The sequence below is a fragment of the Biomphalaria glabrata genome, chromosome 6, assembly GCF_947242115.1.
Source record: "Biomphalaria glabrata chromosome 6, xgBioGlab47.1, whole genome shotgun sequence".
NCBI classification, from domain to species: Eukaryota; Metazoa; Mollusca; class Gastropoda; family Planorbidae; genus Biomphalaria; species Biomphalaria glabrata.
The window spans coordinates 30,224,206-30,296,294 of NC_074716.1; the positions used below are offsets into that span (position 1 = coordinate 30,224,206).

The window sequence follows — 72,089 nt, forward strand, 5'->3', positions numbered from 1 at the left end:
ATTTATACAAGCAAGCAATCAATAGTATGTTTACAATTGTGAGTAGGTGCATAGTCTCTCATTTTTTAATTAATATTAGTAATACATTTTTATTCAATTTTGGATTTTTTCATTTAAATTTCATAATATATATATATATATATATATATATATATATATATATATATATATATATATATATATATATATATATATATATATTTCCACCTATTAAAATTTGCAGAAAATCTGCAAAAAAGCAAAGATCTGTGAATTATTTTTCCATTTACTAGCAGAATTTTTAAAAAAATGTGATAAAATATATCCAGTTTCGTAAACCTTCTAAAAATTGCCTATTAACAATACTAATAGAACTGGAGGTTCTGGGTTGTTTTACGAAATGTAAATGCATTGTTTATTTTTCATATATTTAAAACAATTTTGATGCATACACCACAGGACTTAAAAAAATATTTACTTACCATGTTTTATTGACAGAGGTTTAATCTGGAAAAACTGTATCCCATTGCAAGACTCTGCCCTTCACATACAAAGACATGCAGTAAGTCAAGAAACATCCAGGCCTAATAGACAGGAGTCTGAAAGAAACACATTATCTTCTCTGGCAGCAAGTAATGCTTGTTCAGAACAGGTTAGTTAGAAAAACTAAACTATTTATGATTGTTAGGATATCTATTTTTATTTTGCTAACATCAAAATAATGTGGCAATTTCACTTAAAAAAGACTACTGTGATATTTTCTTAACATATTTTATGTTCCTGTGTATGTTCTGCATAAATGATGTTCTAAAACACATACCACTTTAGATTTGCTGTGTTGTAACAAATAAAACATCTGCTTTTTTTCAATTCAATGAAATTTTTGGTAACTGCTTATATTATTGGATTTAAAAATAAAACTTCCTTTTTATTTCTTTTTCATTTTTCAACACAGAAATTAGTGAGTCAACCATCAGTTTCACAATCAGGTAATACATTAAAAGTTTGAAATTGTAAAAAAATATATATAATATATATATATACTTTGTTAATAGTGTTTATTGATACAGAGAAAAACAAAGGGAAAAGAAAATTGTTTACACTTAGTAATTTATTATTTTTAAAAAGGGACAGCATTGATAATTATATATATATTGTGACATTACATTTTAAATTATCTTAATAATTTTTTTCCAATTATTTTAAAATAATGTATTTAAATAAACATGATTAAAATTAAACTTAGTGTTCCTAAAAAAAAATACTTTTTTTTTCTGTTACAAAATCCACATTCTGTCAAGTAGTTGAAGCATTTAATATCTCCAGACTCTCAGGTTGCATTTAATTGCTTTTAATCATGTCCTCCAACTGATATAAAGAAATTTTGATATTATGCTAAATAAATGTCTTTATTTAGGCCTTTTTGTACAAGGGATTAACAGAAACAGTTTTGTCCACATTTGTCTATCATGACCTTTCTTGTGTAATCACAGCAGATACATCATCGTCAGCATCAACCCCATTGACTGCTCCATCCTATAGTCATAAGGCAGCCAAGGCCACAGTGATCATCCATGACAGTGAAATTGAGAAATGTTTCAGTGATTCAGTAAGTAGCTTGGTTTGTTGTTTTGTTTGATTTGACTTGTTAATCAACAACCACAAAGAGGAGTGGCTCAACCAATGGGTAACAGGAAACACTGGCAGAGCCATGTACAAAGAAATTAACATGCCTAACAAACTAGACAGTATTAACTTCCTCTCCCGCAAAGAGCAATCTACAATCTTCCAACTAAGGACAAGACACACACCTCTGTTAAATTACCATCTCAATAAAATAAATCCCACACAACTTCCCCTTTGTAGACACTGCGCCCACCCTTATGAAACCATAAACCATATTCCTTTTGAATGCCTCTTCCTAATCCACATTAGGCAGACCCTACTACCACTCCAGCCCAACATAACCAACACCCTATACGGCAATGCTGAACAACTGAAGAAAACAGCACACTATTTTTCCTTCGCACAGTCTGTAAAAGAGCTGACAGCTCAGCAGCAAAAAGCTGTCTAGAAGAAGAAGAAGATTTCTAGTATATTGAATTTAGCTGAACTAAAAATAGCATTCATCAAGTTCATGAGGCATTCATGCGACACTTACAAATTTAAGCCAAAAAGATTGTTGGGTATACCATAGAACCAAGTCTCTTTGAATAATTTACCTAACCATCTTCTTAGTATTTAAAATTATTTTTTTTTTATTTACAGTTGTATGATTTCAAATCTAATAATGCTAATATCTTATATATATATATATTTTGTGTGGTTATTAATTAGGTTAAGACTAATTCTTTATTATTAAAACTGCACACTAGATGGTCAGTTCCTCTGATGAGAGTCTCTACTCCAGAGCCAAACATCCTAAGCGGCGGAGAACTAGCAGCAGCACCTCAATCAATGTTCAAATTGATGAGCCAGACAGAGCCGGTGGTTCATGGGAGTGTCAAGTCGTATTTGAGGCCAATACTGACAACACAAACACTCAAAATGTGAGTGTCTTTTGTGTGAATAGAATTGAATGACTTGTTCGGGTGAAGAACAGTGCTGCAAAAAAAAAAAAAAAAAAACTATAATTAAAGAGATTTTGTTAGTGAACAGTAGGGTTCTTCAGAATAAAAAAAAAGCTTGATGCTTGATAGGTTTTAAAGTTTATGCGATGCTTATATTTTCAATAATTGTTTTTTTTTATATAGTAGTTGCTGTGTAAGGTTTCAAAGCATGTCCATATCACTTACAGTATCCTTCCCCTTCTGCCAAATCTGAAAATCTGCAAATTATTGATAATGTTTTAAAACTACTATGTATGATATTATATACATTAAAATTGTTTCCAAACATATGATAAAGACACTTACTCGTTAATACAATAATAATGTAGAAGAATGTAGTTATGGTATATTTAAAACTTGTAGTACTTATATTAAACATGCATGATGATTTATTATGATTAATCAGAGGTTGTGCAGTATTTTCTTCACATGTGGCTTGATTACTTTAAGGAACATGGCTAATTGACATGGGCATATTTTAAAATTATTTCTATGTAAAGCTGTGCCATCTCTCTTTTCTAATTTTTATTTATAATAATTGATTAATTAAAAGTTATTTACCAGTTAAGATGAATTTGAGTGCTTTAATACTAAAAATGACCTAGGAAATTCATGAAATTGCTGAAAATATACATTTAAAAAAAAAACAGGTTTTAGAGCAACATCCACCAAATATGCGAGGCCGTGAATGTGTGACTTTAATAATTAAAAGTGATTTTTTCCTAATGCGTACAAGACTTTCTATGTGACTCAGTGTGCTCACATTTATTTATTGTTATTCTAATTGTCATCAATGTTATAATGAACACTAATACATTGTGCTGTAATGTACCATTCAGGATACAGTGGTAGTTGAATATGATTCAGACTCTTTTTCTGTGGAATATGAAGTGGAGTCCAGTTCAGACAACAGCCCTATGGATGGACCTCTGGAGGTCTCAGGAGAGTCTGATGTTAGCAGTTCAGCGGCAAAAGATGTAAGCATTCTGTAGTGACATAGAAAAATATATTGTTTAATTTTAGCCTACTTATTTGTCAACATATCTTATAGTTTAAATATGTTCATTTTAATTTATAAAAGTCTGTGATGTTCCATCACTTTTGTGCTACTGTAATATCCAGCTATACCCAATCATGGGAAAGGCTTCAGGAGTCAACCCTGAGGAAAAAACTGGAGGTGGTGACTCTAAGGCAGTTTGCAGCACCCAGTGCTACATTGTGGCAGAACCTTCTACGCCTCTGACCCCAAACTGTATTGACACTGCCATTCCATTGGTTACATCAGCTGCGTGGAGAGGCGGAAACTGATGTGTGGGCTATAACCAATCATGGGAAAGGCTTCAGGAGTCAACCCTGAGGAAAAATCAGGAGCTAGTGACCCTAAGGCAGTTTGCAGCTCCCAGTGCTACATCCTGGCATAACCTGTGACGCCACTGACCCCAAACTGTATCGGCACTGCCGTTCCTTTGGATACATCAGCTGCGTGGAGAGGGGGGAACTGATGTGTAAGCGACATCGTTCCGAACACAGCTAATGCCCAGCCATCATCTCATTTCCATGAGATGATCCATAGTCCCTTCGCCACTGAAGGAGGCCATAGAATAAATTAGTACTTGAGTGTTAAAATTCACATCACATATTAGCATGGTTTAGAAAGTTAAAGATAAATAGTTTTTTGGGTACAAACTACAAACTTAGTTACTCTCATTTACTGGTTATAAATGCTCCTAAAGCTAAATTCCATAGCTTAAAGCACATTGTATTTTCTAATTTAAACACGATTAGAAAGTAGGCACCCTGTGCAAGGCAGTCATACTCACATATGTTACACACAAACTCATTCTGAATTCATACTTGCAGGTGAACTACACATTGAAATATTATTTTGAATGTTTAACATATATGCAAGTTGATAAGAGAAAAAAATTGTTTTACTATTTACCTAATATTTTGCCCTGTCCCAGAGACTCCAAGCCATCAGTATTCTTAATATTTTCATGTTTCTTGAAAAAAAAAAAATTTCAGGCTGCACTGGTGATTGTGTGCGAGACTGATGTGGAATACTTAGCAGACTACAGTGACTCTGATAATGAGAGTGAGACAGAACTTACTGAAGCTGTAAGTGTTTACATCAGTGCTGGACTAGTAGTACTGGCCTCATAGCTTAGTCTGAGAAGTAAACATTCTGGTTTTATTTAAATGGGATGGGTGATTAAGGATTGTTACCATTGTCAATTAAATATCATAAAGCTCTTTGTTAGAACAGTGGATAGTTTACTTAAGTCTAGTTTTTGGACTACAAGAAACTTCCATCTCTTGTTGAACACAGAATATTTGATATAAGCACCAGCTAGTTCCATTCATTGTTGCATCATAGAAAAAATATGATGTCACTAAAGCTTTGTTGATTTCTTTTTAATAAATGATGTCAACTTGATGGCCTTAGTTTGTCATATCGCATTGTATTGTTTCAACTTTATTGGATAGTGAAATAAATAGGACATTCTCTAGGATATTATTTTCATCGAAATGCACAAATAAAACTCCTCAACTTTTTAAAAATTCTATGGTTAATTAACTCAAAGGAAACAAAGTAAGGAAGTACCATCATAAACTGCTAGGTCATATTTACTGGATGTACAAAGTACAGAATGAAAAAACTTAATGAGAATAAATTTAAAAACATCAAACCTTTACAATGTATTTTGTTTGACCCACATGAAATACTGCATTCCTCATTTTAATTTATCTTCGGACTCGAAGACAAGCCTTATATATTTTTTCATTTTTTAAAGTCATCACCTTAATGCTTGAAAAATACATCTATGGCAATATATTTTGCATTATTAGTTCCCATTAAATGACAACAAATCTAACTTGAAGTTTTAACTATGGCAAGCTGTTTAAAAATAATAATGGGTGTTATAAAAAGCAATAATGTTTATCCTTGTTTTATTCAGGACAAGTGGTGCTGTGAGTACTGCAAACTGAAAAATCCACCATTCCAGAGAAATTGTGGGGGCTGCTGGAGTGTTCGACCGGATTGGCTGCCACAAGTATCAAACAATAGTACTGATGAGACCTGCGCTCCTAGCCAGGATAGTATTACCACAGAGGATGCAAGCTGCTCCCAAAATAGCAACTTAAACCCTACACCCTCATTGAAAATGCAAGACTGTCCCTCCTCCGATTCAGAATCCAAACAAGACATTGAGGTGGATGGGGAAGGGTGCACAGAGAAAAACAATTCTGACCTGTGTGTGATTTGCTACTCACGCAGAAAGACAGCCAGTCTTGTTCATGGCAAGACAGGACACCAAGCCTGCTGTTATAAATGTGCAAAGAAATTGAAAAAGCAGCGCAGGCCATGTCCAATATGCAGAAAGCCAATACAGAAAGTGATTCGAAATTTTAATGTGTAAAATTAGCAATTCTAAATCTTAAAAGATGGATACTCAACTACAGATTTTTTCTCTAATGTTAAGCAATTGTTTTTTTGTTTTTTTTTGTGTTTCTGTAAATAGAAAGATATTTCTATTTATGGTAACTGTTTGACACACTGGTCTGTTCATAATTGATATTGATCTATGTTTATCTCCTATATGTGCTGAAGACTTGTTATTTATATTATAAAGTATATTTAACTATGAAGGATATTTGCAGCAGCAAAGTGTTTTTGTTTTCTAAGCTGAATTTTATATATTTTATTTAAACTAATGTTAATATGGACAAACACTGCAATGCAATGTTTATATAAGATACTTCTAATTTTTGAAAGCCTCCACAGATAGATGCCTTATTGTTTGGTTGTGCAATGTAAAATCCTTTTTTTTTTGGCAGACTAAAACATTAAATACCTTGAGTACTGGAAGGGTCGACACACTTATTATCTACCAATCAGTTTGATGTGTAGAAAAAGAAATGAACATAATTCATGACAGGTGCATGTAGCATAAATAGAACTGAAATTGACACCCAAGAAAACAAGTCTCTGAAATAGTACACTTCATCTTCAGACTTGGAAACAATGTCCTATAATTTTTTTTTTTCTTCTTATTTCTTAGAATCAATAAAAATAAAAATTTTATTTCTATACAAATGTAATATAACATTTTAGTAGCAGTAAAACAGAACTTAGAATGCCTAGGAAATCAAGAATGCTTTCTTATAAAGTAAGATTGAAATTCAAGATTGAGAAAGAACATTATTGTTTTAGTTTGTTCATAATGTAACCAGTTTTAAATACAATTTGAAAAACATACCAAATATGGAAGCATAAAAACAAACTAAAAACCTTCCATATAGTTTTAGTATCTTATCATAATGCTAGCTGTAGTCTTGTTCTTAGGATTTTGTTTCAAATGTGTACTGTAATTGTTGTGATCAGTTTGTTTCAAGTGTGTACTGTAATTGTTGTGATCAGTTGGTTTCAAGTGTGTACTGTAATTGTTGTGATCAGTTGGTTTCAAGTGTGTACTGTAATTGTTGTGATCAGTTTGTTTCTAAGTGTGTACTGTAATTGTTGTGATCAGGTTGTTTCAAGTGTGTACTGTAATTGTTGTGATCAGTTGGTTTCTAAGTGTGTACTGTAATTGTTGTGATCAGTTTGTTTCAAGTGTGTACTGTAATTGTTGTGATCAGTTTGTTTCTAAGTGTGTACTGTAATTGTTGTGATCAGTTTGTTTCTAAGTGTGTACTGTAATTGTTGTGATCAGTTTGTTTCAAGTGTGTACTGTAATTGTTGTGATCAGTTGGTTTCTAAGTGTGTACTGTAATTGTTGTGATCAGTTTGTTTCAAGTGTGTACTGTAATTGTTGTGATCAGTTGGTTTCTAAGTGTGTACTGTAATTGTTGTGATCAGTTTGTTTCAAGTGTGTACTGTAATTGTTGTGATCAGTTGGTTTCTAACTTTAAGACACAAAGAAAAGGTGATGTCTACTAGCAATGTTGGTAAGAATACTTTAGCTTGGGGCTTGCTTTAGAATCCTTTTGCTTGTAAAGACAGTAACTGGGTTTGAAGTGTTAGTTTTTGAAAGCCATGCTGTAGTCCTATTGAATGTGCAACATTTTTGCCTGGTCTTTGACCTATTTCTGCTTTTTGCATTATGTGTAAAGACATGTAACCTGCGCACATCATAATCATCGGACATTATATGGTTATATATATGTATATTATAATAATAAAATGCAGACTGCCGCTTACCCTCAGAATATCTAGCCAGTATTTTATTAGTTTTATCTATAAATTATGTCACTTGTAGAGAACTTATTTCACATCACCAAACTTGGATCCATTTTTTACTCTAAATGCTACTTTGCTGTTTATTTAGTAGTCATTTCAATTTTTAAAATACTTTACTTGAAGAACTGGAATATACTCTTTTTAAGAAAATCTCCAAATAAGAGTCTTCTTAGATCACAGTTTGATAAGTTGTTTTTGAACTTGGATAGATCAATTGCAATTGTTAACAAGGCTAGATCTCTGACCCTGCCAGTCATCCTTCTCCACTAGAACATTTGGCAGGCCCTTGGTCTCTGTATAGGTAACTATCATTTAATCTGATTAGTCTTGACAACAGTTGTACAAACAAAACAACTTATTAAATGTTATGATTTCCATTGTACCATGTCAACATGACCTTACCTGACAACTCTTAGCCCCTGTGAAACTGTGTTTCTGACCAAAGTTTGAATGTATTTAACTTTGTTTCAGTGAGTATGTGAGACTGGTGTGTGCACTGAGAGCTCAGCGTGTTGGTCATTTTATTTGTAAATATTTGTTTTCATAAATTGTTACAGTCTCTTGACTTATTCATTTTAAGTGTTTGTTTTTTCTTCAAATTTTTATTACACACAAAAAGCAACATTTCTACAGCAAAATTTAATTGAAAACAAGCAAAATATTTTTTTTATCCTTTTTTGTTTCATTAAAAACAAAGCTTATTAAAGGGCTAGAAACTAAAACTTACTAGTGGGAAGCGTGGTCGAGAGGCCAAGTATGCTTAGGCTTGGCTTGGCTTGGCTACTTATGAAGGGGTGTCTAGGTTCGACACCCGACTCTAGCTGAGTTGTGATTACTGAGAGCCTAAAGGCAACGGAAAACCTACCCCCTCCACAAATGAGATTGGATATATATATATATAACGCTATAATTAACTATATCTCTCAATATTGAAGTTTTTTTTCCTTTATTGAATTTAAAAAATTACCAATACTTAATTGTCTTACGGGTATTGGTTAATTCTGTAATCGATGTATGTTTTGTTAGGTACAATAAACAATCATTTAAAGTTTCAACTTGATTCAAGAATTGGTGTGGTAAAAATAATGTGTACAATTACCTCATGGGACCAAACCATACATATTTAGTCATAACTAAAGGTGTCACAAGTCGCCAATATATAGGGTTGCCCTGGCTGGTTGTGAAGGTCGTTGGAAGGGGTGTGCTCACTGAAAACCGATTCCAAGCCCTGTTCTTGACGACAGGGACATCATGTAATAGTGGAGCATGAACATACTCTCCAAAGAGACACAACTCAGAACTCTTTAGTTAATGAAACACTTGCTTAATTATTCCACTTATTTACAAGTATGTATGTAGATCATCAGGTCAACTCAAAGATGGACTATCTACAGTAGACTTTCCAACTAACTCAAACTATAGTCTCCAAAGATAAAAATCAGGACTCTCACTCCCTCAGAGTCCAGACACCAACTAACGTCAAAACCACACATCTCTCCTACCTCTGCACACATTTACGTGGACCTATTGACCACTGGCGGATCCAGGGGGGGGGGGGGGGCGGGAGAAATTTAGTATAGAATTAAACAAAATTTGTATACGAATTTATTACTTATGTTAATAATATATACTAATTATTTATATTTCAACTTTTTTTAAAGATTATTTCGCCCCCCTAGTATGTTGGCTGACTTAATGGAGTCGGGAGGGGGGGGGGGATGGCATCAATCCCGCCCCCCCCCCTTCCATAAATTTTCGAGTGGGGGGGGGCGGTCCAATTTATTTGTAGAAATCAAAGCTTGCTAACAATATCTATATGATTAAAACTTGTTATTAGTGTTTTAACCAATCTTTATATTATGTCGTTCCCCTGTTGGCAGATTTGGGGGGGGGGGGCGAATACTTCTTTTGCCCTTCCCACCTAAACCCTTTGAGTGGGGGGGGGGCGGTCCTACTTTAATGGAGAAATCATAGTTTGTGAGCAAAATTAGTTGCATTAAAATATAATTTGTATATGATGTCGCTCCCTTTCTGGTATCTTGGCCGATTCGGTGGGGTAAAGGGGGGAGGGAATTAATTGTATTGCCCTCCCCACTCTAGCCCTCTGAGTGGGGGGGGGGCGGTCCTATTTTTATGGAGAAATCATAGTTTGTGAACAAAATAAGTTGAATATCTATATAATATAAGCTACATATTGATATGTGAACCCATTGTATATTATGTCGCACCACACTCTAATATCAAATTTTATCATTAGTAAATATAAAATGAAAAAGGGTTGTACCAGGTGGGAGGGGCGATTCATGCAATCGCCTTCCGCCCATCGGACAAAACAATACTTTCTTTTTTTGTTTTATAGTTAAGATATTACAATTTAAAAAAAAAATCTGTCACTAATACTATTTATATATGCTATAAATTAAATTCTTATATCGAGTCACCCCACCCCTATTCTTTAATGCCAAATGCAATCATTAGCAAATATTATAAAAAGGAGCGAGGATTAATCGTTTTCACTCTACCGCCCCTCTTTTCCAGACGAAAAAGCGATGTTTTAAAACAGAAAAGTCAAATATGGCGACAGAGTTTATGTAATTTCATCATTTTTTATCATAATTTTTTAACGAAAGACTTTGCTTTGGAAAATTTGGAATTCATACCAAATTTCTCAGTAGAAGAATATGTTAACATTGTGTTTATGTGTATGTGTTTGTTATTAGTATGTATAGTCATTCCCCTTGGTAAGAAAGTTCCTATCACAGTGTTGTGTGTAACCTCGTACTATGAGGGTGTGTAAATAAATGGACTGTTGAATATGGCGTTATAGTGTTGGTGTCGTTTATAGTTATTAAGTGTAGCGTCTCTAGCTTAACAAGTGGTAGCAGAGCGTGTAAGTAAACGTATTTACTTAGTTGATCCTATTTAAAGTGATAATGGCTACAAGAATTGAGATTCCATCCTTTTTGAAAGAGATGTCTTATGAATTATATAAGAAAGAACTGCTAGCGTGGAATGAAATCACGGAGCTAAAGAAAGAGAAAAGAGCGATAGCCGTAGCCCTTTCATTACCACAAGGCAGTGAGTCAAGGATAAGAGAGAAGGTATTTGAGCAATTAGAGCTGTCGGAGCTCAAGTGTCAGGAAGGTTTCGAGAATCTGTTGAAGTTTCTAGATACAAACTTGGCCAAAGACGACCTGGCAGACAGTATTGATAAATTTGATGATTTTGAAAACTTCAGGCAAAGGGAAAATCAATCCATACATGATTTTATTTCAGAGTTTGATACAAAGTATAGGAGATTAGAACAGAAACGAATGAAGATGTTACCTGAGATTCTGGCCTTCAAGCTGCTCAGAAAGGCAAGAATTACGCAAACTGAGAAGATGCTGGTTCTGACAGGTATGAACTTTGCTAATCGGGAGATGCTGTATGAAGAAGCAAAGGCATCTCTTAGAAAGTTCAAAGGAGAAGTTAATAAACGGAAACAGTTCGATGCCTGTATCAAACTTGAGCCGAGGTGTTTGTCTGAGAATGAGGAGGCTTTATTGGCGGCTGGCTATAAGAAACATGAATCGTTTAGCAGTTTGGGAAGACTAGGTGAACAACAGTTGAACCACAGCAGACGTGAAAACTTCAAGAGCTTTGAAAGACGAGATAAAGAGCAGTTGAAATCTACCAGCAAGCCGAAAGTGGAACATCATGGAAGTAGACTACATGAAGGTAGAAGTCACTTTAGAGGTGAAGGTCAAGTCAGACACATTGCTCGAGATCAGTTCTCTCAACCAAGAAAGAAAGGTTTAAACCCATTAGGTCGTGATGGAAATGTTTTGAGATGCTTATCTTGTGGGTCATATAGACATCTTTTGTCTAAATGTCCAGACAGCTGGGAGAACCTGACAGAAACTCTCAAAGTTGTAGAGGACGAAAAGGGAACTTGTCCGTTTACTAGAGACCTCAGAGAGAAAGATTTCACAACGAGGTTATGAGGGCAGTGCACGCTCCAGTAGAGCGATGAATTTTTTTAATGATTGACAGTGGTGGAGAAATTCAAGGCTGACCTGCTTCTAGAATGTGCACGAATTTTGAAGCTACACATGTGCAGTAGAGCTGATAGTATAGTTTGGACAATACTTCTTCAAGGTCACGGTCAGAGAGAATTATAATCCTACTGTAGCTGACTGTGTGTGTGGAGACTACTTTCAGTTCCTGTGACTGAAAAAACAAAAACAAAGTGAACACACCTGTGTCGAAATATTAGGCAGAATATTTTGACTTGTTGACCTTTTGTTCTAGCGACCAGAAGGAAACATCTGTGTGTTAGTCTGAGACGATGTGAATCTATCTGCTCTACCCACAAGTTTGCTGAGTATAGAGACATTGTTTTTGTTTTCCTTAACAACTGGCATTACTTTCTCGTATCGCCATTGAGTCACTCTTGATTCATACGATGTGTGTCAAGTTTGAAAACAGCACTGCAACAGAGCAGATTGTTAACAGTTCCTCTCCCCCCCCCCAAGTCTTGTGACCCCACTATATTGATCAGACTGCAGAGCATTGTCAACATTTCTTTACCCCACTACATTTAATCTTCTTTGTGTGGGAAGAACGTTTTTTGAAACCTGGGCGAATGAGACAATGTATTTATGGTGAATGCCTACACCACCAACAGAAAGATGCTATCTACACTTGTCACTGTTAACACCAACGTTACCATCAGAGAATACAGAACTAGTGAAGAAACAAGGTGACGTCTGACAGTACAAGTCTTTTGGTGGGGCAACTTACCACCATAACATCCTCAGAACAATATACTCCATTCATGATGTCTTTTGAGCCCTACATTCTTAGGCTGTATGGCTCCATATATAGTGTTGTACCCCCCCCCCCCCCAATCTTCAGGACATTTTATTGTATTCCTAGTCTTATCAACTCTATGTCGACAACCCATTGACTCCATTCTATGTGCACAGTTTGACATTTAGATAGTCTTCAACTTACAGCCAATGTTTGACCAAATACGAAGGTACACGAATCGCCGTGATGAGTGACCAAGGCCCTGCATTACCAAACACCTAATATGAATGCTGATCAGTTGAGACGGACACATAAAGAAGACTGGCTGAAATCTGGCTGTTTCTAATTTACATGTATTTGTAAATTGTGCAACATTATGCACCGTATTATTTTCCTCTCATTGTTATGATACTTGTTTTTAGTTTTATTTTCGCTTCACACTAGTACTTTGCTTACGTTTCTCTGATACCTGTTCTTTTGTTTTCATTTTGTTCAAATTTTGATTATATTTCTTTAATGAACACACAATGTCAGAAGACGTAATACAATTTAATTATTGCTCTCCAGAATACTCCTCTTACCATTTGACATATACTACTCAAATCTATCCATTTACATGTGCAGGTCTATCATGTCATTTTATTGTATGTCATTGATGTTCGTAGCCTACACTATTACATTATGCATACATAAAATTTATTATTTTGATTTGTTAAAATTTTGCTGTACAAGTTTTATTGAATGTAGGCCTAATGCTAAGGCAACTCTGAACATACTAGACAGGGCTACATTCCTTTTTTTAAAGTTGCCATTTTTTTTGTTTTTCTCTATTCTCACTCTACACATTCTCCTTGATGTTTGAGAAGATTGAATTGTATATAGTAGACAAGGACACTTATAATGTATTCTTTTATAATTTGAGGTAGTCAGAGGTACTATCATCTATTTTTGTTTCGTTATGTAGCCTATATGCTCAGTTTTACTTAGCCTTCAAAATGCAATAAAAAAGAGAAAGAGAGGAAGACTTGAATGAATGAAGAAAGGAATGAAAGAAAGAATGAAAGAAAAAAAAAAAAAGAAATTGTAATTAATGTTAACATTGTGTTTATGTGTATGTGTTTGTTATTAGTATGTAGAGTCATTCCCCTTGGTAAGAAAGTTCCTATCACAGTGTTGTGTGTAACCTCGTACTATGAGGGTGTGTAAATAAATGGACTGTTGAATATGGCGTTATAGTGTTGGTGTCGTTTATAGTTATTAAGTGTAGCGTCTCTAGCTTAACAGAATAACGATTGAGATGAGTTCTCAACAGAAATATTCTTTTCCAATCCGCCTTTTTTCAATCTTTACTCAATCTGCAATTTTTCTAGTTAAATTTGGGACTATAGCTCACAATTTATGTTTGAATCCTAAAATTGAAAAAAAATTTAGAGTAGAATCTACTTGGCCCACTTCATTTCTCCTCCCACTTCAGAAATTTTGGCCTATTTTAGAGCTTTAGATTATAGTTCTGTAACAAAACAAAGTTACAAACATGCCTATTGAAATAAATGTATAACTTACAAATGAACTTTTTTTATATAAATATTATTTTTCGAACTTTTGTTTTCGGCGGCGATCCTCAAAGCCTTAATCTAAATATGTGGGGTATCTTCTAATCGTTTTTTTTGCAATGTAGTAAAGGCCTATACATTCATATTAGAATATTTTTCAAGTAAAACATTTTTCAAAAGTTCCTTTTTTAATAGGATGAATAATGAGCTGTAGATGTCATGGAAATGCGTTTCTGCAGTGAAGAATGCAAGAAATCGCTTTTGGCGTCGGGGCTTCGCCCCGAACCTCACTGATTACTTATGAGCTGTAGATGTCAGGAGAATGCATTTCTGCAGTGAAGAATGTAAGAAAACGCTTTTAGCGTCGGGGCTTCGCCCCGAACCCCGCTGATAAGTAATGACCTGTAGATGTCATGGAAATGCGTTTCTGCAGTGAATTATGCAAGAAAACGCTTTTGGCGTCGGGGCTTTGCCCCGAACCCCAATAATTAGTAATGAGCTGTAGATGTCAGGAGTATGCGTTTCTGCATTGAAAAATACAACACAAGAAAACGCTTTTGGCGTCGGAGCTTCGTCCCGAACCCCACTGATAAATAGTGAGATGTAGATACCACGAGAATGCGTTTCTGCAGTAAAATATACAAGATAACGCTTTTGGCGTCGGGGCTTCGCACCGAACCCCACACATTAGTAATGAACTGTAGATGTTAGGATTATGCGATTATGCAGTGAAAAATACAAGAAAACGTTTTTGGCGTCGGGGCTTTGCCCCGAACCCCAATGATGAGGCTTACAGTGCTTCCCCAGAACCCCAAGCTATCAAGAGAAAGGCCTCAACATGACTTTTTTTTTTTTTTTTCGCCGAATGTTAAGAAACACTGCTTTTTTATTTTTTTTATTTTCATATATATATATATATATATATATATATATATATATATATATATATATATGCTGTACGCACGTTTATGCATAGGGTTAGGGTTTACTGGGCATTAGGGTTAGGGTTTGGAAAAAAATCGCCTCCCCCCACTCCGAAGTTCTGGATCCGCTAGTGCTATTGACCAGAATGTCACGTACATGTGCAAGCCTTAGTAGATTAAAACTATAGCCTAAATATATAACTGAAAAATTGTCTATACCAATGATACCCAACCTAATTCCATTTGCGGGCCATTTTATTTTCGACACTCGTCTCGATGGCCAGAAAAGGTTCTTAAACGAAACGAAATTGACCTGAAATTTTTTGATTAGAAACCCGTGGATCTAGTACTTAGCCTACATTAATTATTATATTAGAAGTTTATCTTTTTTTTTTAAATAAAATTTTGCGGCTCGGTAAATCGCTTCATTTTTCTAGTTAAAATACGAACAACATTCTAGCTAGCTTTACAACCGACTCATTTTCTTTTATATATATATATATATATATATATATATATATATATATATATATATATATATATATATATATATATATATATATATATATATATATATATATATTTGTCGGCATTCTTGGTTTGAGCCGAGTATAAAAGATTGGTTAAACTACGCCTATAGATGGGAGGATCGATGTGAATATATATATATATGAATATGTGTAAAACCAAGAATGCCGACATATTTTTTTCATAATGAGTTTTTTTTGTGTTTTTTTTTTTTAAACAGCCACACTTTCTTAACAAAACAAAGTTGTTGGCTTATTAACATGTTCCACAAAAAAAAGTAAAGATCTGTTCACTTTTTCTGCTAGACTTTACATTCAGTTCCATTTCATGAAAGAACAAATGTTAAAGGTCGTGGTACCAATCCATTAGATAAAAGTGACGTAGGTTTTTGGATAAAAAAAAGGGTGTGAGAGTGTTCTACACTGTTTCAGCGGGCTGTATCTGGCCCGCGGGCCGTATTTTGTACTTCACTGGTCTATACTAGTGTCTAATCCTACTATGCAAAGTTTCTACTTGATCCGAAAGTGGGTGTTGGATAAATAACGAGAACAAACTCTTACCAGACAGACAGACAGACATAATGAGTTGATAAAAGCTTTGTAGAAACTAAAACATAGAAGAATACATAATTCAATGATAGGAAAAAAAAAACACAGGGACTTAAACAAATTTCATTTCTAAAATGTTTATTAAATTGGGCTTTGATATTATGGTACTGGCTATTGTTGAAGTAAAAAGTGTAATAAAATATCAGCCATATTTGAGAAACACTTTAAAGCTTTTGATATTTTTACTTAGGCCTACAACAATACTAATGTTTGAAACTTAGGCCTACTCATGAGATGGTCTACAAGAATTTCTTGACTAGAAATAATTTGCTCATGCTACTTTGATGTTAATTTACTTTCATGTTTCAAAGCTGACACTGTATCATACGGTATTTGTTACATTCCGTACGTTATTAGTATAGTTTAATTTGCAATAGGTTTCTCCATATTAAATGACGTAAATCTTTAGTTTCAAGGTTAAACTTAGGGGTCTTCTCTCTTGTAAGACACAGGTGAATTTTGAACGTACTAGCCTTGCAAAGATAGAGGGTGCGAATCGGTGGAGGTACGTCAGTGTTAGCAAAGTAGGAACATTAAATGGCTGCCGGGTCGTGCGGTTTGCGCTCCGGACTGTCGTTCGGACTTATCGATGGTCCCGGGTTCAAACCCTGCCCGCTCCCATCCCCCGTCGTCCCGCGGGAGGTTTGGACTAGGAAGAAAATTATCTTCAACTCTGAAGGAACATCCAAAACATGAAAAACATTTTACAAACAAACTATACCACGCAGATGCCTCCAGTTAGTAGAGTGATCCTACTTAACTCTTAGCCTCGTTCTGAACTCGAGACATCACCTCACGTTAGTTACAGTAAAGTCAAGGTCACCTAATCTGCTGTATATATCTCTGTCTCTATTAGCAATACCATAGATGGATGGATGGATTATATGGATTTCAATTTACAAAATGTAGATCTATACACCCCCTACAATGTCCCGTTGGTCTCAGTTTTATAGTCTATCCTCTTTAACAAAGCTAAGATTAACCCAGGTCTGTCTGGTGGGTGGATTCCTTTACACTATTTGTTCCTCCCACTTCCTTTTTGTGATTAAGTTCAAAGTTTCCACTATTATTCATTGTCGTTCACAACCCACGAATCATTCAAACAATAGGGCAACTAGTTAATCAATTAGTGGTAATAATTTAATTTTGTTTCATATATAAAGAAGGGGATATACATCTTGCAATATTAAGAGATGTTCTCCCTTCACTCAATATACGTTGTTTTTTTTTTTTAATAATTAATTTAAAACATATATTTTTTTTTGTATCAGTATCTTAGTTGTCCAAGAGATACAAGTCACAACAAGCCAGAAGCGTCACTAAGGTTGGTGTCACCAGGTGCGGTTATCTAATGTTATCGCCTCACCCCGAATTACCCATTCCCAATATAGGCCTACAATTGTTTGAAATAAAAGCGACATTAATTATTCAACTTGTAGAAATTGTTTCACCGTCTTCTTAATTGTCTTAGAAATGTAGGCCTAATTGCTTGCTTTTAAGCAAAAGAAATTATGAGTGTCACACGGTCCGGTCCGCATATTCCCTCCCTCCAGCAACGACGCTGCACTCAATATCTGAGATGTTTCTATTTTGTGTAATCCCTGAGCCTTGTGTACTTGGCGAGTGGTTTTGTTTATTTGTTAGCTCATTCTTAGCTCTCTGACGGGACCAGACTGTGAGACAGGGCCGGTCCTAACAATTGCGGGGCCCTATGCGAAACGGATTGCGCGGGGCCTATTCTGGGTAGGGATAAGGATAAAATAAATTCGTCTTTGCATTTTATACATTCTTAACTAAGTACAAAATCACGATCAAATTAACTTTACTTTACGAGCCTTGTGTGTAGCGAAGTCATACAGTAGATCATCAAAATTCTGTTTCCTACATAGATCACGCTCAATAGCAAGAATTGCCACATTGTTTAATCTCTCTTCGTGAATTGTTGACCTTAAGTAATTTTTGATTAGTTTACGACGCGAGAAACTTGTTTCACAAGATGCCACAGTTACAGTTCAAATCTCAGCTGCAAGGAGTAAATTGCAGTGTTCACAATTCTGTTGAAACATTTTATCCTGTAGCCATCTTCAGCTTTTCGATGTGTGAAGTTTTCCACAGATTTATCATACTGCCTTTTCCTTTGACTTTTGGCTGGAAAGATTGCAACAACATCCATGTTTCCAGCCAACTTCTTTTCGCTGTCACAAGAAGAAACAACAGGAAGAAACTTAAAACGTTCATACACAACCACAAGCTCTTTCACATTAACCCTTATCTGAAAGATACTGATAAGATCTGCTCGTTGTGACTTATGTCTGGAGTACAATCCAATATCACTGCATTCTTGATGTCTCGAAGGATAGAATTCACAACAGCATCAGCTACTACAGTAATTAGTTCGTTTTGTATCTTCTTTCACGGGTAATGATCATGAATTTTTACTTAGTCTTGCTCCAGCTTCATAGCAGTTGGTCATGGCATCTAAATGCCTTTGCGATGTTTCATGCTCTGCTAGCCTTGTGGTACAGCTTTGCCACTGGTCAAATTCGTCATTTAAAAAGGAACTTTTTTGTTTTTCCAGTAGACGACAGTAGACAGTAGAAACAATAGATCTTGTCTGCTGACACAGAATATATCAGCCAAGGACGCAAAACACTTTCACCTTTATTCAGGTTTGGTTTGCAATGCACTTAAGAGAAATGTCTACCATCCTTATTTTTCGGAAAATTCTCCAAAGTAATCTCAGGTGGACCTTTTAGTAATAAATAGTCAACACAAGATCTTTCCATTTTTTCTAGACACATGGCAGGATAGTCCAGATTTCTCAATGAATCGACCACATTTAGCCCATTATCTATAACTACATGTTGATCAGTTATTACATTATCGCCTTCATTTCTTACGACATGTTGATCAGTTGTTAGTGTTACACATTTTCTTCTTCTCTTACGACATTCACCAATGCAGTTTTTGCATTCTTCATAGAATCTGTTTTAGCTGTCTCACTAGAAGTGATTATGTTCTCATTTTCGGGTTTTTATCGTTTTAAAAATGTATTCTAGTTCTATTGGAACTTTCGTTTCGGTTAAAATTCGCACTATTATTATATTTTTATTTAAATATGAAAACTGACAATGCTTTGTTTTTATTCGCGTATAATTTGTGTTTTCCATATAACAATTTTGCCTAATTTTCAGGAGATTTAAAAATAATTTCCACTATTTTTTCGTATATTTTGCATCATTATGCAATTACATATATACTTAGCGCGGGGCCTATGAAAACGCGGGGCCCACAGCGGCCGCATAGGTTTTAGTGGCTTAAGACCGGCCCTGCTGTGAGATACTAACTTTGACCTCCCAGTCACTTACGATGTTCAATCTATGTTGACACAGTACACAATAAATAGCACACATACTCACCTAGTCCTAGTGTGCAGGTAGATTACCAGCTGAGGGGAAAACTTCACCTTTCATTTTAATGTAGTAAATGGAAGTGTTAAATTAATGACATTAGCCTGTAGGCTAATAACATGCATCGGCGCTCGAGGAATTAAGACTAAGTGTAATGGCTTACTTTAAAATACTGTTGTAAAGGACTCTTGCTATCTATCTATCTATCTATCTATCTATCTGTCTATCTATCTATCTATCTATCTATCTATCTATCTATCTATCTATCTATCTATCTATCTATCTATCTATCTATCTATCTGTCTGTCTGTCTGTCTGTCTGTCTATGTTTCTTTTTTCTTTCATTTTTTCTGAACAACACCATTGTCCTTAATGGCAATGTGATATGATTGCTTGTACTTTGTTTTTCAAATTAAAAACCAGGTGCACATAAAAAAAAACAAGAACAGAGAACGGACGTAAAGGAATTTATTGATGAGTCAAACAAATGTATGGATTCTTAGACTTTGTGAATATAAAAGTACTTCTCATGACTTCTACATATAAAAAAAAAAAAACTTTTCTATTACAACAGTAAAACTAGGGGTGAACAGTTTCCCTCATATTCTCTCCCTTGTTAGCAATAATCTTAAACTTTATTGATGACGTGTCAACCATCTCCCAGATCGCAGCTGTCATTCAACCAGGGCCGATCCATTTGTCACGAATAGGAAGACCTAAGCCAATGGACCGTGACAATTTTTTTTTTCCTGATGATTTTGCTCAGGTGAAATATTATTACCAATGAAATGGGATTACATTTGAAGTGTTTGTATCTGTAATGTTATATTAGATGACCAATGTGATAAAGTTTCTGGTCATTTGCACCAATTCTCGTATTAATACATTTCAAGTGCTACTGGTCACCGAGTGATTCAACACAAGGACTTAGCGTTGACAATGTTAGCAAGCCAGACACGTCGTACAATAACAACAACATAGAGTGTGAACTGTGGAGCTAGACATACAAACATGAGAGAAGTTTTGTATTCTTGGATTATCGTCACTTCTTTGATAACTGGTACGTTTGGAAGTTTGGTCAATATTGTCAGATGTTTGAAACCTAATGTTATATTTGTAAGAGCAACCTTGTAGTTTTTTTCTTCTTCCCAAAGCAATGTAAAAACATGGAATCGTGTTTCATTCTCTATTTGCATTTTTTTGAGGTGGCAAGCTCTACAGCCAATACTTTACTCAAAAATAAAACACAGTATAGTAATCAGGGGCATGGGCGTAGCCAGGGGGGGGGTTCTTGGGGTTCAAACCCCCCCCGAAATAAAATCCCCCCCCCCTTGGGGGTGGGGAGTCGGAATTTAGTAACTGATTTTTTGCTTTGATTTTGTTTATTTTAGGTGAGATTTTAATACTAAACCATCACTTGCCCTAGCACAACCAAAGGGGTTTTGAGTTTAAAAAAACCCTACCAGGGGGGTTTGAGTTTAAAAACCCCTACCAGGGGGTTCGAGTTTAAAAACCCCTACCAGAGGGGTTCGAGTTTAAAAACCCCTACTAGGGGTTTTAAGTTTAAAACCCCCTACTAGAGGTTTTGAGTTTTAAACCCCCTACCTGGGGTTTTTGCAGTTAACTCCCCCTCTTCTATAAAACAAAACAAAAAAAATGCAAACGAAAATCCCCTAATTCCAAGAGCACAGTTAAGGAAGATTTTGATTTTAAAACCCCGTCTAAAATTTACGATAAGCCCCCTCTTTAATATAAAAAAAAGCTAATTACGCACTCAAAATGTTATGAGCGTAGCTAAATGGGTTTTGACTCAGTTTTGAAGGTAAAAAATACCTCTTTTTAATAATAAAAAAAAAGCAAATTATTCACTAAAAATGTTATGAGTGTAGTCTATGGGGTTTTGAGTTTAAACTCCCCTCCAGTGGAGTTTGAAGCTAAAAAGTACCACTTCAATATAAATAAAAGAAAATTACTCACTCTAAAATCTATGAGCGTAGTCAAAGGGGTTTTGAGTTTAAACCCCCCGCCATCTTCAGTGTAAGAAAAAAAGCAAATTACGAACTCAAAATGCTATGAGCGTTGCCGAAAGGGGTTTTGAGTTTAAGCCCCAATTCAGAGGGTGCTAAAAATACATCTTCAATATTAAAAAAAAAGCAAATTACACACTAAAACTATTTGAGCGTAGCCAAGCCAATCGGGGGTTTTGAGTTTCTTCTACAGATGGCTTTTTTTTTTAAGTTTAAAACCTCTTCAGATGGTTTTGAGTCTAAGATCCCCCTACAGAGCATTTTGAGGTGGAAAACCCCCAACAGAAGATTTTGACGATAAAACTTCTCTTTTCCATATAAAATCTAAAGCAAACTACAGTCATACAGTCACTTAATTCCAAGAGCGTATTCAAGAGAGGTTACACATTTTTACCAGTGGCAGGGCTCCATTAATAAACTGCAGTGAATAGTCATCTACCGAAATCGAAAAACACTAAATATAGCTCAACAAAGATGGCTAAGACAGATTTCAGGAGTCAGTTATAGAGATCGGATCTAAATCAAGGAAATCCTATGCCAAACTGGGAATCGACCCCTTAGTAAGATTGTGAGAGAACGACGCATGAGGTTTGCGGGACATGTTCTCCGACAAAATGAATTACGCATAAGAAGAGTTGCAATGATATCCTAGTACAACTTGACGCCATTCATTCATGGAGGTCCTCATGGTAGGTGGGAAGAGGCTTCAGACATTACCAGTGACAGATTTTTATGGAAACTGCTTGACGTCAAATGCTCCGAACGGCGTGGGAGGGTCTAAGTCAGTAAGAATAGCACATTAGGTTTTTGAAATAAAACTTTTTAATAGCATTAAAATGGACTGTAGATACCTCAGAATATGCATTTTGTTGGCTTTCAATACCAGAAATAGTGCTTGGCGGCGGGGCTTCGCCCCGCGCTGGGGAGCTCCTGGCGCTCCCCCAGACCCCCTTGCTAGTAATGGCGGGGAATCCACAATTTTATGGAAACAGCTTGATGGCAAATGCGCCGAACGGCGTGGGAGGGTCTAAGTCAGTAAGAATAGCACATTAGGTTTTTGAAATAAAACTTTTTAATAGCAGGAAAATGCAGTGTAAATACCTCAGAATATGCATTTTGTTGGCTTTCAATATCAGAAATAGTGCTTGGCTCCTAGCGCTCCCCCAGACCCCCTTGCTAGTATTGGCGGGGAATCTACAATTTTTCCACTAACTCATGGAAGAACCTATTCTAGGGCACAATAAACGTCTTCCGAAAGAATGAAGGGTCAGAATGTAATAAAGATTATGTACACACACACACACACATAAATACATATAATTTTTTTTTCACGGAAAGGGGGGGGGGTGGGGGGGAGAAAAAAATCCCCCCCCAAACCCCCCCCGAAAAAAAATCCTGGCTACGCCCATGATCAGGGGTGGATATAACCTGATGGATAAACACTCTTGAGGGAGTCCAATGAGTTGGGGAAAGGCAGTGGCGTAGCTAGGGTGGGGGGAGGAGGGGGGAATTTGAAAATCCCCCTGGGGCCCCACTTGAGGGTAGCCCCCAAGTGAGTGTTTTTTTTACATTAAAAATTAAATATTACGCAAAATGCAGGGGTCCCTAAAGAGGTCAAACGATGGAAAAATTCCTAGCTACGCCTCTAGGTAAAATAAAGGCGGTTGGTCGTTGTGCCGGCCAAATGACACCCTCGTTAACCGTGGGCCACCATTACATCATTTTCCACATAGATCGCAAGGTTTGAAAGGGTAACTTACTTCCAGGCTTACACCTATTTGCACACTATTGAAGATTTGTTCACTAAAAGTTCATCACACTTTTCTACATTTGATTCTTTAAATCCCGTTGACATCCTTTAATAAATAAAACCCAGTACGAGGGAAAAAAAAAGAAAGCGATATATAAAAATGTGGTTTCGATATTATGGAACAGAACTTATTAACTTAAAGAACTTATTAACTTAAAGAACTTATTAACTTAAAGAACTTATTAGCTTAAAGAACTTATTAGCTTAAAGAACTTATAAACTTAAAGAACTTATTAACTTAAAGAACTTATTAACTTAAAGACCTACTGACAGTCAGATAGACAGACTGACAGAGAGACAGAGTGAGATGATATAAGCTTTGTAATACTAAAATAATATTTGTGCTACAGACAAAAGAGATTAGAAATTTGTAGGCTTATTCTACAGTGCTAAAAAGTCACATAAATTATATTGTTTACTAAAAGGCTTCGCTGATCTGTGCACCAGCTACACCCAAACACTTGCTATTTATAGATTAACCTCCATGTAGGAACATCTTCTGATGACCAAGGCGATAACATTCCTTGCACATTATTGGCCAATATTCATTACCTTGCATTATTTTTTTTTTACTCTTGTGTTTGTGCAAACACCATCGTGGTCGTAAGAAATGTCACTTGCGCAGTTGGGTGATGTGTTGATGCATGTAAATACAGGTTTCTTTACATCTGAAACTACCTGTAATTGTGTATCATGGGCGTAGCCAGGATTTTTTTTCGGGGGGGGTTTTGGGGGGGTGAATTTTTTTCTCCCCCCCCCCCCCGACCCCCCCCCCCCCCCCCCCGCGAAAAAAAATTATATGTATTTATGTGTGTGTGTGTACATAATCTTTATTACATTCTGACCCTTCATTCTTTCGGTAGATGTTTATTGTGACCTAGAATAGGTTCTTCCATGAGTTAGTGAAAGAATAGTAGATTCCCTTAGCAAAGGGGTCTGGGGGAGCGCTAGGAGCTCCCCCAGCGCGGGGCGAAGCCCCGCCGCCAAGCACTATTTCTGATATTGAAAACCAACAAAATGCATATTCTGAGGTATCTACAGTGCATTTTCCTGCTATTAAAAAGTTCTATTTCAAAAACCTAATGTGCTATTCTTACTGACTTAGACCCTCCCTCGTCGTTCGGCGCATTTGCCATCAAGCTGTATCCATAAAATTGTGGACTCCCCGCCATTACTAGCAAGGGGGTCTGGGGGAGCGCCAGGAGCTCCCCAGCGCGGGGCAAAGCCCCGCCGCCAAGCACTATTTCTGGTATTGAAAGCGAACAAAATGCATATTCTGAGGTATCTACAGTGCATTTTCCTGCTATTAAAAAGTTTTATTTCAAAAACCTAATGTGCTATTCTTACTGACTTAGACCCTCCCACTCCGTTCGGAGCATTTGACGTCAAGCAATTTCCATAAAAATCTGTCACTGGTAATGTCTGAAGCCTCTTCCCACCTACCATGAGGACCTTAATGAATGAGTGGCGTCAAGTTGTAGTAGGATATCATTGCAACTCTTCTTATGCGTAATTCATTTTGTCGGAGAACATGTCCCGCAAACCTTATGCGTCGCTCTCTCACAATCTTACTAAGGGGTCGACTCCCAGTTCGGCATAGGATTTCCTTGATTTAGATCCGATCTCTATAACTGACTCCTAAAATCTGTCTTAGCCATCTTGTTGAGCCACATTTAGTGTTTTTTCAATTTCGGCAGATGACTATTCACTGCAGTTTATTAATGGAGCCCTGCCACTGGTAAAAATGTGTAACCTCTCTTGAATACGCTCTTGGAATTAAGTGACTGTAGTTTGCTTTAGATTTTATATCGAAAAGAGAAGTTTTATCGTCAAAATCTTCTGTTGGGGGTTTTCCACCTCAAAATGCTCTGTAGGGGGATCTTAGACTCAAAACCATCTGGAGGGGTTTTAAACTTTAAAAAAAAAGCCATCTGTAGAAGAAACTCAAAACCCCCGATTGGCTTGGCTACGCTCAAATAATTTTAGTGTGTAATTTGCTTTTTTTTTTTATATTGAAGATGTATTTTTAGCACCAAACCCCTCTGAATGGGGGTTTAAACTCAAAACCCCTTTGACTACGCTCATAGATTTTAGAGTGAGTAATTTTCTTTTATTTATATTGAAGAGGTACTTTTTAGCTTCAAACTCCACTGGAGGGGAGTTTAAACTCAAAACCTCATAGACTACACTTATAACATTTTTAGTGTATAATTTGTTTTGTTTTTTATTATTAAAGAGGTATTTTTTACCTTCAAACCCCACTGAAGTGGGGTTTAAACTTAAAACTGAGTCAAAACCCATTTAGCTACGCTCATAACATTTTGAGTGCGTAATTAGCTTTTTTTTATATTAAAGAGGGGGTTCATCGTAAATTTTAGACGGGGTTTTAAAATCAAAATCTTCCTTAACTGTGCTCTTGGAATTTGGGGATTTTCGTTTGCATTTCTTTTTTTGTTTTGTTTTATAGAAGAGGGGGAGTTAACTGCAAAAACCCCAGGTAGGGGGTTTAAAACTCAAAACCCCTGGTAGGGGGTTTTAAACTCAAAACACCTAGTAGGGGTTTTTAAACTCGAACCCCCCTGGTAGGGGGTTTTAAACTCAAAACCCCTTTGGTTGTGCTGGGGCAAGTGATGGTTTAGTATTAAAATCTCACCTAAAATAAACAAAATCAAAACAAAAAATCAGTCACTAAATTCCGACTCCCCCCCCCCTTTAGGGGGGGGGGATTTCATTTCGGGGGGGGGGGGTTGAACCCCAAGAACCCCCCCCTGGCTACGCCCATGTTGTGTATTAAAGCCTTCATAGACTCCACTATTTCACGCTAACAATTTTTTTTTTGCTCTGATGTCCCTGTCAGAGCTTTACTTCTAATATACTTCTACTGTACTCTAAAATGTTTTTAATAAGTTATATCTGCCAATGTCGGCGACTCGGCGTGTCTGTAAATGACCAGCTTTCGACGCATCATTGTTTTGACTTTTATGCATGCCATGTCAACAATCCACACGCTGTTTCTCAAGAGAACATTTTAAAAAATGGCCAGTCCCGCACGGTTATCGTGGTATAGAGGAAAATAATGTACTCGGCCTTCGGCCATGTCTTTAGTCCCGTGCGTCCGGAGTTTCCGACATACTGGAAATAGTGGATAGACACCTACTTGGACATCCTCCAAACAGAACATTTCAGAGGGAGCTCTTGTTCGTTTTTTTTTCCTGGCTTTGAGTTTCACGAACCTTGGCACAACTATTTCCGACCATTTCAACGTATGCCTAGTAGTGAAGTTGTATAATTTTATAGTTAATTGTCTTTTGTTCTCTCCCGACACCTTACACCCAGCTGTCTATTGTAGATTTAAGGCCCAAAGCATTGGTGTTAAAAATATAGTTGTCTTTTTTTAATTCCTATTTCTAGATTTAACATTTTCAAATTCAAAGGAAAATAAATGGTAAATTCAATGACACATTATAAATGCAAGCATGGTTCTGACCATTTTCTGGCCTTGAGTCTTAATTGAACCTTACCTTATTCTTAACTGAACCTTACCTTATTCTTAACTGAACCTTACCTTATTCTTAACTGAACCTTAACTTATTCTTAACTGAACCTTACCTTAATCGTAACTGAGCCTATGTAAGTCTTAACTGAACCTTACCTGAGTCTTAAATGAGCGTAACCTGTGTCTTAATTAGGCATGAGTGAGTCTTCAATGAGCTTTACCCGAGTCTTTATCTGATCCTTAACACCGAGGCATTACTAAGACGTGTTGTTAGAGGATGACACAACTTACATATCTTGTCTAGTGTCCATCAAGCCTTTGGATTTCAAAATGTTTGATCACGTATCAATTGAAGTACTTTTCGACCCTTTTTTGAATGATTATTTATTCCATCGCAAAAAAATAAAATAAAAAATATCTTGGTCTACGTCACTGATACCCAAACTACGGCCTTTGGGTTACACCCGGCCCGTTTCGCGGTGCTAGTCAAAACTTCAATCTCCAGTGCGTAATGACTTTACAGAGGCACGGTTCGAGTAGTCTCAAAATTTGTTTGTGGTTATGTGGCTCGTGAAGATCATGCGACTTATAGACCAGAAAATTGAGGGTATCACTTATCTATACATTAAAGAATGACTAACATTCCCAGTGCTGGATTTGCCTATAGGCAACATAAGCTATAGTTTAGTGCCCTCAAAATGGTTCGAGGGATATTTTCAATCAGAAAGAGAAAGGGACTAATTGATGTTAGTTACAAAAAAACATATATATTATATCTAAAAAAGCTTAGTGTCTTATCAAGTCTTAATACGGTCCTGAATATTCCCGTGCTAAATTTGATATTTTATGTTTATTGAATTTCAGATTTAATTATTTCTGTAAGTTGGAAAAGATAGTTAAGTGTTGCACACACAAAAAATAAAAAAATTTAAAAAAAATTAAAATGTAGACTCATACTACCAATGCATTTGATTCATTTCAACAAATATCCCCCCTCCCACTTCTACCAACCCCCATCTCTCTTAAGGAATGTTATTAAAACTTAAAAGCATCGGGAACAATCGTATATGTAATGTACATTTCTTTGGTACACTATTTCTTCAGGTAGGAAATGGAGTGTTTATATCTCCCTTCGTTCATTGAAGCAATGAAATGCGTGGGATGCGTGGTCGAGAGGCTAGGCACACTTGGCTTGGCTACCTATGAAGGGGGCTAGAGGATCGACACCCGACTCGAGCAGAGTTGTACCGAGCACCAAAAGGCAGCATGGAAAACCTTCTCCCAGATACCTCCTCCCCTCCACTGGTCCACAAATGTGATTGGACCATAGCGCTTTAAGCATGAAAGTAGCGCTATAAAAAAGCTCTAATTTAAATGTTTTTCTTTTCCACTCATTAGTTTCTAAAATATCATCGCCCCCTCACTTTTATTTGTTTATGAAGTCATCTTTGCACTGTGCTTAGCATATCCTATATTTACATTTCATAGATATTGCAGCAGCTGAAGTAGCCCTTGCCAAGTCAGCCACAGTCTGCAATGGTCCTTGTGGTCAACTGTCAGGGTCATGTCCATCAGGTCATAAACTAGCCATTCGAGATGCCCTTTACAGGGTCCAGTATAAAAACTCAGCTTGCAGCGTTATGTCTGGATGCAATGACACCAAGCAGGTCACAATAATAGTTTTTTTTTAAAGTCAATTTGATAGAATTTGTTTAGTTTTGTATACAATAGCAAATTTTCCATTTTTGCAGAGTGGAAATGAGCAAAGCTGTCCTCATTGTAAAAGTTTATTATGTTTTCACAGACAGAAATAATGACAGATAAATAGACAGTATAGGCGTAGCCAGGATTTTTTTCGGGGGCGATAGGGGATATGGCGGTAGAATCTTTTCCCTTTGCAATTACGCCCACACACACACACACACACACACATACATATACATATATATATATATATTAGGGGTGCGCCGGCTAGTCGCTCCGGCTCCGCTTCTGCCGAATATCCGGCATTTTTTACTATCCGGTGCTATTCGGCTCCGGTCGGATATCACTACCGGATAGTAAAAATACACCTATTTAATATGCATAAAGTGGACCTCGTTCCATTAATGTCTGTTGTAGAATGTATTAATGTTTATATTAAAACAAAATAATGTGCTTAAAAATAGAGCCATTATGAATATGCACCAAACATCGTTAATTATAAAGACAAGGCGTGTTAATAACTTAATATAAATAGAAATGAAACTTTACATCATAAATGCGCTTTACATACAGAGCAGCAATGGGTGGCACTTTTTTTCAATTTGTTTTGACCTTTGAGTAAGTTAGTTAACATGTTAAAATGCTGAATTCCTTGACTACGCCATGCTGACCAGACGTCTGTCTAGCTGTGCGGGTATATCTCCAGAGGTAGAGATGAACAACTCCCACCCCTTTTATTTGTTTAGTCCATCACATTGAGGGTTTTTTATAGGCAGGTGACCACAAGTTAAATACGATGGAAGTAGGTTTATTGTCAGCGTATTGACACTCTCTAGAGGTCACACCTTTCGAGGGAACTGAGTTTGTTTACTTAATAGTTAATCTTTATTAGGGGGGCTGGACTACAAGAGCCACACCTCTAAGGTAACTAGGTATATTTCCAGATGAACAACTCCCTCCTCCTTTTATTTGTTTAGTCCATCACATTGAGTTCATTGATTGACAGGTGACCCCAAGTCAGATACGATGGACGTAAGCACTCTCTAGAGGTCAACTACTTAGTAGTTAATCTTAATGGGGGGGGGTGGACTGGACTTCAAGCCAAACATCTACACGGGTATCCGGACAAAGAGTTTGCTTATTTGGAGAAAAATCTTAATCACGTGGTTTGGCTAGAGGCCACACCTTTTCAAGTGTGCCGAGTTACTTGAACATACATCTCAATAAGTAAACTGGACTAAAGATCACACGCACCTAAACGAGTGACCTTTAGCTACACAGAACACAAACCGCGAGATTATATAGCCCAGTAAACAAGTAACTAATTATTTGTAGAAGAGCTAAACACCCCCTACTCTTTATTTTATTTCTTTGGTCCTTGACACCCAATTTATTGATAGACATTGACCATTTTTAAGCCAGAATGAAAAAATACAACGTGCTAACAAAGGATATTACACTGTCAATAAATATTACGGTTAAATAATTTCTCTAACGTGTTAACTTGAATATTACTCCTGCAGTAAAGTGTCTTGATTTAATAACAATATTCTTAATAATTTGGGACAGTCAATTAACTCCTTGCTATTACTATTTTTTTTACTTAAGATGCGTACTTTAGCCACTGTCTATCAGGCTAGGACGACTTTTACACACCTGACATCCATAGGCTTATTATGGTTCCCTTTTGTAACAGTTACTGAAACCAAAATAAAATAATTAATAAGTATTAATTAAGGAAGATGTTTCTAACATACGTTCTTTGCATTTAATGTTTCTTACGTACGTTCTTTGCACAATAAAATAAAACACCCCACCCCTTCCTCAATTCCTTTCCCAACCGGTCCAGACAGGTGATATGATCAGAGCATATTGAGAAAGCTAAATCTGCTCTAAACAAAAATAAATGGTAAAAATATGTATATATATATATATATGAGTTATTATTGTTAGTCTATATCTATTACAATTGTAAGCTCAAACCCTCTGAATCTTCTTGAGATGATTAGTTTTAAGCTCAAAACCCTCTGGAAGGGGTTTTAAACTTAAAACCTCTATTGGCTACGCTCAGGAGTTTGAAGACTATAGTTCTTTTTCATTTTTTAATTATTTAATTGATGAGGTAACTTCAAAGCCCAAAGTATAACACTTGTAACTCAAAATCCTCAGTAGCTTTGCTCATGGGTGTTGGTGACTGTAGTTTGCTTTAGTTTTTTTTTTATTGTAGAGTGTTTTTTTTAAACCCTCCCCTCCCTCCCCCCCCCCCCCCCAAATAAGCTGTATTGAAATTATGGTTTCACATATAAATCTTCTCTCTAATAAAAATAATTTAAGGACAAGTCACAGATTTCATTTGGGTCGGGGGGCTAAATCCCGAAACATTTCCCAGGCTACGCCACGATAGACATGCAAACAGACATATTTCTCAATAAATAGATAGATAGATAAATAGATAGATAGATAGATAGATATGTAGATAGATATGTATATAGATAGATAGATAGATAGATAGATAGATAGATAGATAGATAGTTAGATAGTTAGATAGATAGATAAATAGATAGATAGATAGATAGATAAATAGATAGATAGATAGATAGATAGATAGATAGATAGATAGATAGATAGATAGATAGATAGATAGATAGATAAATAGATAGATAGATAAATAGATAGATAGATAGATAGATAGATAGATAGATAAATAGATAGATAGATAGATAGATAGATAGATAGATAGATAGATAGATAGATAGATGGTTTTTAATTTGCAAAACAAATTACAAGCAATCATATCACATTTCCATTAGGATAATATAGTTATTCAGAAAAAATGAAAGAAAAAAGAAACATAGATAGATAGATAGATAAATAGATAGATAGATAGATATGTATATAGATAGATAGATAGATAGATAGATAGATAGATAGATAGATAGATAGATAGTTAGATAGTTAGATAGATAGATAAATAGATAGATAGATAGATAGATAAATAGATAGATAGATAGATAGATAGATAGATAGATAGATAGATAGATAGATAGATAGATAGATAAATAGATAGATAGATAAATAGATAGATAGATAGATAGATAGATAGATAGATAGATAGATAGATAAATAGATAGATAGATAGATAGATAGATAGATAGATAGATAGATAGATGGTTTTTAATTTGCAAAACAAATTACAAGCAATCATATCACATTTCCATTAGGATAATATAGTTATTCAGAAAAAATGAAAGAAAAAAGAAACATAGATAGATAGATAGATAGATAGATAGATAGATAGATAGATAGATAGGTAGATAGGTAGGTAGGTAGGTAGGTAGATAGATAGATAGATAGATAGATAGATAGATAGATAGATAGATAGATAGATAGATAGGTAGAAAGATAGATAGATAGATAGATAGATAGATTTATCTTTTCCCCGTGATAACAGGAAGCGTGCTGTGAGACCATGCCCCAAGACTGCGTGTTACCATTTAGTCTACCCGACATGCAATCCCTACAAAGGAACTGTTCTGATGTGTCCAGCTGTGTACTACACACTCGCTATCCTGACCTTCAGAATTCAAAATGTGCGCCAGGAACACAGCAAAAATTTTCCAGTTGGACAGTCCTGAATTACATGTGCATCAACGGTAGGCTAAGTCTAGAGAAAGTAGTGGTTTACTTACTAACACTGCATCACTTGCAGATTTACTTGACCATATAGTGCATTGGATATTTTCATTTATGGTGAAAGAGAACTATCAAAAAAGCAAACTGTTTGGTGTATACGGTGTATCCGGTGTGCAGAATCAAAGTTTCGAAGTTCTCTCTTCGGTAAAATAAAGTCAACATTGAGGAAGTATTAGATGTTCACTCTATGGTCTGAAACAAATGGCCAGCTAGCGATAATAAAAGATCAAGTGATATGCGTTACAATTAGAGTTCAATAGTTTTTATTGACTTGGCAACAGTGAAGTTCAGTGAGTTGATGGTGAATATCTTCATTAAGTACTTAGATGTATAAATAAACTATCCAGGTTTTTTCTTGTCAAGGTTACCAGTAGAGATATGACTTGATCTATGTCAACGTACTTTAAATGTTACAATCTATAGGGTTCAAATTAGAGACATACAGTGACATGCACTCATGCTTCGCATATCAGGATTGATGTATGTATTATTATTTTTACAAAGTATATATCAACTCACGCCTCTAGCGGATCCAGTGGGGGGGGGGGCGATTTTTTTCCATATATATATATATATATATATATGAGAAATAAAAAAGCAGTGTTTCTCAACTTTCTGCGAAGAAACAAAATAGTCATGTTGAGCCAAAAGCGTTTTTTTTTCATTCTTCACTGCAGAAACGCTTCACTACAGAAACGCTTCACTACAGAAACGCATCCTCCTGACATTTACAGCTTATTATTTATCAGTGGGGTTCGGGGCAAGGCCCCGACGCCAAAAGCGTTTTCTTGTGTTGCATTTTTCACTGCAGAAACGTATTCTCCTGACATCTACAGTCCATTATTCCTCCTATTAAAAAATGGCCTTTTCAATAATGTTTTACTTAAAAAAAAATTCTAATATGAATTAGATAGGCCCTTAATACATTGTAAATAAAACGATTTGAAGATACCCCACATATTTAGATTACAGCTTTGAAGATAGCCGTTGAAAAAAAAAAATCATAAAAATATTTTTTTTTTAAAAAAAGCTCATTTGTTAGTGATACATTTTGTTTAATAGGCATATTTGTAACTTTGTTTTGTTACAGAACTATAATTCAAAGCTCTAACAAAAAGTTTCGGAAGTGGGAGGAGAAATTAAGTGGACCAATTAGACTCTACTCTAAATTTGTTTGCATTTTTAGGATTGAAGCATAAATTATGAGCTATAGTCCAAAAGTATTTAACTAGAAAAATAGCAGATTGAGTAAAGGTTGGAAAAAAGGCGTTTAGGAAAAGAATATTTGGATTCAGAACTCATCTCAATCGTTACTCTTAAATGAAAAATTTCGTATGAATTCTAAATTTTCCAAAGTAAAGTCTTTCTTTAAAAAATTATGATACATTCATGTGAAATTACATGAACTCTGTCGCCATATTTGATTATTCTGTTTTAAAACGTCATGTTTTCGTCTGGAAAGGGGAGGGGCGGTAAAATGAAAACGATTAATCTTCGATCCTTTTTATAATTTCTGCTAATGATTACATTTGGCATTAAAGAATAGGGGGTGCGGCGACTCGATATAAGAATTTAATTTATAGCATATATAAATTATATTAGTGACATATTTTTCTTTTAATTTTGTAATTTCTTAAATATAATTCAAAAAGAAAAAGTACTGGTTTGTCCAATGGGCGGAAGGCGATTGTTTGTAAAATGTTTTACATGTTTCGGATGTTCCTTCAGAGTTGAAGATAATTACTTCCTAGTCCAAACCTCCCGCAGGACGACGGGGGATGGGAGCGGGCAGGGTTTGAACCCGGGACCATCGATAAATCTGAACGACAGTCCAGCGCGCAAACCGCACGACCAGGCAGCCATCCATGCATGTATCACCCCTCCCACCTGGTAAAAACCTTTTTCATTTTATATTTACTAATGATAAAATTTGAGATTGGAGTGTGTGCGACATAATATACAAATGGGTTCACATATCAATATGTAGCTTATATTATATAGATATTCAACTTATTTTGTTCACAAACTATGAATTCTCCATTATGCATTCTCCCCCCCCCCCACCCCACCGAATCGGCAAAAATACCAGAAGGGTAGCGACATAATATAACAATTATATTAGCAGAGTGGTTAGAATGTCGGCTTGAGGAGGTTTGCGTTCGAATTCAGGTCGTTTCACCCCTTTTTAAAATGCTTTAACAAAGTGATTACTGTAAAATTAACACAGACATCCAATTCGTCAGTGTCCCTCCCATTTTTCAACCTGGCCACCTGGTCCAGATCAAGTGATAGGATCATAGGGTATTGTGAAAGTTTAAAGCATGAAATAGCGCAAAACCAAACAATTGGTGAAAATATTTCTAATCGTACAGATTGATTATTGTTGGTCTAGAGACTAGATCTATTACAAACGTAATGACGAGTGATCCAAACTAATTGAAACAATCACACTTCGTAGAAGCTTTGTTTTTTAAAAATGTATTTTTTTAATGGTTTTATTTCTTAGACAATTTCGTTACTGACATGTGCGGCAGCGCCGAGTCCGTCGTAAAAGGCAAGACTCTATTCGCCATGGCAAAGTCAAAAACTTTGGCCAAAGGCATGGTCTGTACGTGCAAGGCTGAGGTCCTGACATCGTCAACAACTGACATCATTGCCTTATTTGTCGTGGACATGCGCATGAACAGGGCCGGTGCAACTGACTGTTCTGACGCCTCCCTGTCAGTAAGGTAAATAGCTCACAATAATTAGTTAAGGATAGTTCAATCAAAACTCCGTAACAGAATGGCTTTTTTTTATAGGTCATCAATTTTGTAAAAACTTAAGTTTCATTCTTAGATTATAAATTCAGCCTTACATATCTGACCTCATTGTAGATTCTCACTCGCACAAGCTTATACAGTTACTTCGTGTATGCGTTAATGCACAGTAGAGTAATACAACTAAGGTCCTATTGCCAATTTACAAATCACTGTATTTTACCCAATGCTAAACATGTATTTCCACATTGAAATCACAATAAAACCTTCATATATCCCACACACTGCAATTATCACAAGCCAGCATAAAACGACTGCACTACATTCTAGTACTACACATAAATGACACGTTTTAAAATCGCTGCCATTTCATCTGAAGGTTCTTTCATGCTCTAGAATTGTCTGTATGTCTTTCAGATCTGGAAATGGCTACAAAAATCTTGACTGTAGTTCCAGCCTTGACCCTAAAGTGAGCTACCCATTTGTGGCCGTGGTGAATGACAGTAATGTTGTGTACACCAAACTTCAGATTCGAACCAGCCTAACAGAGTTGATCTGGATAGGATTTGAATGTAAGAGACCAATTGAAAGTTGTGACCAACAATTTTTCTGGCTAGTTTCGCTTAAGGGTTAAGGGAAACGGGTATGCACTATATCCGAGTCTTTAGACACTGACTAGTGAGGCAATGAACAACAGAATGTAGACTACTCTCTCCAATTAAACTAAATACTGTTTCCTTCAGTAGACTATCCCCCTATCTCCGCAGTAGAAACCTTTCTCTTTCCACGTGAAAACAATGACATACCTAGTGTGGAGCTTTTGAAAGTTTAGCAATGAGAACAAATTGATGAAAGAAAGCTCTGGAATAACAACTGGAATGGTGTGTGGTCAATGTCACAAAAGACTAGTTGGATATTGATTATTTGAAGAAATACACAACACATCCATTAAATATGCTCCTATTTTAAAATATATGTTTAATGTAAGCAATCAGCAAACAGAAATAGTTGAGGGTTATTTAATGCGTAGTGTATTTGATTAGATATTTCGGTTAATAAAGTGAAGGAAAGCTTAAACATTGTCCAGTGATTCTCTCAAGCCTCGGGTGTCTCTGGTTTAGGGCATAGGAACTAAAAATACAAAACATACAGAGTGGTTTTTTTTGTCCAAACTAGTTGGGAAAGGGGTGATGCGTAACGTTTGCATTGGTCTAGAGTCTCAAAAATTTAAGATATTGATTCTAAATAACAATAAAGAATTGACGCACCAAAAATTGTAATAGTTTAGAATCCCTGTAGCTCTAGTTTCAATAATAGTGATATATTTGGACAAAATCTTATTTGTACAACAAAACAATTTTACAATTCAACAAGCAAAATATACATAATACTTAAAAAATTAAGCAAGGATTATATGCAGAAGAGAAACGCACAAATTACTGCAATATAGCTAAATGCTGTAATATTTATCTATCTTTTTCTACATTTAAGAAAATTAATTAATTATCACTTGTTAGTTAAGAAATTGTTAATTTTGTGATTGATTCATGTGTTGTCGTCGACAATGAATACTTATGCAAAGTTTTAACTTAATCGAAGAATGGAAAGTGAGAACTAACGTGTACACGATTTGTGACAGACAGAGTGAGTTGATATAAGGTTTGCAATAATATATAAGTTCATCTCCAACTCTTAAGTTCCACCTTCACTATTTCAAAAATCAGCTAATGAGAACCAAGACATTCGTCTTACCTGCCAACTTCAAATTTCTGATAGCACTAAAGCTTCATCAGTTGATCCTGCATCGGACAGAAAGTTGTCAAGTAACAGCCAAGAGTCAGAGACGGATGAAAACTTTGACAAAAGTATACACTATTTTGTTCTTTAAGTTTTGATTAAATGTCATGATAAAAATAAAGTACAAATATACCAAGCAAACAAATAAAAAAGAAAACAAAATAATGTCAAATATTTAAAACTTATTCCTTTTTACAATACCTCTTTTTGAAGTCAGAACTTCATGGAAGAACCTGGGTGGGTGGATACAAAATACTAATACCACAAAATGTCTTTAAGGATCTGCCTATAAATTTTTTACTTGATGTATATTGTTGGTAAACAAAAATTACTAGCTCGTTTGCCATAAGAGTAAAACTCTATTTTGACTTTTATATATTTTCAAAGTAAACAAATACATAAATTTTACTTTCTTTTTCTGTAACTAGATCTCGACCCAACATCCGTTTTGAAAGAACTTTTCGCGTTCTTGAAAGGACTATCGCGTTCGGGAATATTCGAAGCGAATGTAAGGCATTATTTATTCAAGAGTAAAATAAAATTAAAGAATAATTTTACGTACCGTCTGCTAAAGAACATGAAGTTTTGATGACACAATCAACCTCTTTTCAATGTAATCTATATGTATGCAAAATACTCGCTCTATAAAAATTGTATAATATATAATAAATTTGGAAGCTCTGCAATAAGTTGCACTTGTCATTAAGACTCGAAGACATGCCTTATTATAAGTTATATAAAGGATGTATTGTCTTGAAAAAAAAAACTGACTGTTTACATTTTTCTTGTTTCTTAAAGTCAATTAGTGTTGCCTTCATAATTTTAATTCCTTTTTTTTTCTACAGAAGGAATTCTTATCCCTGCAATTATTGGTGGCGTTGTAGCAGGAATAGTTCTGATCACTATTGTCATAATTAGTATACTCGTGTGTACAAAGTGAGTCTTCCTTTTATAGATTTACCATTGATTACCAACGAGATGTGTAGGGCCATATGACCTTTTTTTTAAAGCTTTCTATAGCTAATTTCAAACAATAACAGCATTAGTAAAATACATCTAAAAATTGTACATAAGTGATGACATTTCAAAAAAACTAAATAGAAACCTTATAGATAAAGATTGATGGCAAAATAAAACGATGTTAGGGTTTTTCTTGATGGCGTCACTAGATGAAAGCAGATTTTGTGGCCTTGTCACGTCTGTGAAAAGATTTATTAATAATAAAGAAATTTTATAAACTCTATTTTAAAGACTGATTTCCTGTTACTATAGTACGTTCTTCTCAATAAGTCTAATTTCTACTTTGTCAAAAGTATAACATTATTTTTTCACTCATAGAAGTTTGGAGGCTACAGTATGGTTGCAAATGTAGCCATAGTGCTACATTCATCAGTAGAAGTAAATTGAAATAATGTTAAGAACGGTGTTGGTAAATAATTTCGATATTAGAAATGTAAATATCCCAGAAGAAACATATGTTTTGGCATTAGCTCATTATTGCACTAGAACTTGTCTTAAGTAGACTGTTTGTAATTTATCAGATTGACGTTATTGTTATTCTATTTGAAGGGCGTCCACGTGCCGCTTCAGCGCTTTCATTGCTTTCTGGTGTTACTTATTTATATGTGGGGGAGGGGGTTTTACGGAGAAGCTGACTTCAGGTGCTCAGAAAGGTAGCTTTGATCAAATTAAATCCCGAATTAAGATTTAGGTCGCATGGTTTTGAATTCACCCCCTTCCCCTCATTTAAGGTATTTAAGCGGTAAGACTTATACATATACACTCAAATGTTTAACTATTAACAGTATTACATATTTAGTCCTTATTGAAGCAATTAATATAGCTAATGCTAACTCAATCTGATAGAAAACTGACCTGTCCAGGCTCAGCCAAACCACTAGGGGCGGAGCACGACGCTCAAGTGGACTTCGATATTTACTACAGCACCACGAACGATGAAATGAAAAAACTGGACGCTGGTCAGACGTCATCTGCTAGAAACTCTACGTCGTCTGCTCAGGTTTTCACTTTTGGTTATAGATTGACCTATTTATGCATTTGATATTTTGTTATTTAACGTGTACTTTCTTTCTTCGTGTAATGACCAAAAGAATTAACTGCATTTATCTAGGCTTCATTTTAATGGAATAATTATAGACGATCATTCACTGCTCAGCATATACTCATTCATTTATTGTTCGTCTATCGTGGTTGGATGATGACCACTTTTGTCATCCATGGAGCTGAGGGCTTTGCACTGGGGCTTTGTGCCTCCTCATGTGGCTTGTAAGACCTCTATGAGCCCGGCATGTTCGGCTGCACACTGGGCAGGTTATTCCAGCTTGAGGTGGTGTCATTGGCCTTGCTTTTTTTCTCTGGCGCTTTTCTTCTGCCAGCACTGTTCTCTTTTCCTCAGCAATTTTTGCGCCAGTTTTCACAGCGCGACGCCATGATGCTCTGTCATGAGCATCTGTCTCCCAGATGGCTGAACGTTTTCAAAGAAGCTTTGAGGGTGTCCCTGAAGTGTTTTCTTTGTCCGCCTTGTGAGCTCTTTCCTTCCCATACTGCAGTCGTTTAGGGAACTTTTTTTTAACTTTAAGAAAATTAAAGTAGTCAGTTCTTTGTTTACACTGTGATATTCTAGGTACTATTTACGTTGAGTAAGCATGGAAATTAATTAAGAGAGAAAAAGAAGATAAAGCTATATGATGAGTAACTTGATATAAACTTTGTAATAAAACAAAAGCTGGTTAATGTCTCAGGAAGAAGCAAGCAGATACAAGGGAAAAAAATCCTAAGCAATGGAGACAATGGAATTGTGAACAAGATGTTCAATGTTTAACTCTTTCTCTCCTAGCTGACGATATCAACGTTGATTCCACCAGAATGTGGTAGATAATTACGGAGAGAAAGAGTTAAATACCCTTTAATGCTCAATTTTCTTTATTGGATTGTACAAATTAAATATCGATCGTTATTAGTAAAGTAAAAGTAAAGTTCCCCTTTCAGACCTTATGATTTATAGTGCAGATGATGTAAAGGTCATCTGATTCTGTGGCCTACGGTTAACGAGGGTGTCATGTGGCCAGCACAACGACCAACCGCCTTTACTTCTCCCCAACTAATGTCAGGTACCCATTAGAGCTGGGTGGACACATAGGCGCCCGAAGATCCAGAAATTAAAAATCCAATTCTTCACCAGGATTAGAACCCCGGACTCCCGGTTCGGAAATCAAGCCCTTTACCGCTCAGCCACCGCACCTCACCGATTGTTATTATTCGATCCATATTGGTCATTAGTACTTTTTTAAAAATAAAAATTTAAATAGAAAAATGTCCCATAAAGTAGCCCAAATAAAGAGAAAATAGGAGTTCGACTAATAATAGCAAAGAGAATATATATATATACATTACCTATTGAATTAACCATTTAAAATATCGTACAACACTAATGTTTGACGCGATATGACGATATCTTTTCCAATCATTCAAAGATTTTTTCTTATTGGAAGTAGAGCTCGACATCACACTGAATTGAATTTTTTACTGAATTGGATAAAACTTGAGTCAGGACTATGTTATGTTGTCAGGACAATCCTCACTGGTTACTATATTCGTAACGAACAATACACATTAAGATATCTGACATCTGAACATGGGACTTGGAGTCCTAGCAAGTGACATGTTGACCAATGACTTTGACTTTTCAAATGACCTGAAGTTTGAGGACCTCGTTCTTGTTGACGTCATGAGGAACATGTCCTATTTGCTTCTTTTTTTAGCGGCCCCCTTAAGGAGAAAAAGCCTCTATTAGGTTTGTGCAAAATGTCCGTCTGTCCGTCTGTCCGTCTGTCCGTCTGTCTGTCTGTCCGTCTGTCCGTCTGTCACATTCAGATCTCGAAAACTAGAAGAGATATGAAAAATATTATTTCATCATTAAATGCGGCTTGAAAAGTTTAGGTGCAACGGTTACTTTTGGTTTTCTAAAAGCAAACCGTTTAATTTATAAAATTAATTATGCAAGCGATTTTTTAATAAAAATACACCAATTCTAAAACAATTACGTAAATGTAAGGGAGGCAATGTTACAATATGCTAACAAAGATGGGCGATTTTTGTGTATTTTCAGTATCACTAAGTCAAATATATTTTAAAAATGTACAGGAAATGTTTACAACAAATATAAATAATAGTTAAAGATGTTTTTTCTGGTCAACTGGCTGCTAAAATTAAAAGAAAACATTTCTGTTTGTTTATAAAGGCTAATAATGCACTTTGTATGTAAATATCACGCACATTTTTTAATGGACTTTTTATGCAGCGATTTTTGTGCAGTAGCGTAACGTCGCAACATGGTCAGGTGCTAAACCAATTCCTTAAACTTTTTTAAAAAATCAGATTTTATTTATTTTTTGTTTAGTGCCCCCATCCGAATAAAAGAAGATTATTTTTGTGCGGTCTGTCCGTCACGATTAGATTAACAGATACAACTAAAGGCTATTGTAAATCTGGTTTAACCTTTACTTTTTAATTTAGAAATATTGCAATGGTTTTAAGTATCTATAATAGATTGTTCCGGATGTTTTGTGAAAAACAAATCAATGCCAATGAATATTTGTTTGCTCTTCTAACTTATATTACATTTTATTTCCATGCTTAAACGTTGCAAGAAACACATGATCTTTAATATATCGTTCCGTTTTTTTAATGTAAATAGCATATAAATACTAAATAAAAATATCTATACTGATTTATATTTCATTAGCTATAAAGTTGTTCCGGATCTTGTTTTATAAAAAATAAATTATGTCGAACGATTGTTTGAAATCGCATAATTGACTAATATTACACTTATATTCTTTGACACTACGTCACTATAGTTTATTTATCAATATCAATTTTTAATTTAAAACAAATGTTTATCAAATAATTTTATTTTTTTCAAAAATATCGACAATAGGTTATTCAGGATTTTAAAATAAGAAAGTAATTTACTAGAAATGATTATTGAAAATCAATTTTTAGACTTATTTTACAGTTAATTTTCTTGCCGAAACATAATAAAAGTTGTTTAATCGGTAAAGAATGTTCCGGATTTTGTTTCGAAAAAGAAATCGATCTACATTACCTAAATTTTCTTACAAATAGTAGCCAAAAATGATCCGAATATTATATGAAAAATCTAAAAACGCTAATAAATGTTTGAAATCCCTCTTCGAATAAATAAAACAAATAATTTTCTCATTTACGAAAATTGGTTGTTCCGGTTTTTTTATGAAAAATAGTTTAACTCTCTTACACTATATTTAACTTTCTAACTAAAACGTTACAAAATCTAATTATCGTTAATATTATGCTCCGATTTTTAAGGAAAACAACTTTCTAACACCAAAGTATGGTTTGAAAAAATCTACATAAGACTATGGTACATCTAATTTTCATAACAGACCATCCCACAAATTTAATTAACAGCATTTGATTAATCTGGAATTCTTATTTTCTCTCACTATAAATATATAAACATCCGGAACAATCTATTATAGAAACTTAAAACTAATGCGATGTTTAGGAAGGGAAATTAAATTTTAATCAGATTTTCAATAGCTTTTAGTCTTTTTTTTTTCTCGCTATAAACATAACGGACAGACAGACTGACAGACAAAACAAAAAAAAAAGCGACTTTAATCCTTTTATATATATATATATATTAAGTCTAACTAGCCCATCAAATGAAATGCTAAAAGAACAAACTCGGTGCACCAATGTCTATGATCCCCCAAGAAGCTTCTCGTATAAATGACATTCTAACTAGGACGTGTGACGTAATGGATTTTTTTTCCTTTGACGTCATATGGAGTTAATTCTTTAATTTAAATGCTAAAAGATCTCACTCGGTGCACCAATGTCTATGAACACTCGACAAGCTGCTCGTATAGAAGACATTTTTTAGTCTAAATAGGACGTGTGACGTAATGGAACTTTTTTCCTTTGACGTCATATGGAGTTAATTCTTTAAATGAAATGCTAAAAGATCTCACTCGGTGCACCAATGTCTATGAACACTCGACAAGCTGCTCGTATAGAAGACATTTTTTAGTCTAAATAGGACGTGTGACGTAATGGAACTTTTTTCCTTTGACGTCATATGTAGTTAATTCTTTAAATGAAGTGCTAAAAGATCTCACTCGGTGCACCAATGTCTATGAACACTCGACAAGCTGCTCGTATAGATGACATTTTTAATCTAACTAGGACGTGTGACGTAATGGAATTTTTTCCTTTGACGTCATATGGAGTTATTCTTTAAATGAAATGCTAAAAGAAATCACTCGGTGCACCAATGTCTATGAACACTCGACAAGCTGCTCGTATAGATGACATTTTTTAGTCTAACTAGGACGTGTGACGTAATGGAATTTTTTTCCTTTGACGTCATATGGAATAAATTCTTTTAATGCTAAAACAACTCGGTATAGTAATGTTTATTAAACCTCGTAATGTGACACACATTTTAAAGACATAATAGCTAGATTTAGATCTAATCTATATTTTTGTATACTAGATCTACATTTTTTTTTACACTAGAGCTAGATTTTTTACACTAGATCTAGATTTTTTTTCTTACACTAGAGCTAGATTTGTTAAACTAGATTTAGATTTAAGTTCTAATTAAAATCATTATAGAATCTAGATCTAGAATTTCTAGTTTAGAATGTTTGTTGTTTTACATGGACGACGGGGGATAGGAACGGGCAGGGTTTGAACCTGGGACCATCGATGAATCCAAACGACAGTCCAGCGCTCAAACCGCACTACCAGACAGACATGATTTAGACTAGATCAAGATCTATAATTTTTATTTCTTGGCTTAAAGTGTAGAATTTTATTTCTAAAGTCTAGATTGTCAATATGTCAATATTGCAATGTTATAAAATACTAAAACTAATCTAATATTTTAATATTTCATATTGCAATTAGTCTATTAATGGATTATCTAGTGTTTTTTTAAATATAAATCTTATCTAAATTACATCTACATTATCCCAAATAAATATTTTAGATCTAGATCTAGTAGATATAGATATTAAAAGTGCTAAATTAGTAGTTTAATTTAGGAAGATCTTTATCCTCATTCTAGTTCCATTTAAATGAAAATGCTCAATTATCTAAAATCGCTCTTCTGACATATTGTACATATCCGGTAGTTGTCATTCCGTAATGTATAGGTATATTATCAATAGTAGGCTATTAGTTTTTAACCAGTTTGTCATTAGATTAAGAGCAATGCCTGGTCGTGCGGGTAGAGCGCAGGGCTGATTATCTCTACGGTCTCGGTTTCATACCCTGCTCGATGCCATCCTCAGTCGACCAGTGAATATGCGGATCCCACAGGGATCCGTCTCCCACGGGGGCCGCCTCTGAGTTTGTGTGGTAACACAAACTCTCTTTGTAATCTTGTTCTTCTTATTTTTTTTTTCTGAAATGTACTTTCACGTTGGATACTGTATGGCCCAGTTTCGGTTCTGTCACAGTTTAATGGAGGTGTCCAAATGTTGTATTCCTCAACTTGGGCCCAATTGACTTTACTATAGTGTACACTTTTGTTACATTGATACACTATCAAACATATTTTGTTTACATCTATTATAAAAAAAAAGGAAGAGAAGAATTGTTTAAAAACTCATAATTTTGTCATTTTTATGTTTCAAATTATTTTATTTACAAATATAACAATTCTTACTAAACAATTTAAAAGATAAACTTATTTGCTTTCTAACAATTCTTTTGGTCGTTTAGGATCTCTACATTTCACCGGAGGACGTTCGCGCCAAAAAGAGAAGTAACTCCAAACGAATGTCCCAGTTGACTGTTAGAGATTTTGAGAATGATGAGGAATACGTCACTACTTTTGAGGTAAACAAAATATTTCTAATAAATCTAATTGTTTCGTTAGTCTAAACATGAAACGAAATATTATTGATTTTGATTTAGCTTGAGCCAAAGACATGGAACCTTTTATGTCTAAAGTAGATCAGTCGTTATGACTGTAACAATAGCTGCTTAAAATATATTCACTTTGCAGCATTTATGAGACCGCACATAGCATATCTAGAGAAACGCTAAAGCCGCTAAAGGCTCGTAAGTCGATTTTTTTTAAAGGATAAAATATATCTATTGTATTATCACTTCAGTAATAAAACAATTTTTGTTAATTATTATAGCGAAAATATTCAAAAGTAATTGAATAAATGGCATCATTTCATCGTTAAATTGGGACCTTTTATTCTGTTTTTGGCAAAGGCGTCTGGAACAAATCAATTTTAGATTTTATGGATCTTATGTCTTCGCTAATATGCTTGTAGAGACTTACCAATTTTCTGACATAAAAAAAGTCATTTTTCCCCTTCTGACGTCGTTCTGTTGGCATGTAATACATAAATTGAAAAGGACCGCTTCAAGACGTGTTGCAGAACTCAAAGGGGATCTCAAGACTATCAAGCCCATTACAAACGTGCATATTCTACTGCTTCAAGAGTCTCTTACATTGTCAGTCTTAACCTTTCGTCATTCAACTTTATTTGTCTTGCCATTTTGCTTACCAGTAGAAACAGTTCGTTGTAGACGCCGAGAGAATGCATTTCCGAGCTCAAAATTTAGTAAAAAAAAAAAAAAAAGTGAAGCTTTAGGGCTCCAGCTCTGACTTCGCTTGAGGAGCGTTCAGTGCTCCCCCGGAGAGGTCATAGCTGCTAAGATGTTCACAAACATAATTTTGTTTAGGGTCTGAACGGTGTCGATGGTAAAAGTCTGAGAAACACTACTATACAGAGATTATAAGGAGACTGTATAATAGAGTTACTAGCCTGTTATAAACAAGTGTTCAAATTCATTTTTACCATAAAAAGATAAAAAAGATTATAAATTTAATGATTTCAATGTTTAATAAAATACTAAATTTCCCACAGATTCAACACAGAAAGCGCATGTCTAAGAAGAACAAAGTTATAGAAGACAGCGGTCAGACTTCCGGACAAGAAAGTTTTGAAGACGACAAGGAATATGACCGATTGGACTGCAGGCTTCGCCGACCTAGCGACGACGTCATGGAAAGCTACGACCGCTTGGGGCCAACTTGTGTCCGAAAAGACACTGCCGACGATCTCAAGACAAATTCTGCCGGAAATTGCGGAGCCACGAACTTAGCCTACGAAGACACCGAATTACAGTGTGACTCGGGAAGGTCGACTATGGTTTTAAGACCTCTCAAGTCTTCGGAACAGGAGAATCCTTTATACACAACAGTTCAAAGTATATTTGTTCAAGACGATGAGCCTGCTCCAGACATTCCGCCAAAGCTCTCCGCTTCCTCCTTGTATGACGTGCCACGCAGATCTTCGGATTACAATGTAGCGTTGTCCAAGTTACTGAAAATGTCCGCCCGTGGTCGATATTTTAAGGCCAACCCAATTGAGCAGACGACTTCAAAAGAGGCAGATCCGGAGAATTGTGGCGAGACAGACAACGCTGAGGATAATTCGTTAAACACTAACTCAGAAATCAAAACCGGGGAGATGACAGCTCCAGTGGCGGCACCAAGAAGAAAGAGGAAATCAACAGCTCAATCGTATGACGTAGCTAAACCTATTCAGTGAAAATCTTCAAACCTTAAATATCGCTGAGGTTGTTGTGCCTTGCTTTTCGGAACATATTTTAAATTGTCCATTAGAAACAAAATGGTTTATTGATTTCATTTGTTAACCTTTACATGTCACGAGAGTAGTTTTGCACTAAAAATATAATATTTAAAAAGAAATCATTTTTTAAAAGCATAACTTAAATTGCATAATTTCTTGCCAGTTTTTTAAATTAAGTAATCAGTAACAGAAATCTTTACAAAAATTTGTATTTAGTTATTACAGTAAAACAAAAATTGGAAAAATAAATGTTTTTTTCTCCAATGCACATATAGGGCTACATACATACAAATGTATAAATTGTGTTTGGGCCCCCAGCTAATTATCTACTGGCTTGTTGTTAAACGAACTAGAGAATGTCAAAGTAGCTAAGATCAGATCTGTTGGCCTCGTTGCTGTCCAGGTATAGTTCCTTAAACGTTGACGTTGAGTACAATTGAAAACATTTCTAAGGAACGATTTACAATATTAGCTTCATGTCAATCAATGTCATCTTACAAAACTTTGACATACTTCATATTGATGAAATTATTAAATATCAAACAAAGCATTAAGGTTTTTTTACAAGAAAAAAAATTACAATTCAAACTTGAACATACAAATAGAATGCTATTTAATGTTAGTTAGGTCAATATTAGAATAGACATTATCAGTTTGAGATCCATATGCTCAAAAAGACAAAAAAAAACAAGAACAAAGGAACAATAGTGCAGTGAGATTTATAACAAAATAAATATTCACCATTAGTGAAATCACTAAATTTATAGACTCTTCAGGACAGAAAAATAAAAAGTAAAGAAGCAATAATACATAAAACATTAGATCATACTTTACAAATGGAACAACAAAGACTAATAAAATACCCAGAAAGATACAAAGATAGAGGCGCATTTCTTTTTCCATATGCTAGGACAAATTAGTAAAAGTGTTCCTGCTTTCCTAGTGCCCATTACCAAATGGAACGGGTTGCCTGAATCAGTCAGGAAAACCAATGACTTAGCAGAGTTTAAGTAATTGCTTGACATGTATGACTAGATTGACATATGAGATGCTTAGGTCGTAATTATCTTCTCTTTTGAAGTAACGTCTGTAATCTATAAGATAAGATACTCAATGTATCAGTGATATTATCAACAGTTTCAATCATTTTTTCTTCCAAAAGTTTGGAAGTCTGGTGCAAGTTTCTTGATGCTTTGTATCCTAGCTGATATTCACATCTAATCTCAAAGGTCATTGTCCGGTACACACTATCGCAGGTGAGCTGTATCCCACTAATTTTGTTTAACATCTCAATCATCTCTCGTAAAGCAAAACACGTGACAGGCCAATGGCATTTAAACAAAAGTACACAGCCCTAACTTCCCATTTATGTATTATACTATTCATTAACTTCAGATAAAAATTAATAAAAAGAAATGTTTATATGTTTTTTCGCCCATGATACATGATACGATTATAATAAATGTAGCAGCTATAAAATGATGTCTATTAAATTGATTTGATTTAATGTTTCTATGGTTACACATTATTTACTACTAACCAGTGGCGTAACTAAGGGGGGGGGGGAGGGGGGATTTTAAAATCCCCCCGGGCCCCCACCTAGGGGGGGGCCCAAATGGGTGTCCGAAATTTATTTGTAAATACATAAATTAATATTTGATTGACAAATAGTGTCAACGGGTGTCTTTTTTTTTTCAACATTTATGGATTAAATTTATCACAAAGCCTAAACCTAGATCTAGGTCTATCAGTACGTTGACTTTGTTGACATTTTAAAAATATTTTTTTCCACAGAGATCAAAGTTTTTTTTTAAAGTTAGCTTTACATTTTAAACTTTGTTGCCACGAAATAAAACTGCATGATATACAGCAAATTCCAGGTATCTTGTTACCTTTACTAATAATAGATCTAAATGGCGAGTATTTTATGGCTACACTAATTAACCTTGAAGCAAAATTTACAGAATCGAGTATAAAAGATCCAAAAGTTATTCTTAATAATGCTAGAATAAACTTCACACTCGAGTTATTACCCCTCTATTCATCTTTCCTCAATACAATGGAAACTCTATTTTTATTTCCATCTAATCCTTTTGCTTTCGCACAAAACATAAACTATATGTCAATACTATTTTTTTTTATTAGAAAATAGGCCTAATTTCGTCTTTGCAATAAATTTTTATCAAATGAAAGCTCGCAATGCCACTTTTTATTTATAGGCACCCCAAAATCTCAATTTCGTCTATTCTTTCAGGAGGTTTAAATAAATTCAAAAAAAGTTCAGGACTTTATCGTATATTTTGCCTTTTCATGAGATTTCCTGGAGGCCCTGGAAAATCAGGAGGTCGCAAAAACCCTGTTATTTTATATACGTTATAATGGTTTAATTTAATAATGTACACTTAGAATTAGCGCGGGTCCTATGAAAGCGCGGGGCCCACTGCGACGGCATAGGCTGCAGTGGCCTAAGGCCGGGCCTGTCTACTAGGAACAACGGTATTATTCATTAAAAGAGTCTTGATGATTACTTTTTGTTAGGTTTACTGATATACTGAACCAATTTGATTTGGGGCTTATATATTTTTGCGTACATTATTCCATGTCATATGTCAAATGTCAAAATGCAAGGGGCCCCCAAAGAGGTCAATCCCCCCGGGCCCCCAAATCCCTAGTTACGCCCCTGCTACTAACCGAATGTTTTACTAGATTGTGTGTCTATGAGTTGGTCACATCAACTAGTACTAGGAATAGTTATTTCCTAATAATGAGTTTGGAGCGACAGCATAAATAAAATACATTCTAAAATCATATAACTTAATGCAAATGTACTATTCTTTCAACAAAAGCTCAAACAATAACAGCTCAGCTGCACTAGAAATAAAGCTTTTTCTGAACTTACAAGTTGAATAGACCAAAAGTATGGTCACTTTAAAGCAGTGTTTCCCAAAGTGGTCTATTTAGACCCCCAGGGGTCTACGAAGACTTCCAAGGGGTCTACGAAAGTTTAAAAGGGAATTGGGGGTCCATGAGATGTGCACGGGGGTCTACGATAAAGAATCTCAATTTAGCCTGTCTTGACTTTTATTTTGACAATTGGAATCTTTTCATACACACATTTATGATTTGTACCTTAGGAAATCCTTAAATTTTTATCATGCTGATTGAATGAAAAGTTGTTTTATTTCATTGAATAACTAGATTTAAAGAGTGTAGTTTTCTCTAGTTATAACATCAACAAAACGAAATGTAGACTGTACAGCGTTAAGTATTTGAAATTGAACTTCATTACTTCCTTGTCAAACAAGCGAGTGTTAATGTGCCATTTTTTGTATGATGTTATGAAACCAATTATGCTGGAGGATCATTTGAGATGATGCCACCCTGATAAAAAGATGAAGGTTTGCAAAGCTTTCAAACACTCAAAGATAAAGTTCAGAATACACCCACAAAATCTCTGTATGACCTGATATTGAGAAGATGATAATTAGTGAGCGCTTTACTATATCTCTTTACTTATAATAAAATACTGAAAACCTCATACGATAGGCAAATTATTGATTTTACCAGCCTTTAAAGAAATTGTAAAAACTCTTACACAAACTTATATCATTAAAAGAATTTTACGTTTGAGTTTTATGGCCAGTGTCTTGTTTTGGGCCTCTTGATGAAGAATGCAATTTTGAAGACATGGTCGGCATTCATGGTAACACTCCAAAAGGGCAAATTTCAATGGTCCCAATTTTGAGCTTCCGGAACATATGTTTTCTCATTATGATGTGTACGGTTCTGATGTGAAAAATTAAAGATGATCCTATCGGGATAGTTTATAATAGGTGTCATCTTTCTTGTATATCGAATGAGAGCTTGTCCATTTCTCGTTTTTACAATTGACTATTAGTTTCTTCATTTCTTCCTGATAGAGTGCTATGTTCAAGTGTGTATTTGTTTTCTCACATTTGGCAAGTCAGTCAGCCTTCTATTTCCTTCTGTTTCAACATTAGAGAACTGTGTTCTTGCTGTTGTTGAGCTTTACAAGGTCACACAATATGTTTTGTACAATATCTTTTGGATGTTCCTTCAGATTATGTCGATAATTACATCCTAGCCCAAACCTCCCGGCAGGAGATGCGAGCAGGCAAGGTGACCACCGAACGTCAGTCCAGGCATCATGAGTTGTTTTATTCAGGAGGAATCAGAGTTTCTCTAGCTTTGAAGGACTTTTTTTAGATTGGTCTCGAAAAAAAATTAACTGTTTGGCGAACTTGGCCAATGCTCCTATTTCTTCTCTGTGGTTGTCATAGAGCTCATTAGTTACGATGAACTTAATTTTTTAATTATTTTTTCTCCATGAGGCCATTCAATGAGTATTCCAGCTCCTCCGTTTGTGGTGGCTTTCTGAGAACCATCCATGCAAACTCTGACCCATTGGTTGTTAAGGCAATGGATTTGTAGAAGAGTTCACTAAATTCTTAAGCTTTGTTGGAATATAGTCAAATATTTCTTTCTTCTTATGTAAGTCTTTGCAAATGACATATTTCTGCAAACAACATATTTCTCTATACAGCTGGCTGAATCAACCTTGTCTGGTAATGATGTTTTTTTAAAAATTATTATGGCTCAAGAAATTTACGAAAAACGGCTCTTTGTGAAAACTTTTACTATGATACTTAAGGCACATTAATATTTAATGTTTTAAAGAACTACTTCATAAAACAGCGAATCCCTATATGAAAAATTATCTCCGTAGCAAAGGATGGTGAGCTTGCCAGCCTTTAAAAACAAAAAGTTTCCAATGTGTTTAGTGATTGTATGCTATACGTATTCACTGTTCTATCATGGGTTTTAATTTGTGCCAGTTTAATAAATTTATTTTAAAAAATTAATTCAACTTGAATTGTAGTTTTAAATTACTTTTTCACTCATCGTTTCACTGGTTAGAAATTATTTGAAACAAAATGTGTCATTTGAAATTGATGAATTTTTAAAAATTTAATATAAATTAAGCAGGGGGTCTACGGAAAACCAGAAAACATGGCAAGGGGTCTACGAGAGAAAAAAGTTTGGGAACCACTGCTTTAAAGTATCACTGGATGTAACTTTATTACTGGACTGTCTAGACACACGTGGTGTTACAATGACATTGACAATGTTTACTGGTGTCCTGTTGTGTCTGAATCACTATGATTCCGTAGGTGAGCACTGTACCAAAGAGCTGTGAGTAGAGGTAGATTAAAGAAAAAAAAGTCAGTCTGTAAAAAATGAAACAGACGTGAGACTATTTGTGACTTACTTATTTATTTACAGATCACAGAAAATAATTTATGAATGGAAATGAAACCTATATGCTTTTAACCTATATAACTCCAGGTTAGTTCGACATATGCCTTAGTGAAACAACAATTAACATGTATGTAGATAAACTCAATAAAAAAGTTTATGTAATTACAAATTATTGAACCAAATTCAAAGCATTATGTGTAAGCCTAACTTTTTACACGTCGAGTTATGAATATATATATATATATATGTTCTTTTCAATCACAACAAAGGTACACACCCACGTGCACCTATACAAACATAAATTCAACAACAAACAAATGTTTGCGAGGGACTGAAAGCCATTTTCCAAACATTTTGCTTACATCCTTTTTTTTTCTTATTTCTAATGTAGCCTAGTTTTGAATACAAAAGAACCTTGCACATAAAAAAGTAAAAAATGTAAAGAAAATTATATAAAAAAAGCTTTTGTAAGGTAAAGAACCGTTCAATAAAAGATTTATATCCCTTTTTATATGCATATTGAAATTAATTTATTATCGCCTATTAATCTAATAATTGATTACTATTTTAAAAATTGATTCATGAATAATTTTTCGAAGTTTCAACTTGATCAGAGAAAGGAGAGTGGAAGACATAAAATGAATATGATTTATATAGGCAGATAGAAAGACAGACAGAGTTGATATATGCTTTGTAAAAACAAACTATCCAATACGACTGCTAAATTGAGTTTTGACATGTCCCACTAATGTAGCAGTTTCGTGTATGGAACATGAAAAGCTTTGTCTTATCTTACCATCAGGATGGTGGAGGAGTCGATGGTGAATAAACCAAACAAGTCGATGCCTGTTTTGGTCGTCGACACTTCGGTCAGAAACAACTGCACCTGAAGAGAGTACTGAATGTCTATCAAACCTACAAGTTGATTTTTGGTCAAAAATACAAGTCTAAACTATCATCAGTATGCCATGTATACAGTTTATTATTATTACTATAATTTAGTAAAAAAAATAAATAAACAAATATTTATTTTTTAAATAGCAAAGCTCATCTAAGAGAAATAACACCACAATTTACAATAATTTACAATAATCAATAATGTAACATTTATTTCCCTTTTTTAAAATAGCAAACAAAATAATTATTACCAATAATTAATTGACTTATTGGTTAATTTTTTTTATTGATCAGTGATCTGATATAAACTTTGTCACATGTAAATTATGAGTGAGTCTGGTATAAATGTACACTTTGGTTTCTTATAATTATAATGTTTTTTGTTTGGCGTAATGCACGAAGTGTAAGACAAATTTCCGAACGGACAATATAGATTATTATTATTATGTTAGAAATGAACGAGTAGTCATTCCCTGGCGCTGCCAGGGTCGAGTTTCGCTAAAGAGAAACAAAATTCATCGTAGTCCCTTTAACAGTTTCCACTGAGGAATTTTCTGGTGATGTGGCAGGTCTGCAGCAGTACCGCCCTCTGACAGGCAACGAAGATGTTCCTAGGAATGTTAAGGGCCTTGAAGGTGTCTGTGAGGTCAGTTGTTATTATTCCCTCGGTTGATATAACAATGGGGTATATTGTTATTTTGGACAATTTCCACAGACGCTTAATCTCCAAGCCTAGGTTCCCATATTTTCTTTGTTTTTATATCTCAGATTTTCTTAAATTATGAGACAGTGGTACGGCGATATCGATAATGGTAGCGGTTTTTTCTTTTTTATCGATGAACAGCAGATCCGGGCGATTGAAATCTACCGTTTTGTCGGTCAGAATAGGCCTATCCCAGTACAGCAGATGTTCAGTAGACTCGAGAACCTCTTGCGGAGAGTATTTATAATAAGGAGGAGTGTCGTTACTGATCAAATTGTACGTCAAAGCCAGGTGTTGGTGTATTAACTTTGCAACTTGGTTATGGCGATCCAGGTAGGCTGATTCTGATAGGGCTGGACATCCTGCCATAATGTGTTCAATCGACTCGCCCACATTTCCACATTTTCGGCATTTGTCGACAACATTGAGTTTCAGGATATGCTTCTCGTAATTTTTTGTCCTGATTACTATTATTATTATTATTATTATTAGGTAGAAAAAAAATATGTGAAGTTTTAACTTGATCCAAGAATGGGTGTGGGAGAAATAACGTGTTCAAAATATTTATCAAACAGAGTGAGTGAGTGAGTGAATATACTCTTTGTAATCATAAGGAAAACATAACTCCATCAAATTTTAATACATGTTGAAATTTGTAATATGATTTATAACTAATAAACTATTATTTGTGGGGCTGGACGGTGTAGCAGTAACGTAATTGGGTTGCAAACTGACGGTCTCCACTTTGATTTCTAGAGCTGTATGGAATTTTGAGATTCAGATTTTAGAAAGTTATTCGTTAAACCATTATGGTAACATTATCTGCTATAGGCTCTCAAAATATAGAGATGGTAAAAACATAGCACCACAGCATGAGATAGACTTGTGATAAATGCTGTGAATGACAAATAAGCTGGTGACATCAAGAACATTAGCTCTATGATTTAAAATTATACGTGAGTTTACCTGCTGGAGAAACTTTGGAGATTCTTTGTTTAAATTGGATGTTCTAATAGATTCTGTGATAGCATTGGCCTACATTTGAAGAATATATAGGCAAATAGATGTAATAATGGAAAAAATACTTTGGAAGACAATAAATCTATCTATCTATCTATCTATCTATCTATCTATCTATCTATCTATCTATCTATCTATCTATCTATCTGTCTGTCTGTCTGTCTGTCTGCCTGCCTGCCTGCATGTCTGTCTGTCTGTCTGTCTGTCTGTCTGTCTGTCTGTCTATCTATCTATCTATCTATCTATCTATCTATCTATCTATCTATCTATCTATCTATCTATCTATCTATCTATCTATCTATCTATCTATCTATCTACTCTGTCAAGAGAGCATGGACTTACTGAGCCAGGTAGAGTCCCCCAACGTATACAGATAAATGCTATAAGAAACAATCCAATTCCAAGAAAAGCTATTTCCGTGAACGTTTCCTCTGCGTCCAAACCTTCCCCGCCCAGTACAAACAGAACAAACAGAACAATGGCTAAAGTATACATGAACGTGGCCATAGCATAGAACCTTGTTAGAAGGGTTAACTTGTTGACAACATCATTCAGATAACGATACCGATCTCTGAAAAGAGAACAAAGGTAAAAGAATTTGACAATGACAAGAATTCTGTATTGAAAATAAAATAATATTTAAATATAAAATAAAAAGGAAATATTTTACAGAAAGAAATTTCCCCTTTCAGACCTTTTGGTCTATAGGGCAGATGATGTAAAGGTCATCTGTTTCTGTGGCCTACGGTTAACGAGGTTGTCATGTGGCCAGCACAACGACCAAACGCCTTTACTTTTCCCCAACTAATGTCAGGTAACCATTAGAGTTGGGTGGACTCAGAGGCGCCCAAAGATCCCGAAATACCAAGATTCGAACATATATAATGTTTAAAAAGCTTTGTACCTCACTCTGAAGAATGCCTCTTCTCTGTTTTGTGACGAAGCCTCAATTCGCAAGGCTTCACTCATTTCCTTTTGTGTCGATCGAAATTCCAAGCTGACAATCTCAATCAAAGCTGTGTAGAGAACGAAGTAGGCGCAGGACGTCTGGTATATAAGAGTTGTGATAATCAGTGTCACGTATGAAATAATAATTTGTGAGACTCCAGCGCTCTTGTGGAAAGGATAGATGAAATACGGGGTTTTATTTTGAATCCAAAACAGATAAGCTGTGGTTAACAGAAAGTTGAACAGAAAGCTAACAATCAAGAGAACAAGAAATAAACACCTTATGTATCTCTTCAATTTTTTAACGTTACCCAAAAAGCCAAAGTCCAGACTGTAGCGTTGCAGCATGCCCAGAAGAGGTTGAAAGTAGCGTTTGGTGACAAAGAACTCTATTATGTAGGCGGTGGAGCCGAAGTACAAGAAAATGTACCACTGGACATAATACGCCATGGAGGTGTTGAAATCTTGAATGCAGTAGACTTCAAAAGAAAGAGACCTGACCATGTCAGCCAAGTGAATTAGCGCGATGACCACGCGGTACGTGAAATACAATGACCCGCACAGACTTAATCTCTTGGAGTTGGACATCTTCTCAGTTTTTTTCTCCGGCAATGAGGGAACATAGCAGCCACACAACTTCAAGAGAGTCACCGGAAAACGAATAACGTCTAGATAATCTGTAGATTCCATGATTAATTACACATAAAAAATTAAACAAACATTCACTCTTTTAAGTTTCCCTCCCTAGTTGTTTCAAATCACTGCTTACAAGAAAATGTAGTTCTGTTTTTAATTTAAATCTAGTGGTACAGAATGTTAAAGTGTTGAGAGTATCGTGAAATTCAGTAATCGTTATCGCGAGAGAGTTCCCTGGTGCACGATATTTCCAATGATTTACGAAGGTTCACAACAAAATTCTAATGATGGTATCGATTTTTGTTCTAAATGTTGTGTAAACGTTAACTTAAGGCTACTACTATGTTTAACTTGGTCCCAGCCGGTGTACTCAAACCATTTGTTTCCTGATTTCAGGGCATGTAGAATATCTACTGCTGTTACTTTTGTTCCCATCTATGCCTCAATTACCAATACTATTATTGTTTGGAGACAGGAAATATTTGAACATACACTTTCAATGTGCCATCATTAAACTATTTTTTTTCCTAAAAGCAAAAAAAAAAAGATTTTTTTTACTTGGCAAAACTTTTTATGATCGTCACTCTCAGCGTGTAAACTAAGAGAAAATAGTGGGCAGGTCCCAGTGGACCTCATTCTCTATAAACATACAGTCACGTGATGTCCATGAATTAAACGCCGAAAACATAAGGTGACTTGATATCCTTGTTTGATTCGAATTAGGACTTGGTATAAATAAAGTGAGAAACAAGTGACTATAAGGGTGTTTGCTTACGACTGGTGAATGGGGCTCTATTGCGTAGAGCGACACGCTTGACTGTGAACAATCAGATGACCAGCGGGTGGTGAAGTGTCCGTAATATTAGGTGGCTTCACAAAAGCGAGAGAAAAAAAAGGGCGGACTGACCCTTCCAGAAAGTTATTAGTCTAAACATGAGAAAAGGTCAAGAGAAGTCGAAAAAGGGTCTAGAGCAGTGTCTCCCAAACTGTGACCTGAACAGGTGTCTCCCAAACTGTGACCTGAACAGGTGTCTCCCAAACTGTGACCTGAACAGGTGTCTCCCAAACTGTGACCTGAACAGGTGTCTCCCAAACTGTGACCTGAACAGGTGTCTCCCAAACTGTGACCTGAACAGGTGTCTCCCAAACTGTGACCTGAACAGGTGTCTCCCAAACTGTGACCTGAACAGGTGTCTCCCAAACTGTGACCTGAACAGGTGTCTCCCAAACTGTGACCTGAACAGGTGTCTCCCAAACTGTGACCTGAACAGGTGTCTCCCAAACTGTGACCTGAACAGGTGTCTCTCAAACTGTGACCTGAACAGGTGTCTCCCAAACTGTGACCTGAACAGGTGTCTCCCAAACTGTGACCTGAACAGGTGTCTCCCAAACTGTGACCTGAACAGGTGTCTCCCAAACTGTGACCTGAACAGGTGTCTCCCAAATTGTGACCTGAACAGGTGTCTCCCAAACTGTGACCTGAACAGGTGTCTCCCAAACTGTGACCTGAACAGGTGTCTCCCAAACTGTGACCTGAACAAGTGTCTCCCAAACTGTGACCTGAACAGGTGTCTCCCAAACTGTGACCTGAACAGGTGTCTCCCAAACTGTGACCTGAACAGGTGTCTCCCAAACTGTGACCTGAACAGGTGTCACACAAACTACTGGAAGAATTAACTAGTAGGCTACCACGAGAATTAATCTTACTAATAAAATAAGCAAAGTGTTCCGCTAAATACTCAGAATGTGTGTATTGTTCCGCTAAATACTCAGAATGTGTGTATTGTTCCACTAAATACTCAGAATGTATGTATTGTTCCGCTAAATATTCAGAATGTGTGTATTGTTCCGCTAAATACTCAGAATGTGTGTATTGTTCCGCTAAATATTCAGAATGTGTGTATTGTTCCGCTAAATACTCAGAATGTGTGTATTGTTCCGCTAAATACTCAGAATGTGTGTATTGTTCCGCTAAATATTCAGAATGTGTGTATTGTTCCGCTAAATACTCAGAATGTGTGTATTGTTCCGCTAAATACTCAGAATGTATGTATTGTTCCGCTAAATACTCAGAATGTGTGTATTGTTCCGTTAAGGAAAGTGTTAGGGCAACACTGGGCTAAATCAGAGTCTAGAAGTCTCTTGGTACGGTAATAATTGAGGAGCGTAAAGTCGATAATCGAAAATAAAATGAGAGAAAGTGAGTTGGTCGATAAATGTAGACAGTTAGTCTTTAATCATTCTTAGTGTTCCTGTATCTACACTGGATCTACACATCATGCTTGAGTTTGGACGTATTAAACTCATGAACATCTAGCACTGTGTCCCTTCATTGTGTCATTGATTGAACTATATTAGGACACCTCCGAATCCACATAGACCAGAAGATTGTGGAGAAAATAGAACGTAGCTCTAACAATCCATGAATGTTAGGCTACGTGTAATCGTGAGAGTCACTGCTTGGGCCTAGTCCAGGTTAAACAATGCAGTCAAACAGAACACACTCTGTTCTGTCAATGTGGACTCTTTGCTATTTACTTTACTTTCTTTAAAAAAAATTGTTGTTTTATCTAGTGTATGGCTATCAACGTTTTTCATTGTTGAATGACACAATGTAGCCTATTGATTGGGATTGGTAGAACGAAGAACAACAACTGTTTTATTTCCTTACAAAAAGCCAAACGTCTAATGAATTTTTTTCCTTTACGTGTTTAAATTTGGTTTATTAACCAATATACTAATAGCATTTTACATGCATAAAAATAGTCGAAATTGTTTTAATATATATATATATATATATATATATATATATATATATATATATATATTTATATATATATAGCTAAATATTAATATAGAAAATATGTATTAATTAAATATTTAACTTTGGCCAGTGTTTGAATTTTTTCAATGACAGTTCATGCTAAGTTGTTATCATTGTAGTTCAATTATTCAAATCAGTTTCTGTTAAAAGCAATACAAATTAGAAAAACAAATACTGGTTGCTATGACAAAATAAATCGATTCGTTGAAAGTCGAGCCTGGGAACAGAAAGTAGAACCACGAGCTTTTGTTTATTCAAACTTTACAAAGTATTTTTCATCTTCTGACTTATAATCTTTAAACTTCATCACTTTCCATGGCAGTCTGTAGATATAAATAGGAAATCGTTGATTAAAAAACTGTTTCAAACTGATCGAATCATTTCAATTCTGAAGAATGTTGAGAAATTGATGCAGATTTGGGCAAAGTACGTAATTCTTTCTTTCTTTGTAACGGAATATACAGTTTACATTTGAATGCGACACACATGCTTAGACTACATTGATGCATCTGATTGCATAGTAATTTTATGGCCTCCTTCAGTCGCGAAGTGACAATGGATCATCTCATGGAAATGAGATGAATGCCTGGGCATTAGCTGTGGTCGGAACGATGTCGCCCACACATCAGTTCCCCCCTCTCCACGCAGCTGATGAATCCAAAGGAACGGCAGTGCCAATACAGTTTGGGGTCAGCGGCGTCGCAGGTTCTGCCAGAGTGTAGCACTGGGTGCTGCAAATTGCTTTAGGGTCGCCAGTTTTCCTTCTCTTAGGTGGGTAGCCAGCCATGGCTAACGAGCGCCTCATGCCCTAAGCTTACTGGTTAAGGCGCCAGTTACTCGCCTTTGCCCCTTCTCCTGTTAGTGAGAACAGTTCCGCCGGACTCAATATCTGAGCCACAAGTGAAGGCCAGGAGATGGACTGGTTGTCAGAGGCTATTTGAGACGCATGCCAATAGGAAACATTTTATAGGTATTGGAGTGCTTACAGCCATTATCACTTCCTGCAATGACAACCTTGCGGAACCTTGATTGCATGTTTAATAGATGACATCAACTGGACATACAGTGCATGTTGACCCTCTCTGTGTTTTAAGCAATTAAATGTGACTTTATGTAGTATTTAATTGGGAACACTAGAAACATTTTTAGTCCATTGATCTTCTGACAGACATTCATGCATCGCCTTCCCTGTGGCATAATTAACCAAGCCTAAGCAGTATTTAACGTTAATAATTAATGTCTTGCGATTGATTTTTCTTCTTTTACGAATTAGGAATTTCAAACGAAGCTAGGACCAAATAAAACCATGCAGACGTGTGCCGGAAAATTGAAAAGACACAAAACAAAAAATAATCTAAAGTCTAAAGTGTCTACGGTCTAGCCTACATTTCCAATATAATCACTTAATAGACTTGGTTTTGTACAAGTATAACAGTAAAAGTCTAAATCATAACATAATTATATGTAGCGTATTATGAAGGCAACCCATACTCTCTTACCCTGTCTCAAGACATGCTCATTAGTGTCTTAATGAAAAAGAGTGCATAAACTGGATTGAACGCAAAACCATAATATCTCTAACGCTGCAAGTCAAAAGATCCAGAATTAATAATATTGAGTTAAGTCTAGCAGCTGGTTGATATGAAAAAAAAATGCTCGATTAATTTACATTGCCCTCTATAGTTTGTAAATTAATGGGCTTTGTTGCTGCACATAAAAATTATATATGTGTCAGACGCGAATAGCCCAAATTTTCAGTAAAAGAAATTACAAAAGCATAAAAGTCATTTCTCTATAGAAGAAGTTACGAAAGTTTTATAATATAAAACCACAGACCTATATAAACCATGGGCGAAGCCAGGATTTTTTTTCGGGGGGGGGGGGGGGTGTTTGGGGGGGATCCCCCCCCCCCCGCAAAAAATTATATATATATATATGTAGATATATATATATATATATATATGTTTGTATGGATGTGTTTGTGTGTGTGTACATAATTAATCTCTATTACATTCTGACCCTTCATTCTTTTGGAAGACATTTATTGTGCCCAAGAATAGGTTCTTCCTGGAGTTAGTGAAACAATTGTAGACTCCTCGCCCTTGCCAGCACTATTCGGGGCGGAGCCCCGCCGCCAAGCACTATTTCTGGTATTGAAAGCCAACTAAATGCATATTCTGAGGTATCTACAGTGCATTATTTTTCTATTAAAAAGTTTTATTTCAAAAACCTAATGTGCTATTCTTACTGACTTAGAACCTCCCGGGCCGTTCGGTGCATTTGCTGGCAAGCTGTTTCCACAAAAATCTGTCACTGGCAATGTCCGACGCCTCTTCCCACCTGCTCTGAGGACCTCCATGAATGTGTGGCGCCAAGTTGTACTAGGATGTCGTCTCAACTCTTATTATGCGTATTTCATTTTGTCGGAGAACATGTCCCGCAAACCTCATGTGACGCTCTGTCACAACCTTACTAAGGGGTCTACTCCCATTTCGGCATAGAAATTTCCTTGATTTAGACCCGATCTCTATAACTGACCCTTAAAATCCGTCTTAGCCATCTTTGTAGAACCACATTTAGTGCTTAGCCTATGGCATAGACCATAATTTAATCAATGAAAAAAAATTAATTAATTAGTCAATCAATTTCTGGTAATTAATTGCTCCGTTATATACCAACAAGGAGAATTAATTCTTCAATATTCAAAGATATGCTTAAATAATAAGGGCTTTGTTCCCTTAGATAATTGGACACGTTATTTCTCCGTAGCAGTTCTTGGATGAAGTTAAAACTTTAAACAATTATTTATTGTACCTAATAAATCATAAATCAACAAGTTAACCAATCGGTTCGTAATTAGTTTATTTAAGGGAAATAACGTCAACATTATTGAAAAATATAGTTGCAAGTACAGAGTTCTTCTCCTTAGATACCCTTTTGTTTTATTAAAAAATATTTATTTTTATATTTTGCTTGTTTTTTTGAAGTAAGCTTTATAAATAGTTTGCATATGAAAAATCTAAAAACTGATCTCATACAAGGCAATAGAACCGTGGACATGAAATGAATTCGCGTAATCATAGGGAATATAATTAGTGAAATTGCAGCAGTAGACACTGTTGACATAGATCAAATACAATAGGCTGGTGTGTAGTATAGCGATATCTAGCACAGTCCCTGCTTCAGAGATGACAGGTGAGGAGCAGCAGGGTTTGGTGCCGACCCAGTCCTGAGTAGTTTTTGCTTTTATCTGAATGTCTCTAGAGTTTTCAAACAAGAGCTTGAACAGCAAGACCACCTGCCCTTCCATTGTACCTTCTAACTGCGCATGAAACCATTTAGTGTCGTTGGTTGGAAGCAAAATTCCGTACATCTTAATCTAAAATAAAATAAAAGTAAATATATAAGCAAGTATCTCTACATAAGGAAACGTTCAATTTACTTTAAAAATAACTATAAAGTGCCTCGATAATATAAATTAAGATTTACATAATATTTATATCCTTATATTCCTTATATTCTAATGAAGAATAAATGGGGTTTGAATCTTAAGTGATGAACCAATATAAAGACGAAGAGAAATGGCATTAACACACAATAGCAGCACTAGAGCACAGTATCCATAGTTAGCTGATAAAAGCGAACGTGGTTCCCTGTTGATGGGAGCAATGTATCTCCCTGTCAGAGCTTATTTATTTTCACCATAGTTTAATTCACCATCTTTCAATAACAACTGTACTCTAGAGATGCCAGTATATATTAATGATATTTTTATTCAACTTCTGTTCTAACCATGGAGAGAAAGCATTACAGGGAGGGTCCTTGATTGCAGAAGGCATTAACACCAAAAGTAGAAAGAAGGGGAAAAATGCTGCCGCGTCTTGTAATTTCTAATACACAGCCTGCGACCGCAGCTGTGTGTCAGGGATCGGCCTATTTAGTCACACGAGAAGTTGCAAAGGCAGACAATGATTTACAGAGACGTAAAATGCCACAGGATAGGATTCTAACCAAGCAATGTGTGTAATTTGTTAATGAAAATAGAAAGTCTCTTATAGTTCTAAACTATGACCGCTGATGTTACGTGGCGGTTGCCAATTATTATTCCAGACGTAGATCCAGTGACTAGATCCAGTGACTAGATCCAACTGAAACAAGCGTTTTGTGAAATACGTTTTAATCGAACCAAATTTATATTTGAAATTGAATAATTCGACATCACAAACTTGAATTTTAAAATATATAATTCCACATAATACTTCGAGGATAAAGACATTAAACATTTGAAGAGGATGCTGGTACCAACAACTTTCTCCCATTTTAGACTAATACACATTTATTACATAAAATGCGAGAAAGTGAAAACCACATACCAGTATTTTGTGATCTCCGGTGACATATGAATGCGGCATGACGTCAAACAGCGAGGAATTTCTCAACCAGAACATTTTCTTGTTGACACTGACTGAGGTGACTTGACTTTGGAAACATTTACTACACAACTGGGCCATGCTGTCATAAGAAAACGCCACACAATCTGTGGTTGCTGAGCATCTCAAGGCGCATGCAAGTTCACTCGGTTCAACTAAGTCCTGACATCCATCAGGCTGCAGCTGGTAGCGTCTGAAACTCTTTTCTACCCAATCAGATCGAGCAAACTGGAAAGTTGTCCATGTCAGGATGAGCGTTGAGAGGAAATATTTCATGATTATCTGGAGACTCGTATCCAACAGATAAACTCATTCACTTGAATGATCGGCTCTTACATTCCTGTCAGTGATAACACCACCAAACTCTGTTGCAGTTTTACATCGATCTCTGTGTTGCTCTATTGATAAATCGCAATGAAGCCATAATCCATTCATTAACTTTTCATCATAGCAATTCTAAGCATTGGGTATTATGATGTTTCTTTGTGTTTAATTCAACCATTGCTGATTGTCTTGAATTTTAAGGGCTTTGAAAGTGTGAAAGTGTAAACAATTATGCTTACCTTGCATGTCAAAATTTGCAATACAATTTTTCTTTTTGATATATATGTAGGTCTACTCTACAGCAATATCTAAACGGTAGTCCTACCTATTAATATATATATATCATGGGCATAGCCAGGATTTTTTTTCGGGGGAAGATATTGGGGGGATTTTTTTCTCTTCCCAGATATATATATATATATTGTAATGACCATGTTCTGTAGTGACTCTATAGCTGCGCACCAGAGCACGAGGATGGACTAAATGAATGGGGGGAGAGGAAGAGGAAGTGAGAGAAGATTGGGATGGTCAAAACCCCATTTAGCTACGCTCATAGAATTTGGTGACTGTAGTTTGCTTTACAATAATATTGAAGAGAGGGGTTTTCAACCTCAAAACTCTCTGTAGGGGGATATTAAACTTTAAAAAATTTAGAGTGGTTTTAAACTAAAAAAAAAGCCATCTGGAGGAGGGGGGGGGGTTTAAACTCAAAACTCCCCTTTTGGTTGGGTAAGCTCAAAAAATTTTTAGTGTGTAATTTACTTTTTTTTTAATATTGAAGAGGTAATTTTTAGCATCAAACCCCGATGAAAGGGGGTTTAAACTAAAAACCCTTTTTGGCAAAGCTCATAGCATTTCGAGAGTGTAATTTGCTTTTTTTATATTGATGAGGTATTTTCTAAGCTTCAAACCCACTGGTGAGGGGGGGGGGGGGTTAAATTTAAAACCCTTTTGGTTACGCTCAAATATTTTTGAGTGTGTAATTCGCTTTTTTTTATATTGAAGAGGTATTTTTTTATCTTCAAACCCCACTTGAGTGGGGGGGATTTAAAATAAAAAATCAAAAACCCCTTTGGCTGCTCTCTAGAATTTGGAGTGTGTAATTTCCTTGTTTTAAATTAAAGAGGTATTTTTTCGCTTCAAACCCCGCTGAAAAAGGGTTTAAACTTAAAACTCCTATGGTTACTCTCAAAGATTTTTGAGTGTGTAATTTGCTTTTTTTTTTTGAAGAGGTATTTTTTTTATCTCCAAACCTCACTTTAAGGGGGGGGGGGGGTTAAACTCAATCCCCTTTGGCTACACTCATAGAATTTGGAGTGTGTAATTTGCTTTTTTTTATATTGAAGAGGTATTTTTTAGCTTTAAACCCCGCTGAATGGGGGTTTAAACTCAAAACCCCTTTGGCTAAGCTCATAGCATTTTCAGTGTGTAACTTGCTTTTTAATATTGAAGAGGGGGTTTATAGTAAATTTCGGAGGGTTTTTTTAAATCAAAATCTTCCTCAGCTATGCTCTTGGAATTTGGGGATTGTCCTTTGCATTATTTTTTGTTTGTTTTGTTTTATAGAAGACGGGAATTTAACTGCTAAACCCCCTGGTAGGGGGTTTAAATTCAACACCCCCTTGGCTTTGCTGGGGCGAGTGATGGTTTAGTATTTAAATCTCACCTAAAATAAACAAAATCAAAGCAAAAAAAGCAGTCACTAAAGTCCGTCTCTCCCCGGGGGGGGGGATTTCATTTCGGGGTGGGGGGTTGAACCCCAACCCCCCCTGGCTACGCCCATGATATATATATATATATATATATATATATATATATACTCATTTAGATCTAGTTCTTTGACTTTGACTTATTTTAGATAACTATACTAAACCTAAACTGGTAAAGTAAAACCTGACATCTGGAGACTTCGTCCGTTCAGGTACCGTGTCTGTTGTAGCTATTTTTTCGTCACCTTGAAGAAGTCATTGAGCTTGCCAGAGCCTGCAATTTTTTTTCGTTCACTGGTTTACCTCTACACACGATTGTGACTGTTACACACAGAAGTTTTGTTGACGACTTGAGATTCAGCACGGGATGGCATCGCCATTTAAAGAATCGCCATTTAAAGAGACATCGCCATTTAAAGAGACATCGCCATTTAAAGAGACATCGCCATTTAAAGAGACATCGCCATCTAAAGAGACATCGCCATTTAAAGAGACATCGCCATCTAAAGAGACATCGCCATCTAAAGAGACATCGCCATTTAAAGAGACATCGCCATCTAAAGAGACATCGCCATTTAAAGAGACATCGCCATCTAAAGAGACATCGCCATCTAAAGAGACATCGCCATCTAAAGAGACATCGCCATTTAAAGGGACATCACCATTTAAAGAGACACTACTACTACTAGTATTCACTTACTATTGGATTAATCTAAATGAATGCAATCACTCAAGTAATCGTGAATTATCTACCTTTGTTACATTGATGTTGGATTTTACTGGACTTTAGCGCATCGATGCCCTCTTTGTAATCGTTGAACGTAAAGGAAATAGCAAGTGCCGGCATCACTGTATCTAACCTATGGGACTACTTGATCGTCGCGCATTGATTGAATTGATTTCATTATTTGTATATCTGGTATCTTTTTGGATTATTATTGTACTACCTGACTAGATAATCTTTTTTTTTTGTATGCACCCATTATTATTACTATTAGTATCATATCAATGTTTGAATAATTTTGTTTTGTATTTGTTTCATTCTCTAAATCTGCTGTGAGTCATAAAGCGTTTACAAGGAGGCCGAACAGCGACCTGACACTCCAGAAGTTCTACATTCTTAAAGCAACACTGTCGTGTGGAAAGAGTTTTCATTTCTTTCCTGACATCAGACACAGATAAGTTGAGTTTTCTTTTGTCTGTTGTATAGGGCATTCAGGGTCGAGTGTACATTGCCTTTTCAGTATGGGAGATAAAGGGTGAATATTTTTTTCTCTTTGTTGATCCTTTTTATAATTTATTGTCTTATGTAAATTGAACAATGTTACTTGTTAACTTAACCTTTATAAATTAATTTACACTTATTCAGTAATATTTCTTATTATTTGTGATTACCATGGACGAGTTTAAACCTAGGTCTATTGAGGTATTAATAGAACAGGCCCACATGTTTGGAATTGAGGGTGAGGAATTACGAGAGTTTGTTTTAAAGCAACAAAAACTAGATCTAGAAAAATTAAAAGATTTAAACCGACAAAAACTAGATCTAGAAAAATTTAAAGATTTAAACCAACAAAAACTAGATCTAGAAAGATCAAAATTAGAATTAGAAAGAAAGGCAATAGAAGTGGTAAAGTTGAAAATGGAACTGGAAGTAAAACTGTCATTACAGGGAGATGTGAACTATACAATAGAAATTGAAAATGACATATTAACTAATGAGGAACAAAATAACTGTCTGGATATTGTAAATAAAATCAGTGGGATAGAAGATAATGAAGAAATTGAGAATGTCTTATCAAGTAAGGAACTAAATGATTGTAATTATACTGTTAATGATATTAATGAGATAGAAATTGCAGAAGTAATAGAAAATGTCTTAACTACTGAGGAACTTATTGATAAGGAACTTATTGATTGTCAGTTTATTGACAATAATATTATTCATGTTCTGAGACCATTTCACAGAGTACACAAACCATTAAAGAGATTAAACCTAACAAAAGGAGTTTATCAAGTTGTTGGTGGGGGTAAAGATAAACCAGACCCCAATAGGCTACAAATGTTTTTGTATCTAAAACTTCCAAGAAAAAGAAAAAAGAAATCTTGACGTAGTGTTTCCCCTCTCCCTGTTGCTGAGAAGGGGATGTCCACTAGGGTCACCTGAATTCCCGAGTGCGACTTGGCAATAGAGAAAATCCAGCACTGTTTGTCTTCTTGTATTTTAATTTTTGTTGTTGTACCAAATCTTAATATATTGTATTATCTAAACAAGTCACCCAAAATAGCTTGCTTTGTGTTGCACCAAGTGGATTGCATCCTTCCGGTAAAGTACCTCGGCAGAAATCTGATCCATAGAGAGTGGCACTATGTCATCAGCAGCGAGTGACCGACGCCTAGACAGATACCTCTGATACTTACGTGAATTCACAATCCAGTTTGACCACAGGCCATTGTCTACTAGCAGATACACTGTCAAGACTTAGCATAGTTGTATTAGTTATAATTGTTAGAATTCATTTTTTTCCCAATACAATGTGAAACGTGGTTTAACTATTAGAGATGGTATCTTGTCGTATATTATTGCTATACATAGGAGTTGATCTTTTCTTATATTTTTGATTTTTCCATATTAAATATTAACGTGGAAAGGACTATGCCTGCCGAATTCAAATTGTAATTTAATTCTCCATGCCACTATGTTTTTATTTGTTTTTAATTTTTCGTTCTCATTTATTCTTTTCTCTCTTTCCCTTTGTTGTAAATAGTGTCATAGAAGTGATAGCCTTAGCTGGATATATTTCTTTTGTTAGGTTAATAGCGGCTATTTCACTTTAATGTACATTATATACATTTGTGTGTAGATATATATGTTTATATATATGTATATAAGTATGTGTATGACACAGTGTGTGTATGTATGTATATTTATGTATATATTTGAATGACTGTTATCTAATAACAGTCATATCGTGAGAGGGGGGATGTTAGGGAGAGGTATGGCGAGAATGAATGTTAGTTTAATATTTTGGTGTGATTGTTATATCCCCTTGTTATTAATGCGAAGTGTTGCACGTGTTGTGAACTGAGTGATTAAGTCTTCGTTGAATGTGCGAGAGAATGTGTTAGTCAGTAAGGTCTTGCTCCCTGTCCAGGAAGGTTGGACGTTTAATTCCTGGACTGGTGTTTTGTGTATTACTATTTCACAAGAGTGATATAATTGTGTGCTTTATTAAGTATTAAAGTATTATCGATATTCATGAATATAAGGAGTTAGAGTTGATGTATATTAAGTGTTCGTATTTGAGTTAAGCAAGTATTGATGACTTATAATTGAGTAACCAAGAAAGTATCAAGCAAGTATTATTACACTGTTAAATTTCTAATACATGACGGTAAGTTCTGTGTTCATTCCTTCCGTACTTAATGGTGATGCTTTGTCCTCTGTACAGAGTGTACTACATTCATTGCAACATAACTGTTCCTTGTTAAACATTAATCGTCGCGGTTCATGACGTGTTCTTTAGTCTAGCACTGATACTTGCTTTTAACATTGAGAGTGTTCCTCTTTTTAAGGCATTGTGCAGCAATAAAAAGCTCACGCCTTCCATTGATCGCTGATTGCTGATCAATTAATTAGGGCATTGCTCAATTGTACACGCGATAAGAAAAGAGTTTATTACAGTCGTCATATATGACTTCGACTCCCGCCTAACCGACATAAAAAATGTTGAGGCTGTGGAAACAAATAACCATTACTTTTTGAAATGTCGTCATATTTTTTGTATAATGCCATTTATATGTTGATAAGTTTTTAAAGAACTGGTTTACAAAGAAAGCTAGATGAACATCTTGAAGTAATAGGTCTGCTTTTCTCTTCATTTCAAGCTAAGAATATATATTTATTCAGCAAAATTATTATTATTTTTTTATTATTTTATTTGAGGTTATCGTAGTGCAGATTCTCATTTATTACACACACACACAAAAGAAAATATATTTTTAAAAGTTAAAAAAATGCGCCCATGAGAATTTGAACCAAGTACCTTTCGCTCTAAAAGTAATAAGTACGATGCGCCAAAACATCTCGCGACCAAACGCTGCGTCAAAACGTCACGTACCGATTTAAAACTATCTACATGGACTATGGTCTGAGAATTCAGTTCTATGTCTCCATTTTGTTTGTGTTTACTTTAAGTACTTTTTTTTTTTTTGGTGGTTTATTTTGAGGCCTTCTCGTTTTCCTACTTCACTTAAAGCTCTGACTTTTTCTTGCATATCTTGTATCAGTGGCGTAGCTAGAGTATATGATGCCTGGTGCGGTACCTCATCTTGATGCCCCCCTCCCCCCCCCCAAAAAAAAAAGGAAAAGATAACTGAATAATAACATTGCAAAACCTTACTTTTTTGTTCAAAATAATATGTATTCATTAATCAAATATTGTTAATTCAAAAAATCACTTTTACATAAACATACTACAAGTGAATTTTACGCGCTTTCTTGCTGGCAAAAGTATCAATAATTTTATCGAACTCAATTTTTTCCACCAGCTCTTGTTCAATGGACAAAATGGCCAAATTAGTGAGTCGTAAATTTGTCATCGTTGATCGCAAGTAATTCCTGATCAGTTTAAGTTTGGAAAAACTTCTCTCGCATGTAACGACGCTTACCGCAATAGTCAAAAATAGGCGAATCATGATGACGATATTTTTTTTTATAAAATTCAAGAGCCCAACAGGTCCTTGTTTTGGAAGTTCGGACGCTTCTGATGAAACTGTGACAAACCGTTGAAGCTTTTTTCGCTCCAGCAGAAATTCGTTTTTATCAATGTCGCTAGGAGTACTATCGATATTGATTTCGACCTGAGGATTTAATTGCTGGGAAGGCGACAAAAATTCATATCAATCTGCTACATCATGAAGTTGCTCGAATCGGATGATTATTTCTTGAACAATCCTGTTCAAGGTAGAACAAATTTCCCTTCGTAGTTCTGCTTTGTGTGTAAGTACAGAGTCGTCACTTTTCTCACCGGGCATCTTTTTCTTATGGCCGATACGTTTTAGAGGTTCTGTACTGATTCTCAGTTCTGAGCACACGCTTTCGGCAAAGGTAATGCTGACTTCAGCGATGTCCTCTCGATTACTACTTAAAAATGTCTCTAATTTTTTTAGTTTGAGTGAGCAGTCTCGAATAGACAATCCTTGTTTTTGAAGTTAGACTTGCGTATAATTAATTTCAGTTAATACAGGAGCCCAAAATCCAAGATAGGTGAGAAAATTAAAAGACTGAGTAGCAACTAATAATCTACCTGCTTCAGATCTAGCCGATGAATTTTCATCTCTGCTAGTTAATGTCTCCAGAGTTTCTATAATTTTAGAAAATTTATCCCTAACCATCTAGACGGCTTCTCCTCTGGCGCTCCAGCGGGTCTCAACTAAACGTTTAAGGCTAGTTCCGGTTATTTTGATGAGGATATCCCAGAGGTGTGTTGAAGTTGAGAAAAAGGCGTGTAAACGGTCCAGTGTACCAAAAAATGTTACCGAATTGACTTCAGCTTCAGCAGCTCGAATTCCTGCTAAATTAAGAGAATGGCTTGAGCAGGCAATGAATAGTGCTTTGGGATTGACTTCTAGAATACGTTTTTTGACCTTTCATGACCGCAGCATTATCATAGCCTTGACCCCTGCAGTCCATTATGTGTAAGCCATCCGAACGCAGTTTCTCTAGAATCATCTCAGCGATTTCAGCAGCATGCTTGTCCTTTGTGTCGATGAAGTCAAAAAAAGACTCATGAACTTGCACACCCGTCATTATCCATGACAACGTACCGTACAATTTATTTCGGAAGTTTTGATCCAGCTTTGAGATGTCAGGTGTACTGTAAAAAATAATAGAGAAATATTTGGCTTGTTTTACTTGCTGTATGATTTGTTTTTAACGTGATTCTCCAATATTGTAATAAATTCATTTTGTATTTGTGGAGACATGTATGTATTCGGTCTGGAACAAAGCTTAGTTCGAAGCAAATGCTCCCTCAAGAGTGGATCGTACTTTGATAGTAATTTTACTAACTCCAAGAGATTGCCTTGATTTTGCCCTTCCAACACTTCTTCTGCTCGCTCGCGATGCCCACGAAGTACCAGATTTGAATGATGAATGATGTCCAAGATTGTCTTCAGGTAGTCTCTCCAGGTTTTCGTCTCTTGTATAATTAAATCTTGGGCCTTGTTGTCAATACTGTTCCCTACTCTCAGGCGAACTTCAAGTTCCCTCCAAGCAAGCGATGACTGAATGTGAGCTCTGCTGGTCTCATGTTTTTCTATTTTCGTGGATAACCTCCACCAATCATTGAATCCATCTTTGGATTTAAATGAAGATTTGGTACTTGATCTTGTTGAGAAGAGTATGCAGGGGAAGCAAAATAAGGATTCTTTTTTTGGCGAATAACACATCCACTTTCTAAGAATTTCCACACCGTTTTACATTTGCCGGAAAAACCAAGCCTTTGGAAGCTTTCTAGCCTTTCCTTTTGCTGATTCTTGATGTCTATACACCTCTCTGAATTGACTGTCCATACGCTGACCTGTTTCAGATCCTTGAGTGGCAAGGTGTATGCGAGTATTATCTATGATGACATCAGGCCAATCTCAAATGTCGTTCAGTCTAGAGTTTATTATTCTGCTTTCTGTATTA

At 35.6% G+C, this 72,089-nt stretch overlaps 4 protein-coding genes across 8 annotated transcripts in view; 2 read left to right on the forward strand and 2 right to left on the reverse strand.

Moving 5' to 3' along the window:
- The window catches only part of LOC106077134 (E3 ubiquitin-protein ligase Mdm2-like), a 21,406-nt gene extending 13,003 nt beyond the window's left edge, over nucleotides 1-8,403 (forward strand). For all 5 annotated transcript variants that reach the window (XM_013237919.2, XM_056033532.1, XM_013237913.2 and 2 more), the window contains 7 exons: nucleotides 478-631; nucleotides 935-968; nucleotides 1,473-1,588; nucleotides 2,355-2,528; nucleotides 3,428-3,565; nucleotides 4,614-4,706; nucleotides 5,549-8,403. In XM_013237919.2, coding sequence (XP_013093373.2) covers nucleotides 478-631; nucleotides 935-968; nucleotides 1,473-1,588; nucleotides 2,355-2,528; nucleotides 3,428-3,565; nucleotides 4,614-4,706; nucleotides 5,549-6,010 — 1,171 coding nt within the window. In that variant the 3' untranslated portion in view covers nucleotides 6,011-8,403. The remainder of the gene's footprint in view (nucleotides 1-477; nucleotides 632-934; nucleotides 969-1,472; nucleotides 1,589-2,354; nucleotides 2,529-3,427; nucleotides 3,566-4,613; nucleotides 4,707-5,548) is intronic.
- An 11,923-nt stretch (nucleotides 8,404-20,326) lies between these two features.
- On the forward strand, nucleotides 20,327-48,131 carry LOC106077122 (uncharacterized). Its single transcript, XM_013237899.2, has 10 exons — nucleotides 20,327-20,706; nucleotides 28,468-28,646; nucleotides 32,135-32,336; nucleotides 34,883-35,105; nucleotides 35,553-35,707; nucleotides 36,860-37,000; nucleotides 37,778-37,868; nucleotides 38,799-38,952; nucleotides 44,730-44,846; nucleotides 45,896-48,131. The coding sequence occupies exons 1-10, from the start codon at nucleotides 20,658-20,660 to the stop codon at nucleotides 46,580-46,582; spliced, it is 1,998 nt and encodes a 665-aa protein (XP_013093353.2). The 5' UTR covers nucleotides 20,327-20,657; the 3' UTR covers nucleotides 46,583-48,131.
- Nucleotides 48,132-51,703: 3,572 nt separating this feature from the next.
- On the reverse strand, nucleotides 51,704-56,437 carry LOC106077204 (uncharacterized). The gene is made up of 5 exons (XM_013237982.2): nucleotides 55,429-56,437; nucleotides 54,867-55,095; nucleotides 54,471-54,539; nucleotides 52,701-52,790; nucleotides 51,704-51,836 (listed from the first exon to the last, which is right to left on the reverse strand). Exons 1-5 carry the CDS (start codon nucleotides 56,160-56,162, stop codon nucleotides 51,738-51,740), a joined length of 1,221 nt encoding a protein of 406 aa, XP_013093436.2. The 5' UTR covers nucleotides 56,163-56,437; the 3' UTR covers nucleotides 51,704-51,737.
- A 5,472-nt stretch (nucleotides 56,438-61,909) lies between these two features.
- Nucleotides 61,910-63,736, reverse strand: LOC129926616 (uncharacterized). The gene is made up of 2 exons (XM_056031616.1): nucleotides 63,306-63,736; nucleotides 61,910-62,311 (listed from the first exon to the last, which is right to left on the reverse strand). Exons 1-2 carry the CDS (start codon nucleotides 63,636-63,638, stop codon nucleotides 61,952-61,954), a joined length of 693 nt encoding a protein of 230 aa, XP_055887591.1. The 5' UTR covers nucleotides 63,639-63,736; the 3' UTR covers nucleotides 61,910-61,951.
- Between the last annotated feature and the right edge of the window lie 8,353 nt (nucleotides 63,737-72,089).

Coding starts and splice junctions, on each gene's coding strand:
- LOC106077122 (XM_013237899.2), top strand. CDS start 20,658: ATGAGAGAAGTTTTGTATTCTTGGATTATCGTCACTTCTTTGATAACT. Junction 35,106..35,552: donor GACGCCTCCCTGTCAGTAAG/GTAAATAGCTCA, acceptor TATGTCTTTCAG/ATCTGGAAATGGCTACAAAA. Junction 37,001..37,777: donor GGATGAAAACTTTGACAAAA/GTATACACTATT, acceptor TTTTTTCTACAG/AAGGAATTCTTATCCCTGCA.
- LOC106077204 (XM_013237982.2), bottom strand. CDS start 56,162: ATGGAATCTACAGATTATCTAGACGTTATTCGTTTTCCGGTGACTCTC. Junction 54,540..54,866: donor GGGGGACTCTACCTGGCTCA/GTAAGTCCATGC, acceptor CTTCAAATGTAG/GCCAATGCTATCACAGAATC. Junction 51,837..52,700: donor ACTCCTCCACCATCCTGATG/GTAAGATAAGAC, acceptor CTCTACTCACAG/CTCTTTGGTACAGTGCTCAC.
- LOC129926616 (XM_056031616.1), bottom strand. CDS start 63,638: ATGAAATATTTCCTCTCAACGCTCATCCTGACATGGACAACTTTCCAG. Junction 62,312..63,305: donor CCGGAGATCACAAAATACTG/GTATGTGGTTTT, acceptor ATTTTATTTTAG/ATTAAGATGTACGGAATTTT.